This window comes from Mauremys reevesii, linkage group 1 (assembly GCF_016161935.1).
Source record: "Mauremys reevesii isolate NIE-2019 linkage group 1, ASM1616193v1, whole genome shotgun sequence".
Lineage (NCBI taxonomy): Eukaryota > Metazoa > Chordata > Testudines > Geoemydidae > Mauremys > Mauremys reevesii.
The window spans coordinates 4,765,484-4,837,572 of NC_052623.1; the positions used below are offsets into that span (position 1 = coordinate 4,765,484).

The following is a 72,089-nucleotide window of genomic DNA, read 5'->3' on the forward strand; positions in this document are numbered from 1 at the left end:
TGAATACGGAAATGTTATTTACTCCTTCACATACCCTGAGAACTAGGGGTCACCCAATGAAATTATTAAGAAGCAGATTTAAAACAAACAAAAGAAAGTATTTCTTCACAGTCAACCTGTGGATCTCTTTGCCAAGGGATGTTGTGAAAGCCAAAATAAGAGTTCCAATAAAAACTAGATAAATTCATGGAGCATAGGTCAATCAATGGGCAGGCATGGTGTCCCTCGTCTCTGTTTGCCAGAAGCTGGGAGTGAGTGATAGGGCACTAATAACTTGATCATTGCCTATTTGATTCATTCCCTCTGAAGCACCTGTAGTTGGTCACTGTCCTGTGATGTTACCCTCTGGTGTTATCTACACCTGTGACCTGCTAAGCCACTCCAATCCTTGACTCTGGGAACCAGCCTTACCTTGCTCTGCTGTGATAATCCCCACTCCTGGGCTGTTCCCGCACAGCCTCTGGCATTTAAGCTGCTCCCAGCTACTTGCAAGTGAATGACACTAGCCAATATCTCTGGTCCCAGACACAACCCTAGGAACCTCTGTCATGCAGTGTCCTGTTATGCCCACTGGATGCTGCAAGCTTATATTAGTTCATCAATTTAACAAATAAATCGATATTGTCTGGTCCCCCCGCCCCGCTGAACTCTGGGGTACAGATGTGGGGACCCCATGAAAGACCCCCAAGCTTATTTTTAGTAGCTTAGGTTAAAACTTCCCCAAGGAACAGATCCTTTCCTTGTCCTTGGATGGTATTGCTGCCACCACCAAGTGATTTAGACAAAAATTCAGGAAAAAGGGGTACTTGGAGTCCCAAAATATTCCCCCAAGCCCCTTCACCTCCTTTCCTGGGGAGGCTTGAGAATAATATACTAACCAATTGGTTACAATGTGAGCACAGACCAAATCCCTTGGTTTTTAGGACACTGAAAATCAATCAGGTTCTTAAAAGAAGAATTTTATTTTTTAAAAAAGTAAAAGAATCACACCTGCAAAAATCAGGATGGAAGGTAACTTTACAGGGTAAATAAAAAGATTTATAACACAGAGGATTCTCTTCTGACTCTGCTTTCCAGTTACAAAACAGGAATGAAATTACCTCTTAGCTTGTGAATTTTCCCTATGCTAAAACAAAGATCATCTAATACATTTCCTTGCCTTTCTTACACTTTTTGTAATCATAGATTCTAATTTCAGGTATGTTTCTAGGAGATGTTTTTCCTGCCTGGAACCTCTCTCTGTCCAGAGAGGGAACAAATAAAGAGAGTGCAACCTTCCCTCCTCCCAGATTTGAAAGTATCTTCTTTCCCTATTGGTCCTTCTGGGCAGGTACCAACTAGGTTAATTGAACTGATTAACCCCTTACAGATGAGGAAATTCAGTACAACAACCCTACGTATATTTATGACAGATATGTACCAGGCTTGTTATCCCAAGGGGGGCCTCTGCCACACTTCAAACCAAACACACTGCTTCAGGTAGAATAAACAAACAAATTTATTAACTATAAAGATAGATCTTAAGTGATTATAAGTCAAAGCATAATAAGTCAGAGTGGTTAAACAAGAAAATAAAATATAAGCGCGCAGTCTAAACTCTCAACCCTATTAGACTTGGCAGCAATTAGATGAAGCAGTTTTTCTCACCCCACTGGATATTGCAGTCCTTAATATACAAGTTTGTTCCTTAAACCTGGCCAATCTCCTGTGCTGGAGTTTTGTTTCTTCTCAATGTCCTGGTTGCTTGCAGCATAGGTGGGGGCTGGAGAAGAGCCCAGTACATGTCCACTCTGCCTGTTTTATACTCTTAGTCCATTTTCTCGTAGAGCACAATTCCAGGCACGTCTGTGGGGCATTGCTGAGTCTCTCCAAACAAGGTTGAGCAATTACCCTGGTGTGACCTCATGCAGGTGAGTCCTTGCATTGTAACTCCCTTGCTGGACAATAGCTTTTGATGGGCTTTTTGACACCCCGTCTGGATGCTGGTTACTTTCCTTACTGTTGCCTCTGGGGAGCTAATATCTGGCTGATTCCCCAACTTACAGCATGCTTCAGTGACCACCATACAACATAGTTATCATAATTTCATATGTGATACACATATATGGACAGAGAAATGACTCTCAGCAGATCATAACCTTTCCCCTGATACCTTACAAGGCATGCTTTTATGCATGAGATCACGATTATATGAAAATGAAGAATATGGGGGTTACAATACGCTACCCCAAGGTACAGAATGTCACATGTCCAAAAAATAGGATACTGGGCTAGATGGACCATTGATCTTACCAAGTATGGCCCTTCTGGTGTTTTTATATAGAACTGTAATGATGCTGGTTCTGGAGGGACCCAACTGAGAGTGCCAATTCAGGACAAATTGCTTAAAACAGGGCAGTTATGGCCCAAGGCTGGGGTTTTTCCACCTCTAAGGCAAACCAAACCAGACAGACAATGAGGACTGGCTAACCACAAGTCACACAAGCAATTCCCTTAGACACTCCAGTTTCCCAGTATCACCACCAGTGCCACTCGTATGGGGACAAATGGTTATGAAAACCAATACCCCAGTAAAAGAAGAAAGGTTCTCCTGATCCCAAAGGACCAAGCCCCAGACCCAGGTCAATATACAAATCAGATCCCACCCACAAATCACGCTTTAGAATTTAAAATATAAAGGTTTATTCATAAGAGGAAAAAGATAGAGATGAGAGCTAGAATTGGTTAAATGGAATCAATTACATACAGTGATGGCAAAGTTCTTAGTTCAGGCTTGTAGCAGTGATGGACTAAACTGCAGGTTCAAATCAAGTCTCTGGAGTACATCAACAGCTGGGATGGGTCATCAGTCCTTTGTTCAGAGCTTCAGAGCTTCAGTTTGTAGCAAAGTCCCTCCAGAGGTAAGAAGCAGGATTGAAGACCAGATGGAGATGAGGCATCAGCCTTTTATAATCTTTTCCAGGTGTAAGAACCTCTTTGTTCTTACTGTGGAAAATTACAGCAAAATGGAGTCGAGTCACATGGGCCAGTCCCTGCATACTGCTGAGTTACAAGGCCTATCTGCATTCTCTCAAGGGGTCAGTTGTGTAGCTGATGATCTTTAATGGGCCATCAAGCAGGCTAGGCAGAGCTAACACCAACTTGTCTGGGATGTCTCCCAGAAGCACAGCACAAGTTTGAAATACAGACAGTACAGAGCCAATACTCATAACTTCAACTACAAAACTGATACACACATACAGACAGCATAATCATCACCAGCAAACCATAATCTTGTCTTAGACACCTCATTTGACCCCCTTTATACAAGACTTGGTGCCACTACAGGACTTTGGTTGCAACCATGTTCTATATGGTCCCAGTTCAAATCAATAATGTGACAAGAACACACATTAATCTGCCCCCCCACAGTAACCCACTAGACCTCACCCCTCTCTCACAGCTGAGATAGAACCCAGGAGTCCTGATGGTATCTCTCTCTCTACGGAGTTAGGAACAAAGTCAATAATATATATTAAAACTTTAACCCTAACCAGCATCCCTTATGTGACTTGCTACAAGATGTAAGACAATATTTGTTTTAGAGATGAGTGGGTCTAATACTTATTTAATTTTCTTTCCTTCATACAGGAATAAGATACAGTGTTCTTATCAGCTATTCACTAATTTATCTGCCAATAAACTAGAGTTTTCAAAATCATAAGTTGACACTGGTATCACGGTTAAAGTCACTACCCTACAAAAATCTGAAATAGATACATTCCAGCAGAGAGTGGGGGAGGGAGGTGGAAATGATCCAGTGAGTGACAAGAGGAGGGGAAAAGACGATCAAACGACAAGGGTGGTGCCTAATGGGGAAGAGGCACAGCAGATGTGGAGTCTTCGCAGAAAAGGAAGGGTTTCAGGGGTCCATTAACCAGCAATTAGAAAGGTGGAAACCCAGTGAGTTGTACACAGACTGATTCCCCAGATTGTCAAACAGTCACAGCACAGGAAGGTCAGGAAAGGGTTTAATGTCTCTTTGGCTGCCCGGTCAGTGATTCAGTGAAGAGGGCCCAGAGCCAAGTCAGTCTGCGAGCCAGAGCACCAGGAGAATCATTTACATCCCTTTATGAGTGAAGAGCTGGAGCAGCCTGTCCCGGATCTGTTTGGTCCTCAACCCGTAGATGATGGGATGTAGCAAGGGGGGCACCAGAAGGTAAACATTGGCACTGAGAATGAAGAAATGCAGAGGCACATTGTGGCCAAAACGCTGTGTGAGGGAGGAGAAGAATTTTGGGATGTAAAAGATTAAGATGGCACAAAGATGGGAGACGCAGGTCCCAAAAGTCTTGAGCCGGGCGTCCTTTGTGGGGAGCCTGAAGATGGCCCTGAGGATCTGGGTATAGGACACAGACATAAAAATAACATCCAGACCAGTCACCAAGAATGCCACAGAGAGGCTGTAGTAACTGCTGATGCGGATGTCAGCGCAGGCCAGTTTCACCACGGCTATGTGCTCACAGTACGAGTGCGGGATAATATTGGTTCTGCAATATGGCCACTGTCTCACCAGAAGGAGAGAGGGCAGTGAGAGCATGCTCCCACGCAGCATCACGGCCAGGAAGATCTTTGCCACCACAGGGTTTGTCAGGATGGTGGAATGTCTCAGGGGATGGCAGATGGCCACATAGCGATCAAAAGCCATGGCCACGAATATCCCAGATTCCATTAATGAGAAGCAGTGAATAAAGTACATCTGGGTGAGGCAGGCACTGAAATCAATCTCCCTGGAATTAAACCAGAAGATGCTCAGCGTCTTGGGTAGGATGGATGTGGACAAGATCAGGTCAGTGATAGCCAGCATGAAGAGGAAATAGTACATGGGCCCATGGAGGCTCAGATCTATCTTCACAATGAACAGGATGGTGAAGTTCCCCAAGACAGCTAATACATATATGGTGCAGAAGGGGATGGAGATCCAGACATGGGCCATCTCCAGGCCAGGAATGCCCAGCAGGATGAAGGTGGAGGGGTTGGTGAAGTAGGTTATGTTAGAATCTGACATGCAGTAGGGGAGAAGGTGTCCAACTCTGAGGCAGAATGGTATCTCCTGAATATACCATATGTTTCCCAACTTCCTTTATATGCCCAGGGTCTAGGGTGATGGTCGCAGTACAAATGCCTAGATGGAGAGACAAAGTTAATATGAGACACTACATGCATTACTGGAGGCTGTTCTCATTGGTGAAGCAGATCTGTCACTCTTCACACACTGAAAAATGACTTTTTTACTATTCAGAGAAATGAATTATGAACAATGACCCTACTAAAGCCAATTCCATAGTTGATGGTCAATAATACGTACATGTCGTGGTGTGGGAAACCTTAATAGTCACCAGCAGTAAACAAGAGTGTAGATACTGGTTTTTCCTCATTGTTCCTTAATGCAATGAAAGCCAGGCTAGAGAGTCCATGCTGTAGGGAGTTCCCCATTCACCCAGCAACTGAAAATCTGAGAGTGGAAAAAAAATCTTTGCCAAGATATGTGCCGGGGGAAACATCCCAACTAGAACAGACTTCAGGAAAAAGACCTGTGTGTAATTGATAACAGCTCCACCGAAACACCTGCTCATTCACAGTAGTGGCCAAAACAAAAACAATGTTCCGATACCTCAGTAATAGGATGAAGAATAACCTGATCTGGACATGAATTCAGTTTTAGCCACCCAGTCTCTATTAAAGAATATAGCTTATAGAAAGGGGGTTTCTGAGAGAGACTGTGAGAATGGAGGAGGCTGCCATATGTGGATAGAATGAAAAGTCTGAGACTCTTTAGTTTTGAGAAGAGACAAAGAAAGAATGGAAGTGATTCATTGAATTCATTCATTCAGATACACCGAGAACAGTCCCAAGGAGTAATATCTATGAATACTTAATGCTTCAAAAGGTCTAATCCCCAAAGATGAGGGAAATTATCAGCAAATCTGACTGAGAGGAAAAATGTAGAGAGAAAAATGGGACTGAAACTTGGGATTTCTTTAAGGAGAGTTTACTAGATAGCTAAAAAGTCACAATTCCAGAGTCAAGAAAGTGGACAACTTTGGATAAAACCCCAGGTCAGTGGCAAATTAAAGGCAGCAATTGGGGGGGTGGGGGAGCAATATATAGCAAATGGGGAAAAGGAAAAATAGACAGCAAGCAATACAAATCAGAATTTATGAAATTCGATAAGCAACATTAATGACATCAGGGCAAAATCCATGCTTGGCAAAGCTAAGGATCACCAAAAGGAGACTATTAAGTGTTTTAAGAACAAAAGATAAAAGTCAGGGAACAGCCCTCAGCATCCCCCTCCTCCACCCACCTGGTAGCAGCCAGAGAGAGCCCTGAAATAGAAGAGGAGGATGTGACAGTGTCTGCGCATTAACATAGCTGGCTCCTTAGGTCTTAGTTTTAACGCCAAGAGAGTTTTGCCTCAGTGGGGCTGAGCAAAGTATGGACCACAGCCTCTGAATTTGGTTTTCTATTGTAAATCTACTAACACCTTTCCTCCTGAAGGATCCCCTGCACCACTGAAATGCAGCCACTTTGGAGCTGGAGGACATGAGTCGGGGCACTCATCCCAATGGCAAGGGACCTGGGATGTTTAATCACTCTGCAGAGCAGAAAGGACCCCAGACTTACTCTCTGTCCCACCACACCCATGTTGCACTGAGTTTGTCGGACAGGTGAGCTCCTCAGCAAGAGATGGGTACCTGTGAATCCTGAGATGGAAGCTTCGTCCCTGGGAATCCCCCTCGGTTAACCCTGTCCCACACGGCTCTTACCCCAGCATCCAGAGCGGCGTCCCACACTGAGAGCCAATACTGGGATGTGCACTGTTTATAATATAGCTCTGTGCAATCCCAGGGGGTTTCACTCTGTCTCTAGGGAAGAAGCGGCATCTGGACGTAAACAGGCTGGAGACAAGCCTGTCTGCACTTTTGTGGTCTTCATCCAGCTTTATGAGTAAACAGTAATTAAGGGATCTGCCCAAAGGGAGATGAGAACTCCTGGGCTCTGTGCTGAGTCACAGAGGAATTGGCTGTTCTGTGTGTTTGTGTATATTTAACAATTATAGCTAATTATGAAGAAAACTAGTAACAATGCCTAGATCTCTATAGGGTTTGTAAATGCCCAGTATGGCTGGGTAGAAAGCACACAGACAAATCTGGAGACAGATGACTGAGGGGAGACACGAACACTTTCTGCAGGCACAGGGGGCAGTCGCTAAGAGATCAGAGATCAATAATTCTCATCAGTAACTATCATCATCCTGTGTAGCACCTCTCATTGAAAGATCTTAAAAACACCTTGCAAAAGAAAACCACTATGGACATATCCCTATTATACAGTCAGGTAAAATGAGGCATGGGGAGACATGAATTGCCCATGGTCACACAGAGAATGAGTGTCAGGATGACAGACAGAACCCAAGAGTCCTGACTTCCCTGCCATGAGCACAGTCCCTCTGTCACACCTGCTCTGGCAGAGACTGTTCATTGAGTGGGATGCAGAGGAAAGGCTGGAAGAGGGAGCCTGAGCCTTCGCCATCCTGAGGTTCTCAGAACTATCTGGAGTTTGCGAGCTCCCGCTCCTGGCACTCCACTACTGGTTCCACTCAGAAACCTGCCAATGGATCACAGTCATTGAGATCACTTCAGGGGAAGAGACTCAGTAAAAGCAACACCAACAGGATGTGCCCGTGGGTAGATGGCAGCCAGAGGCCTTACCTGAAGGCAGAGGTCTCCTCTTCCCCCCAAAGCAGCCATGAAATAAGTGGGGAAGGGGGCTAAAGGCAGGATAGAGACTGGATTCGTGTTTGCACTGGATTTGTTCTCCTCCCCTTTGTCCATTTCCTCCCAGTCTCCCCCAGGAGGAATTGAAAACGGATGTTCCAGGCTGAGTCAGACTTTCCAGCACTGCCCCGGCTGGAGGGCGCTTGGATTCTCACAGCTGAACTCTCTGCCTGCTCCTCTGGCTCATCAGGGGTATTTCTCTGGTGTGGAGCACAGGGCTTTTCAAGCCCTGAAACTTCACTGAATGAATTCTCCTGACAAGGGCAACAGGGGCATCATGTCCACCTGTATTCAAGTTACTAACACGCTGTAGCTGGCCAGCCTGGTTTGACCTTTGTCTGTAGCTAAAGGCAAAGGGGTGGGGGCAGGCCCTGATTTGGCTGCATTATTGTGTTGATTATTTATGATCATTATTTGTATTGTGGAAGTCTCCAGAGGCCCCGCTCCAGTTCAGGGCCCCTTGTGCTGGGCTCTTCACACATACAGAAGGAGAAACAGTCCCTGATTCAAGGAGCTTGTAAATGTAATTAAGACAAGACACAGCTACTATATTTAAACAGCCAGAAAGGAGATGGGGGAGGAACAGCACCAAGAACGGGTGGTTCCATAGGCTACTGGTGGGTGTGAGACAGCAGAAATGCTCAGCCCGGCCTGACTGTTATAATATGTGTCCTGGGGCTTTGAGAGCAGATCACATGTTCGGGGAACTAGACTGGGGCGAGCGAGAACCGGCCATTGAGTGGCGGCTGCACCAGACACACAGCTGGGAGCGTGTGGCTCTCCGTTAGCTTTTGTAACTCTGCTTTAGTTCTAATCATGCCTCCCTTCTTACAGTGCAGACTGAGCCTCCTTCTGATGAGTTCCCAGGACAACCCCAGGTAGCAGCGAGGAGACCAGAGGAGAGGGCAGAGATAATAGGGCTGCGGTGAGGGAACAAAGGAGATGGAACAACTGAAAGCCCCCAAGGAATTGAAACTCTCGCATAATGCAGCAGAGTCTGGGAAGAGATTCAGGCAGAGTTTTGAGATATTTCTATGCAAACAGTTGGGTTTTGTAAGAAAGGCAACCAGCATTGAGGTCAGGCTTTGTCTACATTAGCCCTTCTGTTGGTAAAACTTTTTTCGATTAGGAGTGTGAAAAAATCACCCCACTGATTGACAAAAGGCCACTGTGGACAGCAGAAAGTCAGCAGGAGATGCCTGTGCGGGGTGGTTTAATTATGCCGGTGGCAGGGACGGCTCTAGGTATTTTGCCGCCCCAAGCAAAAGAAAAAAAAAAACTCCCAGAGCGCAAGTGCCGCCCCTAGAATTGTGCCGCCCCAAGCACGTGCTTGTTTTGCAGGTGCCTAGAGCCGGTCCTGGCTGGTGGGAGCATAGAGCGGCTATATGGGAGACCTTACAGTGGCATAACTGCAGCAGTACAGCTGTGACACTGTAAGGTCTGTAGTGTAGACATAGCCGCAGTCAGGAAGAGGGGAGCTAGTCTCCATTGCTCCTGGGTCAGCCCTCAGGTACACAGGTATCTTGCAAGTAAACAGAGCCATTCACAGGTCATTGATTCTGAAGCAACCTTAATGACTTCCACTCAATATGTTTACATCAGTGATACAAGTTTATATCTTATTCTCCTGACTCCAGACATAGAACAAATACATGCAAACGAATGGGATGAACACACTTAGTAGATTACAGGCTTTCTAATGACACCATACAAGATACCTTTTGTATAAAGCATATTCCAGTTACACCATGTTCACATTCGTAAGCATATTTCTATAAAACATATGGAGTGCAACGTCACATTTATAACTTCCCATACAATGATAACAATACATACAATCCAACAGGATGGTACCTCACAAGACATACTTTGTACAAAATGCAACATAATTATATCATAATCATAATATAAGCATATTTCGATGGGGAATGTGGGGTGCAGAGTGTCAAATTGGTAACTGTTAATACTGATGAAGAAAGGGCAAAAAATGTTCAATAATACTCTCTGTGCTATATTTGGAAAGAAGCAGGATGATGCACTGAGATAACATGAATGTCTTTCCATTCCACTGGTAGCTATGGAGGATGGTAAACAGCACCTACTGTGACCATGACCTTGAATGGTTCATCCGCAATGTGCTGGCTAGACTGCATGTTAACTACCTTGTGGGTGTTACCCAGGAGCAAACACATTTGAAATACTGGTACAGAGGCAATGTTCATAACTTTAGGTACAAAAATAATACATGCACACAAATAGGGTGACCATATTCAACAAATCATAACTATTCCATTGATACCTTACGTGATATACATAAAACATATCATCATATCACTGTGGTAAGTATGGGTGTTGCTTTGAGATGCTGAATGTCACTCCTCCCCCCTTACTTTACTGCAGAGTGTTAGTCACTGTCTGATGCAGACACAGTGTGCCCAATGCCCCCTTAAGTTTTGAACATACAACTCCCAAGAGTTGCAAGCATTGTAGTGTTACCCAGAGGTGTTGTTGCAAAGTTCTGTGTAGCTTTAAACACTTTGTAGATCAGCCTAGTGATCTCAAAAGTCCGTTAGTGCACCTTCTCTTTCACTAGAAAATATCTCTTTGTATTTCTGCAGCATTGGTAAACATTGTGTTTTTTCTAATAACGCAATAAAGGTATTCATCAGTGCCATGAGGTGGTCTGCCTCAGTTTCCCCTTCCACACAGCAGACCAGATTTATTAGATTGCCTGCTGTGACAAGCTTTGAGCCTATTTACAAGTGTTAGTGAGAAGAATTCAGTACCAAAATCTTTAGCATGAGATTTAACACCCCCACCAAATCTTTTAGCACAGGTAGGCATTTCCAAGTATTTTTATTACACCACACTTTTTGCTTGGACAGTTTCCTTTGTTCAAAACCCTTTGTGTCTTTCAAATCCTACCTGAATCTTAACATGTGTTTAATTACTGATTTTTGTTTCCCCTCCGTGTTCCCTTCAGTAGGGATCTCATTCTAAGGTCATTTTTCCACCCCCAGAACCAGGACTTAGAGAGTTGTGATCTGTGCTCTCTGGAATAAGAGGCGTGTCTTCTCCCAGCAGCTTTTTCATAGCTGCTTTCTGTGTCTTCCCAACCGTGGTCCGAAGCCTGATCAGTGTAAGTTTCTTACCCAGTGTGCCTCATCCTCAATGCGGTAAGGACAATGCACCAGCCCTGAGCAGATTTCCCTTTACACTTCAGACACCACACTTGTGACTCAGTGTGCCTGGAGCAGCCTTCAACGGACATGCCAAGGTCAGGACTGGCTGCAAAAGGGAGAGCAGATCCTCTCAGGACTGGTGGGTAACACTGAACTTAAGCTCCCCAGCCAGTCACAAACTGTGCTTCTGATCCCCCACGCTGCTTATCAAGGAGCAAGAAAAGAAATCACACAATCCGCTTATTGCATTCCAGTCTCTGTTTCCCAATCAGCACCTCGGTCCAGTACAGTGAGAAGCTTTTTAAAAAACTCTGCTCACATATTCAAAATGATCTTCTGACCCCAAAGGGTCAGCCATGTCACCAGGTCAGTATAGGGTTGGATCTTATCCAGATATCACGCTGCCAGCCAATCCTTAATATCTAAAACTAAAGGTTTCTTATAAAGAAAAAAGAAGGAACAAGAAGGCATCTGTTAAATGGTAAAACAGTCACATACACACAAAGACTTCAAAGTCCATATATCAGGTTCCTAGCAGTACTGGTGAGTTTGCTGGCTTGAAAGTCCCTCTGGAACAGATCCACAGCTTGGATGGGTCATTCCGTCATTTCAGAGCTTCAGTTTGTAGCAAGGTTCCTCCAGAAGTAAGAAGCAGGATTGAGGGAAAATGGAGAAATTGCAGATGCCTTTTCATAGTCCTTTGCCATGCGGCCTGTGCTTCCTTTGTTTCAAACACAAGCTGCCCAGAACATGGCTGGAAAGCTTTAGAGTTCTGTCCATAGGCAGGTCCCTGCCTGCCTTGCTGAGTCACAAGGTGTATCTGCCTTCTCTCAATAGGTCATTTCTATGGCAATGGCCCTCAATGAGCCATCAAGCAGGCTAGGCAGCGCTGATGCCAAACTGACTGGGGTGTCACCCAGAAGCACAGCACAAGTTTGAAATACAGACATACGTATCTATAGCTCATAATACAAAGGTGATACAAATGCATGAACAAGATTATCATATCTGGCAAATTATAACATTTTTGCAGCTACCTCACATGGTATATCTCCTAGAACTCATTGTGATACTTTACTATATTAATATTCATCATATCCTCAAGTATCCCCCAGATTCCACACACTGTCACAACACTGTTTTAGGTAAAAAATATAAAGAAGATTTATTAACTGCAGAAAGATAATTTAAAATCTGTTAGACTATCCACAGGAAAGTCCATCAGATGGAGATAAGCTTCTTCCATGGCCAATTGTGTTCACTAATGGGCCACAAGTTGAATAGTCCAGCAAACCATAATTTTTCCATTAGCACCTGACATGACAAATTTTGGACCCGATTTGTTTTAATTATATAATAATGGTGAATATGGAGATGCCAGGATTTTGTTTTGGGGCACAGAGTGTCACAGCAATATATCTGTGGAACTAGCGCTGTCTGAGATCCAATTTTGTATTTTTCTATAAGACATTCATCCATGTCCTGGAAAAGACTGCACCCTGGTCTATACCACAGGAGAAAAGCAAGCCAAGGTATCAAGCAAAGGAAAATGAAAGAGTGATTTCCTCACTACCTATCACACACACAGCACGACACCCTGACAATGATTAGGGGTATGGAATGGCTGCTATATGAGGAGAGATTCATAAGACTGGGACTTTTCAGCTTGGAAAAGAGAGGACTATAGAGAGAGGGGAAGACATGAGAGAGGTCTATACAAATAATGACTGGTGTGGAAAAATTGAATAAGGAAATCTTATTTACTCCTTTATATAACACAGGAACTGAGTGTCACCCATTCAAATTAATAGGCAGCAGATTTAAAACAAATAAAAGAAAGTATTGCTTCATAGTCAACCTGTGGAACTGTTTTCAAGAGGATATCATCAAAGCTAAAACTATAACATGGTTCCAAAATGAACAAGATCAGTTCCAGGAGGAGAGTGAAACAATAGATATTAGTCAGAATGGGCTGGGATAGTGTCCCTAGCCTCCATTTGCCAAAAGCTGGGAGTGGGAGACAGGGCATGAATCATTTGATGATTGCCATGTTCTGTTAATTTGCACCGAAGCACCTGGAATTGGCCACTGTCGGAATATAGGATAGTCTATCTGTCCCTCACTGAAGCAGCAAAGAATCCTGTGGCACCTTATAGACTAACAGACGTTTTGCAGCATGAGCTTTCGTGGGTGAATACCCACTTCTTCGGATGCAAGAACTTGCATCCGAAGAAGTGGGTATTCACCCACGAAAGCTCATGCTGCAAAACGTCTGTTAGTCTATAAGGTGCCACAGGATTCTTTGCTGCTTCTACAGAACCAGACTAACACGGCTACCCCTCTGATACTGTCCCTCACTGCAAGAACTTGCATCCGAAGAAGTGGGTATTCACCCACGAAAGCTCATGCTGCAAAACGTCTGTTAGTCTATAAGGTGCCACAGGATTCTTTGCTGCTTCTACAGAACCAGACTAACACGGCTACCCCTCTGATACTGTCCCTCACTGTAACCCATTAGATCCCACTCTGTTTCCAGAGCTGAGGTAGAATGCAGGAGTCCTGATGGGGTCTTACTCTATCTCTCCGTAGAGTTAGTAACAAAGTAAGAAGATACATTAAAATTTTAAACCTAACCAGTGTCCCTCAAGTGACCAGCCACAAGATGTCATGACATGTTAGTATTAGAGCTTAGCGGGTGGAATATTTATTTAATTTTATTTCCTTTAGATATAAATTAGATGACAAGAGCATTATAACTAATTGCTAAATTACATGCCAAAAATTCGATTTTTCAAGAGAGTAAATGCCCCCTGGAATCACGGTTAAAGTTGCCACCTATACCAAAATCTGAAATGGCTCCCCTGATGCTGGGAATGGGAGAAGGGAGGTGCAAATTGTGGAGAGTTATGTCTTGGCTTCAGATAAAGTGATGGCAGAGACAATCCATGATACACATCGAAAACCCGTAAGAACATAAGAATGGCCCTACTGGGTCAGACCAAAGGTCCATCGAGCCCAGTATCCTGTCTACCAACAGTGGCCAATGCCAGGTGTCCCAGAGGGAGTATACCTAACAGGCAATGATCAAGTGATCTTTCTCCTGCCATCCATCTCCACCTTCTGACAAACAGAGGCTAGGGACACCATTCCTTACCCATCCTGGCCAATAGCCATTAATGGACTTAACCTCCATGAATTTATCTAGTTTTCTTTTAAACCCTGTTATAGTCCTATCCTTCACAACTTCCTTAGGCAAGGAGTTCCACAGGTTAACTGTGTGCTGTGTGAAGAAGAGCTTCCTTTTATTTGTTTTATACCTGCTGCCCATTAATTTAATTTGCTGGCCCCTAGTTCTTATATTATGGGAATAAGTAAATAACTTTTCCTTATTCGTTTTCTCCACATCACTCATGATTTTATAGACCTCTATCATAACCCCCCTTAGTCTCCTCTTTTCCAAGCTGAAGAGTCCTATCCTCTTTAATCTTTCCTCATATGGGACCCTCTCCAAACCCCTAATCATTTTATTTGCCTTTCTCTGAACCTTTTCTAGTGCCAGTATATCTTTTTTGAGAAGAGGAGACCACATCTGAACACAGTATTCAAGATGTGGGCATACCATGGATTTATATAAGGGCAATAAGATATTCTCCATCTTATTCTCTATCCCTTTTTGAATGATTCCTAACATCCTGTTTGCTTTTCTTTCTGCCGCTGCACACTGTGTGGACATCTTCAGAGAACTATCCACGATGACTCCAAGATCTCTTTCTGGAGTGGTAACAACTAATTTAGCCCCTATTATATTGTATGTATAGTTGGGGTTATTTTTTTCCAATGTGCATTACTTTACATTTATCTACATCAAATTTCATGTGCCATTTTGTTGCCCAGTCACTTAGTTTTGTGGGATCTTTTTGAAGTTCTTCACAGTCTGCTTTGGTCTTAACTATCTTGAGCAGTTTAGTATCATCTGCAAACTTTGCCACCTCACTGTTTACCCTTTTCTCCAGATCATTTATGAATAAATTGAATAGGATTGGCCCTAGGACTGACCCTTGGGGAACACCACTAGTTACCCCTCTCCATTCTGAAAATTTACCATTTATTCCTACCCTTTGTTCCCAGTCTTTTAACCAGTTCTCAATCCATGAAAGCATCTTCCCTCTTATCACATGACAACTTAATTTACGTAAGAGCCTTTGGTGAAGGACCCTGTCAAGGCCTTTCTGGAAATCTAAGTACACTATGTCCACTGGATCCCCCTTGTCCACATGTTTGTTGACCCCTTCAAAGAACTCTAATAGATTAGTAAGGCATGATTTCCCTTTACAGAAACCATGTTGACTTTTGCCCAACAATTTACGTTCTTCTGTGTGTTGTCATAACCAGATAGTTAAGGGTTAATGCCTCTTTTACCTGTAAAGGGTTAAGAAGTTCACCTAGCCTAGCTGACACCTGACTAGAGGAACCAATGGGGGAACAAAATGTTTCCTTTGTTTAGAGTCAGTTTCAGTTTTGGCTGGAGTGGAAAAGATCAAGGAATCAGCCTCTTATCAGAGTAATGAGTTAGAAGGAAGGAAAAAAAATAGGTTTATGTTTATTTTCTTTTTGTAACTTGTCTTGGCATTAGGGGAATAATCAAACTGGGAATTCTTTTGTGTACTAGTTTTGCCCAGGGGAACATCCTCTGTGTTTTGAATCTGTTGTCTGTGAGATCAGCTTGTATGCTGTCTCCCAGTGGGTTGTTTTTTTCCCTTTACCTTTCTTTTCTTTAATTAAAAGCCTTCTTTTTTAAGAACCTGATTGATTTTTCCTTGTTTTTAGATCCAAGGGGATTGGATCTGGACTCACCAGGGATTGGTGGGGGGAAAATGAGGGGGGAAGGAGTAATTCTTCCTTGTGTTAAGATCCAAGGGGTTTGGATCGGTGTTCACCAGGGAATTGGTGGAGGAGTCTCTCAAGGCTACCCGGGGAGGGGAAGGTTTTGGGGGGGAAGACAGAGTTTTCCAGATGACTCAAACATTTGGATCATGGCAGCCCATTGATCTAAGATGGCAATTAAGCTTAGGAGGTCCTCATGCAGGTCCCCACATCTATACTCTAAGGTTCAGAGTGGGGGTGAAACCTATGACAGTGTCTGACAATTTTATTCTTTACTATTGTTTCAACTAATTTGTCCGGTACTGATGGTAGACTTACCGGTCCATAATTGCTGGGATCACCTCTAGAGCCCTTTTTAAATATTGGCGTTACATTAGCTATCTTCCAGTCACTGGGTACAGAAGCCGATTTAAAGGACAGGTTACAAACCATAGTTAATAATTCCACAATTACACATTTGAGTTCTTTCAGAAAGCACAAGTCAACCAGTGTTCACTGACAAAGAGCCAAGTGTTGAAAAACAGCCCCTTACAGTGCAACGAAGGTCGTGGCAGGGGTAAGCATAAACAGGGGCTGCAAAAATAGCAGGGAAATTAGAGGGCAATTATTGGGCCAAAATCAAGACCAGAACTGCCCACTTGGAGGGGGGAGGGCTGCTGATTACAATAAAGGGGAAATGCAAAAGGATCACAGTGGTCCCTGTCTCCCACTCCTCGGGATGTGGGAGAAGTGAATGAGAAGTTCTGCAGGGTGTAGCTGAGCAGCTGCTGCTACAATAACCTGGCCCTACCAAAGACTCCAGTCTCCGTGTTTTCCTGTGCATCCGTTGGTTGTGTCTGAAGACACAGGATATCCCAACAGAAATGATCCAGGGAGTGACAGGGGGAGGGGAAAAGAGAAATAGGTGACGGGGTGGGACTACAGAGAGACGAGGCTGGGCAGGGGCGGAGTCTTAGCAGAAGAGGTGGGGCAAGGGGCATGTTTCCAGGGGTCCAGTTGCCAGCAGTTGGAAAGATAGCAAGACAGTGAATTGTATATACATCAGGTCTCCCAGTTTCTCAGGCCAGGAAAGGATTTAATGTCTCTTTTGACTGTCCAGTCAGTGATTCAGGGAAGAGGGCCAGTACGATGTCACCAGCCAGCTCTGCATGGAGCTCAGTCTGAGAGCCAGAGCACCAGGAGAAAACTTTAGGTCCCTTTATGAGTAAAGAGCCGGAGCAGCCTGTCCCAGATCTGTTTGGTCCTCACTCCGTAGATGATGGGGTGTAGCATTGGGGGCACAAGAAGGTACATGCTGGCAATGAGAATGTGGAAATGCAGGGGCACATTCTGGCCAAACCGGTGTGTGAGGAAGGAGAAGAGAGCGGGGATGTAAAAGGCCAAAATGACACAGAGGTGGGAGCCGCAGGTCCCAAAAGTCTTTAGCCGGGCGTCCCTTCTGGGGAGACTGAAGATGGCTCTAAGTATCTGGATATAGGACACAGCAATAAAAAAAAAATCCAGACCGATCAAACAGAATGCCACAGAGAGGCTGTAGTAACTACTGATGCGAATATCGGCACAGGCCAGTTTCACCACGGCTATGTGCTCACAGTACGAGTGGGAGATGATGTTGGTTCTACAATATGGCCACTGCTTTGCCAGGAAGGGAAAAGGTAGTATGAGCATGCTGCCGCGCAGCACCAAGGCTAAGCCAATCTTCACCACCATGGAGTTTGTCAGGATGGTGGAATGTCTCAGGGGATCACAGATGGCCACATAGCGATCAAAAGCCATGGCCACAAAGATCCCAGACTCCATCACTGAGAAGCAGTGAATGAAGTACAGCTGGGTGAGGCAGGCACTGAATTTGATCTCCCTGGAATTGAACCAGAAAATGCTCAGCATTTTAGGTAGGATGGATGTGGACAGTACCAGGTCGGTGACAGCCAGCATGCAGAGAAAATAGTACATAGGCCCATGGAGGCTTGGCTCTATCTTCACAATGATCAGGATGGTGATGTTTCCCAAGATGGCTATGGCGTACATGGTGCAGAAGGGGATGGAGATCCAGACATGGGCCATCTCCAAGCCAGGAATGCCCAGCAGGATGAAGGTGGAGGGGTTGGTGAACTCAGTTGTGTTGGAATCTGACATGGAGAAGGGGAGAAAGTGTCCAAATGTGAGGCAGAACGGTGTCTCCTTCATGTACCGTTTGTTCCCACTGACTTCCTGTATGTTTCCATGGTGTACGGTGATGGTAGGAGTACAAAAGCCTAGATGGAAAAGCAATGTTAGTACGAGACACTACATGCACTAGTGGAGGCTGTTCTCATGGGTGAAGCAGATTGGTCGCTCTTCACACACTGAAAAATGACATTTTCATTATTCATAGAAATGAATTATGAATAACTGACCCTACTAATGCCAATTCCATATTTCATGCTGCACCACGTTTCTATAATTCCTACACATCACAGTGTGGGAAACCTTAAGAGGCACCAGCAGGAAACACAAGCATGTATACTGGTTATCCATCATTGTTCCTTAATGAAATGAAAGCCAGCTAGGAAGTCCATTCTGTGTGGAGTTCCCCTTCACCCTCTTGCTCAAAATCTGAGAATGCAAAAAAAAAAAAACAAAAAAAAACCTTTCCTAGACATGTGCCAGGGGAAAACATTCCAGCTAGAACAGACCTGAGGGGAAAGGCCTGGACATTGCTAATAGCCGCCCCCTGGGAACACCTGCCCATTCAGATGCCTAAGGAATGGGATGGAGAATAACCTACTCTGGATATGAGCTCAGTTTTGGTCACCCAGTCTCTCTAAAAGATACAGCATTTTAAAGGGGGTTTCTGAGACACGCTGTGAGGATGTAGGAGGTTGCCATATGCAGACAGACTGAAAAGTCTGTGACTGTTGAGTTTAAAGAAGAGACAAAGAAGGGGGCATATGATAAGGAGAGAAAAATAAAGAATGGAACTGATTACATTCACACTGACAATTCCAGAACGGTTCCCAACCAGTGATATCTATAGACATTTAGTGCTACAAAAGGGTTAATTCCCCAAAACTGAGGAAAATTATCTGGACATTTCAAAAAGGATCTTGAAAACTGGAGAGGTTGCAGAAAAGAGCCACAAAAATGATTGGGGGCTGGAGAAAATGTCAGAGAGTGAGAGATTTTGAGAGCTTCATTTATTTATCTCACCAAAAGGCGATCAGGCTGAGGAGACTGTCATGGAGTTATAAGAGGCTGTGTGATCTAGTTGAGAAAGGCAGAGCAAGACCTAATGGATGGAAGCTGAACCCAAACAAATTCCAGGTGGAAATAGGGACCCATTTTTTAGCACTGAGGGTGATTAACCATTGGAACAAATTGCGAAGGGGAGTGGTGGATTCTCCAACTCCCCATGGCTACAGACCCCGACTGGATGCTTTTATGGAAGATCTGCTTGTGGGCTTGTCTACACTCAAAATGCTACAGAGGGGCAGCCTTAGCACTTCAGCATACACACTACTTACACGGATGCTGGGGTTCTCCCTTCAGCATGAGTAATTCACCCCCCTGAGAGGTGGTATCTAGGTCAATGAAAGAATTCTCCTGTTGACATCATGCTTTCTACACCGTGGTTAGATTGATATGGCTACATTTCCCAGGGGTGTGGATTTTTTTGCTATTGCAAAAAAAAATGCAGTTTTGGGTTGCATTAACAGAAACATAGCATTCAAGTCACCCGAGGGGATAATATTCCACTACTGGGTGCTGGTTAGGCCTCAGCTGGAGTACTGTGTCCACTTTGGGCCACCCATCTAGAGGAAGGATGTAGAGAAACTGGAAAGGATCCAGATGCAAGAGACAAAAATTACCTAGGGAATCAATACAAGCCATAAGATCAAAGACTGAAGGAATGGGGTATGTTTAATTTGGAAAAAGGAGATGAAGAGGGGACATGAGAGCAGACTTCAGCTCCTTGAAAGGGTGCCATAGAAGAGATGGAGAAAAGTTGTTCTGCTTTACCACATAGATTCATATAACTACATCTCTCAGAGGTTGGATTTTTTCTGCTGCTTCAAAAAAAGGCAAATGCAATGCTAGGTAGTATTAGCAGAGGCATAACGTGCAAGTCACAGTAGGATATGTTACCGCTTTCTTCTGCGCTGCTTAGGCCTTAGTTAGAGCAGTGAGTCCAGTGTTGGTCACTGCTGTATAGAAAGGATGTAGATTACCTGGAGAGGATCCAGAGGCCAGTGACAAAGACGGTCACAGGGAGGAACCAGGCATGTTTAGATTGAAAAAGACAAATTTAAGGGGGGACATGATATCGGTCTTCAAATAGTTGGAAGGCTGCCATAAAAAAACTGGAGGAAAGTTGCCCTATCTTGCCACAGAGGGCAGGAGAAGAGGCAATGGGTTCAAACTAGAGCACAGCAAATTTAGATGAAATCTCAGAAAAAAAACTTCCTAACTGTTAGAACAGTAGGACACAGGAACAGTCACCTAGGCAGTTCATGGAAGTTCCTTTACTGGAGGTTTTCCAAAGAAGGCTGGATAGTCATTGTTTGGGATGTTTTAGATGCAACCAATCCTGCATTTTGACAGGGAGTTAGAATAGAGGATACTTTTGGTCCCTTCTCATCCTGTGGATCTATGATTCTGTGATGTAAAATCCTAGTGTAAAATCCTAATCCTAAAACTAGGTCTTAGTCACACACAAGTTATGGAGCCCAGTACAGGGTAACTGACTGACATTTAATGGCTTGTGTTATTCAGGAGGTCAGACTGGATGATCAAATGGTCCCTTCTGACACTAAACCCTATGAACCTATCGATAAAGTAACTAGATCAGATATTAATATTTACTGTGTCTCACAACACACAAAAAAGGGAACATTCAATTACATTGAAAGTCTGAACATATAACACTGATAAAAGAAAATTGTTAACATAATCCATATTAGGCCTATGGGTCATCAGCTGCAGATGGGGATGCACAGAAAAGTGTTACATTTTGGTCCATGATACTAGAGCAAACTCATCACCAGTAGAATAAGTCCTGGGATGCTTCATGGCTATGCAGAGTGGAAAGGACCACAAACCTATTCTCTAGCCCATCACTCCCATGTTGCACTGAGTTTGTCGAGCAGGTGAGCTGCACAGCAAGAGATGGGTACCTGTGATTTCTGAGATGGAAGTGTCTTCCCTGGGAATCCCCTTCAGGTATCCATGATCCACACCTCTCTCACCCCAATATCTGAAGCAACAACCCACTCTGAGAGCTGACCAGGGATATGCACCTTTCATAATATAGCTTTGTGAAATCCCAGTGGGGTTCACCCAGCCTCTAGTGGAGAAGTGGCATCTTAATGTAAACAGGCTAGAGAAAAGCCTGTCTGCAATTCTGTGCTATTTATCCAGCTTTAGAAGTAAATAGTAATTAAGGGACCTTCCCAAAGGGAGATGAGAACTCTTGGGCTCTGTGGCTGAGTCAGAGAGGAATTGGCTGCTCTGTGTATTTGTACATATTTAAAAATTATAGTTGATTAGTAAAAAAAACTAGGGATAATGCCTAGGTGGCCTCATGGCCTGATACCCTGTAAATGCCCAAGTTGGATGGGTAGACAGTAGACAGACAGATCTAGAAAAAGATCGCTGAGGGGAGATAGAAACATTTTTCTGCAGACAGACAGCTAAATCTGGCCTTAAGGCCTCTTGGCTGGGAGCATCTTCATGTGCTGGGACCCCTGCTCAGGGTCCCCCCTTGCTTTCTCCAACTGGCATTACCAGCAGATCGAGGGACGTGATCATTCCCCTCTATTCAACATTGGTGAGGCCTCATCTGGAGTACTGTGCCCTGGCTGGGATGATTTAGCTGGGAATTGGTCCTGATTTGAGCAGGGGGTCAGACTACATGCCTCCTGAGGTCCCTTCCAACCCTGATATTCTATGATTCTCACTTCACCTTACACCAGACTGCTCCAGTCCCAGCTCCAGTCCCAGCTCCAGCCCCAGCACTGCTGCTGCTCTTCCTCCAGCTCCCTGGGCTGCTTCTCTGTCCCCTCTGGTTAGGGCTGGTGCAGCTCTGCTGTGGCTCTGCTCCCATCACTGACCTGCTCCCTGGGATGTTTCTCTGACCCCTCTGGCTCTGGCTGCAGATCTGCTCCCAGATCATCCTGGGCCCCTGCTCCCCCCCTTAGCTCGGCCACTCTCTGGCCCAGCTAGCCCCAGCTGATATGGAGTATAGATCCCCTTGGCCTCCTGACTTCCTATTTGGCCTGCCTGCCCTGTCAATCCAGCTGACCCAGAGCTTTGGCCTCTCCCCATTATCCCAGGGGCCTCTCAGTCTCAGAGGCCTGTTTTCCCATGGACCCTTCCCCTTCCTTTTGTTATTAAAAGTCGGCCAATCAAAAATCCTCTCTTACTTTTAGTGAGGGGCCAACAGTCCCTTTCCATCCCCCCGGCTAAAATTCTCCCATAGCCACAATGTTCACACCAGCTCCCATATTAACACCATTTACCTGCATTATATTATATAAAAGAACCTATAAACAACTAATAAAAGAAGATTTAACATATTTAACATCCCATGTCCACTTCTATACACTATACATGACAATACTCATTAAAACATTACATAGAACCAATAACACAGTCATCTATAGGTTTAACAGCCAGTAACATCTTAGTAGTTCTCAGGGGCCTTCTTAAGACTGGTGCTTTGTTACCCATACTTCATATTCACAGAAGTGGACAAGGTGAGTCATGCCTGACCAAAATGATTGCCTTCTCTGATGAGATAACTAGCACTGTGGATATGGGGAAAGTGATGTATGTGATATATCTTGACTTTAACAAAGCTTTTGATACTGTCTCCCAAAGTATTCTTGCCAGCAAGTTAAAAAGTATGGATTGGATAAATGGAGTATAAAGTGGATATACAACTGGCTACATCATTGGGCTATACAGCTCAATGCTTAATCGGAATCAAGCAGAGTGCCCCAAGGGTCTGTCCTGGTGCCGTTCTTTTTTCAACATCCTCATTAATGATCTGCATGATGGGATGCATTGTCCATGAGGTTCAACATGGACAAGTGCAGAGTCCTGCACTTAGGACAGAAGAATCCCATGCACTGCTACAGACTAGGGAGAGACTGGCTAAGCGGCAGTTCTGCAGAAAAGGACCTGGGGATCACAGTGCACAAGAAGCTAGATATGAGTCAGCAGTGTGCCCTTATACCTAACAAGGCTAACGGCATAATGGGCTGCATTTCCACGATCATTGGCAGCAGATTGAGGGAAGTGATTATTCCCCTCTATTCGGCATTGGTGACGACATATCTGGAGTATTGTGTCCAGTTTTGGGCCCCCCACTACAGAAGGGATGTGGACAATTTGGAGAGAGTCCAGCGTAGGGAAATGAAAATGACTAGGGGGCTGAGGCACATGACTTACCAGTCGAGGCTGAGGGAACTGGGCCTATTTAGTCTGCAGAAGAGAAGAATGAGGGGGGGATTTGATAGCAGCCTTCAACTACCTTATGGGGGGTTCCAAAGAGGATGGAGCTCGGCTCATGGCTTTTACGAGTTTTGGCAGATGACAGAACAAGGAGGAATTGTCTCAAGTTGCAGTGGGGGAGGACTAGACTGGATATTAGGAGACGCTATTTCACTAGGAGGGTGGTGAAGCACTGGAATGGGTTCCCTAGGGAGGTGGTGGAATCTCCTTCCTTAGAGGTTTTTAAGGTCAGGCTTGACAAAGCCCTGGCTGGGATGTTTCTATTGGTGTTTGGACCTGCTTTGAGCAGGGGGTTGGACTAGATACCTCCTCAGGTCTCTTCCAACCCTGATATTCTGTGAGTCTGTGATTCTATGAGCCTCAAGGAGTTCAAACTCTCATGCAATGCAAGAGGATCTGGGAGGAAATTCTGACTGAGTTTTGAGGTGTGCTACTGCCAATATACTATTCAGGGTTGTATTTTCTCCTGCAATAGTATTTTGACTTTTGCTTGCCTGTTTGACTTTTTGATATACATATATTGTTATTAATATGTGTAAACAAAGGACAAAGATACTGAGTATTTTGCTTCTGACTAGCCAGAGTGGGAACTCGTAAGTGCAGTTAAATTGTTAGTTGAGTGCACACTTTAAAGATTGCTTTAACCCCTGTCTCAAGGCAAGTTCAAGCAACCAGTTGGGAGGGGCGACAGGGTATTGGGGGAAAGGTATAAAACATAAAAGGCCGAAGTAATGCCTACCCCTGTTCATAGCACAACCTCACTCCTTTCTCCTCCCATGGGGTACAAAAGTGGTGGGATGAAGACCCCAGACCCATGACCCCCCCAAACCAGAACATGACCATCACGTGTAAGGTGTGCCATAAGCAGACAGTTAAGGGTTAATGCCTCTTTTACCTGTAAAGGGTTAAGAAGTTCACCTAGCCTAGCTGACACCTGACCAGAGGAGCCAATGGGGGGACAAGATGTTTTCAAAGAGGGAGGAGAGAAATCAGTCTTTTGTCGTTCAAAAAAGTTTGAGCCGGAGTGAAGGATCCAGGAATCAGCCATCAAACATTTCTTAAAAGTAGTAAGTGTTTAGAGAATGAATGTATTAGATTATGTTTTTTTTCTTTTGTGACTTCATTTTTGCATAAGAGGGAGAATCAAATTGGGTTTCTTTTGTGTAACTTTAAGTTTTTGCCCAGAGGGACATCTTCTGTGTTTTGAATCTGTTGTCTGTGAGAGTAGCTTGCATGCTAATCTCACAGAGGTATTCATTTCACTCTTTTTCTTTAATTAAAAGTTCTCTGTTAAGAACCTGATTGATTTTTCCTTGTTTTAAGATCCAAGGGTTTCTTGGATCTGGGCTCACCAGGAATTGGTTGGAGGTGAATCAGTCTCAATCCTACCAGGAAAAGGGGGATAAAGATGGGAAATATTTGGGGGGAAAACAGAGTTTCCAAATGACTCTCCCATAAATGTTTGTTTAAACTATTTGGTGGTGGCAGCTACTAGATCTAAGCTGGTAAATAAGCTTAGGGGTTATTCACGCAGGCCACCACCTCTGTACCCCAAAGTTCAGAGTGGGGATGACACCTTGACAGCATGCATTTCTGAGGAGTGGGGAATCAGAACACTAGGAAACAAGGCTCTGCATCATCAGAGTTATGGTACACATGCTTGTGGGAAACTAACCCCATTAAATATCATATTGCCTGCACTTTGGACCTCTGGTCTTCTGCTTTCTGTCTGCGTGACAAGAACCAGAGGAGAGGGTGAAGGGAAAGCCCTGTAACACCTTGGTGCCGTGATTCGGATACATCATGTTGGATGGGTGAGTAGCAGCCAGGTAAGTCCTCCTCTGCAACAGCCCATGAGGGCTCTCGTGATGGTCATTGTGTGTTCTGTGAAGCCACCGAAATGGAATTTTTAAATAAATGGATAAAGAAAATCAGGGCCCTTATCAGGTGTGGGGTCGACCTGGGATGAGATTGGGAAGGAGATGGGGGAGCTTTTTGGAGATCCCTAGGGAAAGGAATATCAGAAAAGGGAAATGTTACTACCAGGTTTGTGTGTGGGGATGTCATACTCGGTAAAACAGGAAGCTGATCTACTGCAACATATAAAGGATTTGGAGAAAATAGTGGATCAACAATGGAAAAATAGATACTAGCAGTGGAGGTAGCGTATTTTAAGACATGCGTCCTAAAACTGCATTAGCTTTTTTAACAGCTATATCACATTGGTGGCTCATAGTCATCCTATGATCAACCAATACTCCGAGGTCCTTCTCCTCCTCTGGTACTTCCAACTGATATGTCTCCAAATTATAACTAAAATTCTTGTTGTTAATCCCTAAATGCATGACCTTGCACTTTTCACTGTTAAATTTCATCCTATTACTATTACTCCAGTTTACAAGGTCATCCAGATCTTCCTGTATGATATCCCGGTCCTGCTCTGTGTTAGCAATACCTCCCAGCTTTGTGTCATCCGCAAACTTTATTAGCACATTCCCGCTTTTTGTGCCAAGGTTAGTAATAAAAAGGATAAATAAGATTGGTCCCAAAACTGATCCCTGAGGAACTCCACTAGTAACCTCCCTCCAGCCTGACAGTTCACCTTTCAGTATGACCTGTTGTAGTCTCCCCTTTAACCAGTTCCTTATCCACCTTTCAATTTTCATATTGATCCCCATCTTTTCCAATTTAGCTAATAATTCCCCATCTGGAACCGTGTCAAATGCCTTACTGAAATCGAGGTAAATTAGATCCACAGAATTACATCGACCATTGTGTTGCCCAGTCCTCACCTTTGTAGCTCTTCAGAATCATTCTCACCATTTATTCCTACCCTTTGAGTCCTTTCTTTAAACGGGAGTACCTGGCAATGCTTTCAGGATCATCTAACAAGCCTTAATTTAATTTAATGACACGCCTTTTGTTATCTTAATCACCCAGCCTCTGTTTATTAACAAATTCTCTGTCCCAAGGGTGGAAGCTGGAAGCAGCATGGAACTCATGACATATCACACTCAAGCAGTGTTGCAAGTGACAGCTCCATCTCGGGCTTCGGTGTGCACCGTGAGCAGATTGCAGGTATGAAATCAAAGTGGGCTAAAGGCCTCTGACCTCCCTAAATGTTGCCTCTGCCTAGTTGTGCTCCCTCTGCTCCAGGGCTGGGATGGAAGCTATTCACTCATGTTTGTTTGTATGAACCATCTTATGTCTTTGGGCTTTTACTGTGCTCTTCGCTCACACTCCTTTTGCCCAAGGGAAGGAGGCTGGGGTGGAGGCATCTGTCTATAAATAAGTTGGTCATTAAAGACTATCAGCCATTAACAAGATCTCGCTGGGACAGAAGAAGGGAGTAACTGCATTCTAGATAGAAACCCCTTTTCTCCAGCATCTCTGCAGAGGGTTGGGCATGGAATGAATGGAATTTCCCCAGAAGAGGGAACAGAATGAGGAGGTCGTCATCAGATGCTACCAGTGTGGTGCTCTGCTCTGTTCAATGTTGATATCAGTCAGCTGCATGCGTGTTCCCTCTGTGTGCCGCCCCGGCTCTGGGCAGATAGCTGACACAGCAAACCCCGAGAGAACCCCTAATGACCACAGACTCTAGTAAGGTACGAAGGCACCCGGCCAGGTTATTGTTGAAGAGAAACACAGTCTCCAGCTCCCCTGCATAGAAGTCCAAGGTGCTGCTAAGTGCTGAGTGGGTCTAATATTTATTTAATTTTCTTTCTTTATACAGGAATTAAATACAGTTATCCTGTCACCAACTGCTAAGTTATCTGCCAAAAAAGTAGAATTTTCTAAGTAGCCCCTGGAATCATGATTAAAGTTGCCATTCCTACCAGATTCTGAAATGGGGCTTGCTTGCCACTGGGGATGGAGGGAGGGAGGTGGAAATGATGCAGCAAGTGTCAGGGGGAGGGGAATAGAGGAGCAAGTGACAACTGTGCGGCCTTGGGGCAAAGAAGCAGAGCAGGGGCAGAGCCTTGGGAGAAGAGGTGGGGCAAGGGGTGGGTTTTCAGGGGTCCAGTTACCAGCAATTAGGAAGGAGGCAACCCAGTGAATGGTACATGGACTGATTCCCCAGTTTGTCATGCTGACATAGCACAGTAATATCAGGAAAGGGTTTAAGTCTCTCTGACTATCCAGCAAGTGATTCAGGAAAAAGGCCCAGCACCATGTCCCCAGTGATCTCAGCTCAGAGCGCGGTCTGAGAGCCAAAGCAACAGGAGAAAACTTTAGGTTCTTTTATGAGTAAAGAGTCGGAGCAGCCTCTCCCTGATCTGTTTGGTGCTCACCCCATAGATGACAGGATTTAGCATGGGGGGCCCCAAAAGGTACATGTTGGCAATAAGAATATGTAAATGTTGGGGCACATTGTGGCCATATCGGTGCGTGAGGAAGGAGAACAGAGGTGGGATGTAAGACACTAAAATGACACAGAGGTGGGAGACACAGGTCTGAAAAGTCTTGAGCCGGGCGTCCTTTGTGGGGAGGCTGAAGATGGCCCTGAGGATCTGGGTGTAGGACACTGTGATAAAAAACACATCCAGACCAGTCACCAAGATTGCCACAGAGAGGCTGTAGTAACTACTGACACGGATGTCAGTGCAGGCCAGCTTCACCACAGCCATGTGCTCACAGTATGTGTGGGGGATGATGTTGGTTCTGCAATATGGCCACTGCCTCGCCAGGAATAGTAGGGGCAGTATGAGCATGCCACCACGCAGCACCACGGCCAGGCCAATCTTGGCCACCACCGGGTTTGCCAGGATGGTGGAATGTCTCAGGGGATCACAGATGGCCACATAGCGATCGAAAGCCATGGCCACGAGGATCCCAGACCCCGTCACTGAGAAGCAGTGAATGAAGTACATCTGGGTGAGGCAGGCACTGAAATCGATCTCACTGGAATTGAACCAGAAGATGCTCAGCATTTTGGGCAGGATGGACGTGCACAGGACCAGGTCGCTGACAGCCAGCATGCAGAGGAAATAGTACATGGGCCCATGCAGGCTCAGCTCTGTTATCACGATGAACAGGATGGTGAAGTTCCCCAAGACGGCTATGGCGTACATGGCGGAGAAGGGGATGGAGATCCAGACATGGGCAGCCTCCAGGCCGGGAATGCCCAGCAGGATGAAGGTGGAGGGGTTGGTGAAGTCGGTTGTGTTGGAATCTGACATGGAGTCGGGGAGAAGGTGTCCAACTCTGAGGTAGAACGGTGTTTCCTGCACATACCGTACGTTCCCCTGACTTCCTTTATGTGTCCAGAGTCTAGGGTGATGTTCGCAGTACAAATGCCTGGACAGAGAGAGACAATGTTACTATGGGGCACTACATGCACAACTGGAGGCTGTTCTCATGGGTAAAGCAGATTGGTCGCCCTTCACACACTGAAAAATGACATTTTCATTATTCAGATAAATGAATTATGAACAATTGAACCTACTAATGCCAATTCCATATTTTATGGTTCTCCACGCATCAACAATTCCTACACTTCTGGGACTGTTTAATTTAGAGAAGAGAAAAAATAAGGGGGCAAGTGATAGAGGAAGACAAAATAAAAGAATGGAACTGATTAAGACCCAGCTTGACAAAGCCCTGGCTGGGATGATTTAGTTGGTGGGACTAGATGACCCCTGAGGTCCCTTCCAACCCTGATATTCTATGATTCTGTGATTCTCTATTAAAATGGAGAAACAGAAAACAGTTCCCAACCTGTATTATCTATAGACACTTAGTACTTCAAAGGGGCTAATTCTCCAAAGCTGAGGCAAATTATCAGCAAAACTGACTGGGAGGAAAAAATTAGACAAAAAAATGGGAATGAAATTTGGGAGTTCTTCATGGAGAGTATATTAGATAGCTAAAAAGCCTTGATTCTACAGTCAAGAAAGTGGACAACTTTACCTAAAAACTCCATTCAAAGGGAAAGGGAAAATAACTGTTAGAGGGGGAAAAATCAGTATGTAAAATGGGGAAAATGGAATAAAGATAGCAAGCAATGCAAATTGGAAGTTATGAAAATTGATAAGGGCATTGATAAGACATCAGGGAATATCCATGCCTGGCAGGGCTCAGGGTGACAAAAATGAGATTATTGATGTACATTAAGAACAGAAGAAATCCTAGAAAAGGTTTAGACCAATTCCTAGAGAGTGAAAGGAAACTTTTTAATGTAGCTGAAAAGTTAGATGTGTTCATGAAATAGATTTGTTCTGCATTTGGAGATAAGCGGTATGTGGTACTCATATCACACAAGGTGATGAAATACTTTCCAGTCCATCAGCTGTCGGGGAGGCTGTTTAACAGCATTTACAGTAGAACCTTAGAGTGATGAACACCAGAGTTATGCACTGACCGAACAACCACACATCTCACTCAGAACCGGAGGTACGCGATCAGCAGCAGCAGAGCCACAAAAAGGAAAAAACCCACAAAAACAAATTCAGGCCTAATGCTATTCAATGTTTTCATGAACAATCTGGAAGAAAATATAAAATCACTGCAGATAAAATTTGTGGACGTCTCAAAGATTGGCAGAGTGTGTGCAATGAGGAGGCCAGAGCAGGCAGACAGATTTATCAGGAGCATTTGGCAATATTGGCCCATGCAAACTAAATGTTTTAATACAGTCGCATGCAAAGTGATCCTCTTGGAGCAGGGAATGCAGGCCCGACCCATAGACTACAGCAGTGTATCATGGAATGCAGGGAGCCTCAAAAGAATTTAGGGGTCATTGCGAACACCCATCCAGCTCATCGTGAGCTCCCAGTGGGATGCTGTGGCCAAAAGGACTGATGTGATCCTTGGATGCATAAACAGGGGACTGTTCAGTTGGAGCAGAGGAAGGATTTTACCTCTGCATGTGGCATTGGTGAAACCACCTGCGTCCACTTGTGGGGTCCACATTTCAAAAAGGATGTTGAAAAATTGGAGAAAAGAGCCCCCCAAATAAGTGGAGGCTGGAGAAAATGCCGGATAGTAAGAGACCTAAAGAGTCTATTTACCTTATTAAAAAACAACAACAACAACAACAAACAATCAAGAGATACATTCCTGGTTAGAAAAAAAAGCGGTTAATAATTAGCTCTTTAACCTGGCAGAGAAAGGGCAGCGCAAGACACAGGTGGAAATGACAGCCAGATTTTTAGCATTGAGGAACAAACTGCAAAGTGAAGTGGTGAATTCTCCAACTCCTCATGTTTGGAGATGCAGACTGGATGCTTCGTGGGAGATCTGTTTGAGGGCTTGTTTGCACCTGTCTGATGTAGCACTTCAGTGTAGACACCACTTACACAGAGGGCAGGGGTTCTTCCGTCAGCGTAGGTAATCCACCTCCCCGAGAGGGCGTAACTAGGTTGATGAAAGAATTATTTTGTTGACTTCATTCTGTCTAAGCTGGGGTTAGTCTGAAATAGCTTCACCTCTCAGAGGTGTGGATTATTTTGCTGTTGCAAAAAAAGAAAATGCAATATTGGGTTGCAGTAACAGAGACATAGAATGCAAGTCATGGGAGGTGATAGTATTCTTCTACTTGGCATTTATTAGGCCTTCATGCTTTCCAGCAGATAAAAGTCAGGTAACAGCCCCCACTTTAACAGCAATAGCCCTGAAATGCAAGAGGAGGAAGTGGCAGTGTCTGTGCACTAACTCAGACCCTACTCCAAAGGAAGATTTACCTCAGTGGGGCCTGAGAAAAGTATGGGCTAGGGATTCAGAATTTGGTCCTGTGCCAGTCAAATGCCACCTCGGGCTGGAGGCCATCATCTGCAGAGGAACAAAAGAGAGGGAGCTATTTGCACATGATACTGGAGCAAACTCTTCACCTGGGGCAAGGGAACTGGGATGTTTAATGGCTGTGCAGAGTGGAAAGGACCACAGACCTATTCTCCATCCCATCACGCCCATGTTGCACTGAGTTTGTTGAGCTTGTAAGCTCCTCAGCAAAAGATGTGTACCTGTGAATCCTGTGCTGGAACTGTCTTTCCTGGGAATCCATCTCAGGTAGCTGTGCCCCACACCTCTCTGACCAGAGCATCTGCAGCAGCATCCCATGCTGAGAGCTGACACAGGAGTGTGCACCATTTCTAATATAGCTCTGTGCAATCTCACAGGAATTCATTCAGCCTCTAGGGGAGCATCTGAATGTAAACAGGCTGGAGACAAACCTGTCTGTGCTGCTGCATTCTTAATCCATCTTTAGGAGTAAACAGTAATTAAGGGATCTTTCCAAAGGGAGATGAGAACTCTTGGGCTCTGTGCTGAGTCAGAGAGGAATTGGCTGCTCTGTGTATTAGTGTATATTTAAAAACTATAATTGATTAGTAAGAAAATTAGGGATAATGCCTAGATCTCCATAGGGTCTGAAGCCTGAAAATATCCAGGAAGACTGGGATGATAGTAGACAGGCAGATCTGGAGACAGATGACTGAGGGGAGATACTTTCTGCAGGCACACGGGGCTGTCTCTCAGGGATCAATCATTCTCATCAGTAACTATCATCATACTGTGCAACACCTTTCATTGAAGGATCTTCAAAACCCTTATCAAACAAAAGTCCCTATGAACATATCCCCATTATACAGATAGGTAAACTGAGGTTCAGGGAAACATGAATGGGCCAAGGTCACATAGAGAATGAATGGCAGGATGACAGGGAGAACCCAGGAGTCCTGACTTCCCTGCCATAACCACGGTCTCTCCATCACACCAAAAGGGAAATGGACTCTCGCTCTGGCAGGGGCTGTTCATTGGGTGGGATTCAGAGGAAAGGCTGGAAGAGGGAGCCTGAGCCTGAGCCATCCTCTCAAGGTGAATCTGAGGTTTTCAGAACTAGCTGGAGTTTGAGAGCTCCCCGCTCCTGTGAAGTGTGGATTTCGGGACTTCCTTCTTCGAATGCAGACTGTGCCTCCGTCTTATGAATTCCGAAGACAACCTGTGGGAGCAGAGGAGAGACCAGAGGAGAGGGCAGAGAAAAGAGGGCTGTGATGAAGGAAAGAAGGAGCCATCCTGGAGATCGAACAACGGAAACACCCAAAGGAGTTGAAACTCTTGGGTAATTTCTGGGAAGAAATTCAGGCAGTTTTGACAGATGCTAGCAGCCAGGTTTAGTGAGAAAGACCATCAGAAAATAGCAATCTTCTTAAACAGTGCAGGACTTGAGGCAGTGGACCCCTTCACTATCATGTAACTAAGAATTTTTCTGCACTGGCACTTTTGTCTGTAAAATTTTTGTTGGTCAGCAGTGTGAAAAAACATCCCTCTGACTGACAAAAGGGACGGTGTGGACATCGCTATGTAAGCAGGAGAGTCCTCATAACCCCAACAAGGCTGCACCCAGGATTCCTGGGGGGGATCAAACCCCAATCTTGTTGTGGTCACTTAGGACAGGGGCTAGAGTGTCCCCACTCCGGGATGCTCTTTCTGTTCTGAGCAGTTCCAGGACCCACTGTTCATTGCATATTGTTCAGGGAAATAAAATTTATTAAACAATCAATTAAAAAAAACCCGAAAAAACAGAAAAGAGTAAAGTAAAACACGTCACCCCGCTCTGTGGCAGGGGCACACTACATACAGGCATTTCTGGAGTGTAAGGGCAGTGCACGGTCTGTCGCTCGAATGTCCCAGGCCCTGGCTGTGCTGAAGGGTACGTTGGGTCGGACAGTTGCTCTGGTGGTAGACACACATCGTCAGGCTCTCGTTGACAGGAAAGGTAACTCGTCCTCCCTTCTCCCTCCTTGCCATCTGTAGCTCAACTCCATTCTCTCCAAATGTTACCTTCACCTGAGGCACCGTTCCCTCAGGCCGGTGCACCTCTGTAGGTCTGTTCCGAGGATGGAACCCCACAGCCTTCGAGTTTACAAGGCTCCCTGGTGCTCTTCTTTCGATAGCATTAGCTGGTACATTGGCTGACTGAAGCCCATTAAGTAGGCTTGCCCCAGATATCGTCTCTACAAGCACTCAATATCCGTTGGTATTCCCTGGTACCAGCAGCGTTCATGAAGGGAGGAATTGACGTCTTCATCTTCTGCCTACTTTAACATTTCCAGTCTCTCCTGTGCAACCCAGGGGACGACTCTGTCTCTCCGCTTGAGCCAGTACTCTACTCAGCACAGAGTTTTTCTTAGAGTGCTTGTGACTGTTCATTCTCCTGGTTTTTTTTCCTGGCAACAGTAGCTCCTTCAGCTCCCTAATGATGTTCATTCCTAGAATCCCTGTGACTCCTTCTCTCATATGGCTCCCTTAACAAGGTTTGTCAGTCAGGATGAAGATGCATTTTTGTGGCAGTGTCTGGCCCATGTACTCTATGTCTGCTTCAAGGTGTCTCACCGATGGGATTGCCAGTCCATTAACTGCTATTAGGAGTACAAACCATGTGCTATGCATGGTCAGCTCCTTGGCCTTCAAATATTTTGGAAAATGTGACTCAGTAATGGTAGTGACTTCTGAGCCAGTATCTAACAAACATGCCTGCCACTGGAAGCGGCTGTACTTGTGGATGCTCCAGTAAACAAAGCTTTTCCCGGCCTGCCAGGGGCTTACCCTGAACAAGCCGCGAACCAGGTTTGGGAGCCACTGCATTAGGGCAAATACCTAACCACAAAAGAGCTATGGTAATGAACTGACATATATGATAATGAGTTAAAATCATGAATACACTAACCTATAGGAAAAGGATGTAAGATGAGGAAATACAAATAAGGAAAACGGAAAAAAATCCCCTACTGAATATGCATCAAACAGAACAGTGTCAGTGTAACATATTATAGAAGTGGCATCCCAGGCTAGGGCTGGTAGGAGAAAGATGTCATCCTTGGGAGGTGCTAGAATGATGGCCACCGGTGAAGATGAAGAAGGTGATGGTGATGAGGAAGACAATGCTTAACATTTCAGGTTGTTCTACAGGAGAAGGTGTGAATATATGGATGTGTAGATGTACATTCTGTAGTAGTAGAGCCCAGCACTGGATGCAGTCAATTTCACCAATGCCATCTGCAGAGGTAAAATCCTTCCCTTGCTCCAGCTCACCACTTCCCTGTTTATGCATCCAAGGATAACGTCAGTCCTTTTGCCACAGCATCACTCAGGAAGCTCACGATGAGTTGGTTCTCCACACTGATCCCTAAACACTTCGCAGTTCACTGCGTTCCATAATACAGTTCCCTAGTCGGGGGGTTGGGCCTGTATTCCCTGTTCTAAGAGGATCACTTTGTATTCGTCTGTATTAAAACATTTTATTTGCATGCGCCCAGCTCACCAAATTTCCAGATCAATCAGTGTGCCTGCCCTGGCCTCCTCACTGTAACCAATCTGCCAATTTTTGGGTCGTGCACAAATTTTATCTGCAGTTATTTTATATTTGTTTCCAGATCATTGGTGAATATATTGAATAACATTGGGCCAAGAACTGATCCCGCAGAACTCAACTAGAAAAAACCACTTTCTCTGTCAATGACCCATTGACAACTTCTTTCTGAGATCTGTGACTTGGCCTGATTTTAGTCCATATAACATGTACTTTACTGATATTGTAGAACATTTTTTTTCCAGAATGTTTTCCCCTACTAAATCAAATGCCTCAGAGAAATCAAAGATTTCTATATCTGCATGGCTCCCTTGGTCATCCAAACGTTTACTCTCATTACAGGATGAAATCAGGCTCATTTGACAAGAAGAGTTTTCCATAAACCATCTTGTTGAGTAGCATTAATTATATTCCTAGTCTTTTTCTGGAACTAATCCCATACCCACTTTTTCATTGTTTGATAAGTGTTTAAATTTTTTAAAACTTTCCCTGTATCTTTTTGATAGTTTACATTTATTTATTGTCCTTTATTTAACACAGTACTGTCCTTTTCGAAAAGGACCTGGGGATTACAGTGGATGAGAAACTGGATATGAGTCAGCATCGTGCCCTTGTTGCTAAGAAGGCTAACGTCATATTGGGCTGCATTAGTAGGATCATTGCCAGCAGATCGAGGGAAGTGATTATTCCCCTCTATTCAGCGCTGGAGTATTGCATCCAATTTGGGGTACCCCAATGCAGAGAGGATGTGGGCAAACTGGAGAATATGCAACAAAGGGCAATGAAAATTATTAGGGGGCTGAAGCACATGACTTATGAAGAGAGGCTGAGGGAATTGGGCTTATTTAGTCTGCAGAAGAGAAGAGTGAGGGGGGATTTGATAGCAGCCTTCAACTACTTGAAGGGGGGCTCCAAAGAGGATGGAGGTCGGCTGTTCTCAGTGGTGGCAGATGACAGAACAATAAACAATGGACTCAAGTTGCAGTGGGGGAGGTTTAGGTTGGACATAAGGAAACACTATTTCACTAGGACGGTGGTGAAGCACTGGAATGGGTTACCTAGGGAGGTGGTGGAATCTCCATCCTTAGAGGTCTTTAAGGCCTGACTTGACGAAGCCCTGGCTGGGATGATTTAGTTGGGGATTGGTCCTGCTTTGAGCAGGGGGTTGGACTAGATACCTCCTGAGGTCTCTTCCAACCCTGAGATTCTATGATTCTATGATTTCCCATTTTTTTTTGGCTCTGTTGCTGCCTGACTGCATAATTCTGGTACTGAATGAGGTGTGTGGTTGATTGGTCACTTTGTAACCTGGTGGTCATAACTGTAACATTAGATGCTGTATAACATCCTCATTGATTGCTAATGGACTGGAAATGCCAAACAAAAAATACAACTCATTTTTCTGCAACATTATCAAATTTCCTTTGTCTCTTGACAATTTGGTCTAAAACATTTCCATTATTTCCTCCTTAATAGCCTCCTTTTTTGTGATCCATAGCCTGGCCAAGTATGGATTTTTCCCTGATGTCTTTAATGTCCCTTTTCATTTTCATAAAGTGCAATTTGAATTGCTTGCTATCTGTATTCCTTCCCCCCCATTCGTTATACATTGTTGCCTCCTCCCTGCAGTTGCTGCCTTCACTTTGCCGCTGGATGGGATTTTTAGCAAAGGTTGTCCACACTCTTGATTTATCATTGCTTTTTAGCTATGTAATAAAGTCTTCTTAAGGAACTCCCAAGTTTCATTCCCATTTTTCTGTCTGAATTTTTCCTCCCCATCAGTTTTGCTGACAATTTGCCTCAGCTCTGAGAAATTAGCCTTTTGAAGCACCATCTTGCTGTGTGGTGAGTGGGTTCAGCCAGTTTCGATGAATACTGCTTTCACAATCAGCACTTCTTCGTGGTAAAAACAACAAGGAGTCCTATGGTACCTTAAAGACTAACAAATTTTGGGGGGCATAAGCTTTCGTGGGCTGGAGCCCACCTTCATCTGACAAAGTGGGTTCCAGGCCATGAAAGCTTACGCCCAAATAATTGTGTTAGTCTTTAAGGTGCCACAGGGACTCCTTGGGGGTTTTGCTGAAACAGATTAACACAGCTACTCTTCTGAAAGGACCTAAATCCCAAGGACAGAGACCTGCCCCCCATGTTCCTCAGGCCAATGGAACTTTCTACCCTGAGTGTAAAGCTCATTTATGCATCAGTTAAAGTAGACCTTTCCCAGGAGACAGGCCCATGAGAATTAAATCCCATGGGAATTAAGGATGACTCCCAACCCGCCCCACCTTCTGCTCCAACTGCCAGGTGCACTTCTTTAATCAGCCTTCTCTAGCATAAGCACAGGGCTGTGTGGACATCGGAAACCCACAAATCCTTTCAAAACAAACACTCCATGCGCCTTTCTTCCCCTGAAGAGCTCTGTGTAAGCTTGGAACCTTGTCACTTTTATCAACAGATATTGGTCCAATAAAAGGACTCCCCTTATCCACCTTGTCTCTCCAGTTGTTAGTCACATCTCCGGAAGGCACTTGGCTACTACAGTGGTGAAGGTGGGACAAGACAACGAAGAGACTAGAACAGAATTCCAGATATGTGATTCTCAGCGCCCACCCTCAGACCCTAAGCCTGCCCCTCTCTGAGCCCTCCCGGCCAAGAAACAACCTGCCCATCAGGGAGCCCTTCACATGCCCCAGCTCTGTGCTTCCTCCACTATTGCCCAGAGCAGCAGGAAGGGTCTGGAGGGTCTCTGTGCCATGTCACAGGAGTGCTGGTCAGGGAGGTTGATAGCCACCATTTTGGTTCTGACCCCATAGATGAAGGGACCAACAGATATTTGTGGCTACAATATTGTGCACAAAGCGATGGGTGAGAATGGAGAAAAACGCATGTGCAAGGCACTAGGATGATGTGATGATTGTGTCTGCACAAGCCAGTTTCACCAATGGCATGAACTCACAATACGTGTGTTGGCCCAGTGACATGGCCCCCCTCATCTCAATATCCAGCCCTATCTTGGCTATGCCCCAATTGGTCAGGACAGCCGAGTGTGGCAGCGGGTTACAGATTGCGACATAGTGATCAAAAGCCATGGCCAGGATAAACCCAGACTCTGTGGTAGTAAGTGAGTGAATCAAAAAAATCTGGGCCAGGCAAGCGTTGGTGTGAATGGCCCGGTCCCTGAACCAGAAAATGCAGAGGGTTTTGGGCAGGGTGGTGGTGGAGACGACCAGGTCGGTGAGCGCCAGCATGGAAAGGAAAAGGTACATGGGCTCATGGAGGCTCGTCTCGGTCTTGATAACAGACAGGAGGAGGCTGTTCCCCAGGAGGGACAGAATGTAAATGGAGCAGAAGAAAATGGAGATCCAGACGTGCGCCACCTCCAGCCCTGGGTTGCCGAGGAGGATGAAGGTGGAGGGGTGGGGCATGGTCCAGTTGGAAGCTGCTATAGTGGGGCTGGTTGGGTCTGTTCTGTTCCTCAACACGGCTGCTTCCTGCCCCTGTAACTAACCATTAAAACAATCATTAACCATCTAATGGGAACATGACAAGGTGGCATTTTCTCAGCATTAGTTCTTCATCTATCCTGTGCTAATGCCACATGAAGAGTGAGTCACAAACAGCTTACTCTTGGCTCCTGAACTGTAGCAATTCAAAGCTCTGTTTCGTTGTCTGTGCACTATTCTCATTAGATGCACTATGAACTGTCCATGAAAAATCTGCCTGAAAATATCAAGCCCGGTCCTGAGCTGGGATAAACGGGCAGACAGCCGTTCGATTTTACCCATTTAAAGCAGCTGGAGCTCTGTCCCATGGCAGCCAGCTGAAAGAGAGACCTGATTCGAACCGTTCTAATTCACTGTGCATTGCCTCCGCTTGGGAGGGGTGAATACCTGCGGCGGGGAGGGAAGGGAAAGGGATGTGAGGATAACCCTTCAGGCGGGTATTGGGTTTGGGTGGCTCAGCCTGCATTATTGTGGCACAATAGTGGCAGGAATCTCAGCAGAGAGGACGGGGTGGAGCAGGCCCGGGAGGCTCAGCTGCACTCTGGGCCCTGAGAGGCAGCAAGGGTGATGGATTCTTCCTAAAAGTAGGGGGGCTACTTGGCCCTGCCCCCCACCACTGCCCCTCCTCTTCTCCCTGAAGCCCTGCCCCCCTACCAAGCTTGAAGTCGGATCTCAGCCAGGGAATCAGGTCCCTCCACCTGGCCAGGGTGGGGGGACCCAAGAGCAGCCCCCAGCCTATGTCCCCACCCCCTGGGCCCCACACGCAGGGCAGGAGGAGGGTCTGTGACTCTGCACAGCTGCCTCTGGGGCTCTTACCCCTGCCTGGCTCCAGCTTCCAGCCTGGCTGGGAGGCAGGGCCTCAGGGACTGAAGAGCTGCAGCCGGGCCATGGTATGAGCCATGTGGGCAGCTGTAGGGATCCGTGGGCCATCTGCCTGCCCGGGCTGGGGAGCCCAGGGGGTAGGGACATGGGCTGGCTCTGCTCTAGGGTCCCCTGACCATGGGCAGATGGAGGGTACCGGGTTCCCTGGCCCACCTTCAGCTCCTGGCTTGGTGTGGGGGACATCAGGGGGAGGATGAGGGGCAGAGAACCAGGCCCATGGTGAAAAGTGGATGGGCTACGCACTTTTCCAATTACACAACTTGCATGTGCAACAACTTGGTAATCTGGTTGTCCATTAGTTGCAGTGAGTGTCTCTGGTAGTTTGGAATCTTTGAGTCTTTTCCTTCTAGGTTTCCATCTGCCATCTGTAGAGTTGTTCTGTTGATTTCTCCTTCTGAAGAACAAACTGTAGATGTCGCTGGTTTGCGTTGAACTCTACACGGTCAGTCTTGATCAGAGATGGTCTGGGCTAGGAAGTATTTTTATTTACAATAGCTGGAGTTATCCATGCTTTTTCTCCTGGTGACAAACACAGTCACCAGGTTCTAGACTCGGCAGTTCTTTGAGTGACGTCTGTTGCAAAGGTGTTTCTAAGCTCTTGTATCTGAGTTGGCTACTCTCTTCATATCTGACCACTTTGGAGATAGATTCTTTTCCAGTGTCCGAACAGTGGTTCTGAGTTATCTTCCCATCAAGAGTTGTGCAGAAGCATCTCCAGTAGATGCTGTTGGTGCTGCTCTGTAGTTTAAAAACACTGAGGAGTTTGCTGGAACATTAATGCTGATTTTCTTGGAACGCTGGGGTAGTTCCGGAAGCCTGTAAAAAACCTGCTGTTTGGCCAATATTCTAAAACAGTCAATGGGATGAGCTGGGTAATGACAGGCCTGCCAGTCTGCCGTCAGTTCTGGGCAAGATAATGGAGCTGCTACTATGGGACTCGATCAATAAATAATTAAAAGAGGGTGATGGAATTAATGCCGATCAATATGGGTTTATGGAAAATAGATCCTGTTAAAATAATCTCGGGTTTATGGAAAATAGATCCTGTTAAAATAATCTCATCTTTTTTAGACTGAGATACCAAGTTTGATGGATAAAAAGCAATAGTTTTGATGTAATATTCTTAAACGTCTGTAAGGTGTTTGAGTTGTTACTGTATGATATTTGGCTTAAATACAGAACAATGTAAACTTAACATGGCCCACATTAAATGGATAAAAAACTGGCTAAAAAATAGGTCTCAAAACGTAACTGTAAAGTGGGGAATGATCATGAAGGTATGTGCTTCCAGTGGAGTCCCAGAGGAATCAGCCCTTGGCTCTATGCTATTTAACATTTTTATCAGTAACCTGGAAGAAAACACGAAATCATTATTAGTAATGTATTCAAATAACACAACATTTGGGGGAGCAGCAAGTAATGAAGAGGACAGGTCACTGATACAGACTGATCTCATCGCTTGGTAAACTAGGCACAAGCAAACATTCTGTGTTTTAATATAACCAAATGTAAATTGGGTGTTATGGGGAATAATCAGCTGAAGAGTGAGCTCCCAGTACAACACTGTGACCAAAAGGACAAACACAGTCCTTGAATACATACACAGGGAAATCCCGAGCTGGCATACAGAGGTTATTTTACCTCTGTATTTGGCACTGCTGTGACCACTGCTGGAATCCCGTGTCCATTTCTGGAGTCCACAATTCAGAAAGGAGGTTGATAAGTTGGAGAGGGTTCCGAAAAAAGCCACAAGAATGATTAAATGATTAGTAAACATGTCTTTTATGATAGACTCAATCAGCTCAATCTATTTAGCTTAACAAAGAGAAGGTTAAGGGGGGACTAGATTACAGTTTATAAGCACCTACCTGGGGAACAAATATTTAACAATGGGCTCTTGAGTCTAGCAGAAAAAGATAATGGCTGGAAGTTTAAGCTAGACAAATTCTGTTTGGAAATAAAGTGTACATATTTAACAGTGAGGACATTTAACCACTGGAATACTTTGCTAAGGATTGTGGTGGATTCTCCATCACTGACCATTTTGAATTCAAGATTGGATGTTTTCCTAAAATATCTGATCCAAAAATATTTTGGAGAAATTCTCTGGCCTGTGTTAAGGAACTCAGACTAGATGATTACAATGGTCTTTTCTGGCCTTGGGATCTATGAATTCAGGAAACACATTTTCACAAGGGATCACTGAGTCCAGGAGATTAGTAGGTGATTCCTATGTTCCTGTGATACTGACCTTTATAAGAAAAAAAAACCCACCACTCTCCCTGTCAATGAAGTATCAGAGGGGTAGCCATGTTAGTCTGGATCTGTAAAAGCAGCAAAGAATCCTTTGGCACCTTATAGACTAACAGACGTTTTGCAGCATGAGCTTTCATGGGTGAATACCCACTTCGTCGGATGCAAATACTACTTACATCCGAAGAACTGGGTATTCACCCACGAAAGCTCATGCTGCAAAACGTCTATTAGTCTATAAGGTGCCACAGGATTCTTTCCTGTCAATGAATAAGACCTATATTAAAAAATCCTATTATTTATGTAGGACCTTTGTATTATATTTGACTGCAGTTAGCAGAGTACAGTAACATGCACCTTTTGGCATCACTACGAGGAATACCGTAAAGACAAATAGACAGGTTCGACAGAACCCATCCAAGAAATGCTGCTCCCCAGAGCTATGATCCCATTGTCATAGATGCTAGTGCAAATGGAGCTCTGAATCCATCCAACAAAAAGGGAGAAAACTAAAATTAACTTCAGTGTCCTTTTATTTCTTCTCTCGTATTTTAAAGGAGTCGGTGTTAGTGTCTCATTCGCAGACAGGGGAAGGTTACTGTTTCCTGACACCATTCACCTCTGTGTGTATATTTAGGCTCCCTATTTAGCTGTGTCAATGGCCCAGAGAGGCAGACCCCCAGCTGGTGAGGAACCTCCATGGGGACACCCACCAGCTGTATATAAAGCTATTCCCACTCTCCAACCCCTGCAGCTGGGAGTCTCCTGCTATTGGAGCTGGGTTCATCCTTCCCAGAGCGGATGAGCTGAATTCACATTGTCTTACTGCTGGGGGGATTGCTGGTGAGTCAGGGGTCTTGGGGAAACTGACTTCTTCATGGCGGAGTCTCTTCAGCCATTACACCAGGGGAGAAGGGTGGCTTACAGGAGCATGTACGGGAAAGATCACCCTGTGCAGTGGGGAGAGGGGTTCACTCACGTGGCAGCTCACAGCTCTGAGCATACAAAGCCCTGATGCTCAGTGGTCTCTGGAAGCGTGTGAGTTAAGGGCTGTGTTAGCTAATACGTAGATGTTAGGCTTAGTATACAACACTTTACTGGGTATTATGTCCACAGCATTAGTGTTGGGAACATGTTAACTCAGAGCTCTTCCCACAATTCTGTCCACCCATGTCGAGTGCCCCACTACACTTTGCAGAGCGGTGACAGTTTTGGCATTAGAAAACAGGAGGCTGTCAAGGGTTCGATGTCTAGGGTTGGCAGAATTCAGATTTTATTTTTATATCATTTTGAAGGTTAATCTCTTTGTTTTTAAGCATTTTTAATTATTTTATCAATTTATATTTCCATAAGTATTTTGCATTTTTTAAAAATGTTTATTGATTTAAATTTTCACAGTTGCCAGAAACTGTGAGGGGGGTGTGTGTGTGTGTCAGACAATCAATAAGTAACGCCAGCAGACATTGGGATTCAAGAACTTAAAGTTGTATAACTTAAAATGTATAGCCAGGCTACTCGAGACCATATGAACGTTTGATTTAAGACTCTTCACTTTGTATATTTTGACATTTGATGTTAACAATTTGTGGTTTGATTATCATCAATGGAACTATTTTTCATCAATTTGTGCCTGTGAGTGATGGTTCTCAGGACATCCAGGACTGTGAGTCACCTTATTAGCCCTTGCCTCAGTGAGAGGGAATCTCTCTTGTGGGGGCTGATAATCAGCTCCCTGACACTCAAGCACTCTCCTCTGGGCCAGCCCTGACTCTGCATTGCAGGTTAATAGGAGCACCCCAGTCCCCAAGTCCCTTTGAATCAGTCCCCTGTGATAAACATCTCTGATACTGGCTAGTCACAGACATCCCCTGAAGAGCAGTCTCCCCTGTTTATCAGTCTTATCTTAAACCACCGCTCCTGTGTTACACACGGCACTTGAGATCTTTAGTAATAAAAACAAAAATTGGTTTATTTAAGAAAGAATAAAGATTTAACCAGAAACAGGAAAGAGTGATGGAAACAAATGGTCACATTGCAAAAGAAAATAATAAAATACAACCTAGGTCTACATTTATCCTTTCCTATCCTACACAACCTTTTCTATCTAACAAAGTGGATTCTTCCCCCCACCCTCCCACCCACTCGCCACCTCCCAAGTTCAGTCTGTTGCAGAGTTGGCTGGTTTCACAAGATCCAGGATCCAAATGTTCATGAAAAGACTCCCACTCTGCAAAGCATTTCCTCGGTGGATGGATACAGCGTGCTTCTCCGTCTTTGACTGAAAAGAGCCTTTTGTTTCTAGTCACAGGCAGGGTGAACCCCTGTCTGGCTCTCAATTATTATTTTTTCCTTTAAGTGGTTTTGATTATTTGTGATTGCCTCTGATGGTTTTACATTGAAAGTCCTAGTGTTTGTACAAGGCTAAAGAATTGAACCTTGCATTGCATCACCAGTCAAACAGGGTGAGGTGACAGCTCTCCCTTGCCTGAACGAACCATCATTGAGACACATTACTGTATCTCCTTAGTCCTGAACTGTCTGCCAATCTTGATACCTTTCCTATAAATTTAGCTGAAACATGTACTGCATTCTCATTGTCATTGCTGATGATGATCTTGACCCGTTCGTAAAGTGCTCGGAGATCTGCTGGTGAAAAGTGCCATCTAGGAGCTAGGTATTTGTTGTTGTTGTTGTTCTTCTTCTTCTTCTTATTATTATTATTTCCTATAGTTACTGATGCGCCTCAAAGGGCTCTACTCTCAGAAGAATTTTCTGAAAATTAGATCCAACCAAGGAGTCTAAAGTTGGTCACCATGAAATGAATCACTTTCAGAATTCTGGGTTACACATGTTAAGACCTGAAGGGACCAGTATGATAATCTATTCCAGTATAACACAGTTCCTAGAATTCCATCCTGTGATTCCTGCCTCCCACCCGGTACCTGGTGAGTGGATGACTCTTTCTAAAAGATACGCTCTAGTTCAACCTTGATTTAAGGGTTTGAATACAATGCATCCCTCAGTAAGTTGTTTCAATGGTCAATTACCCTCATTAAAAATATGCACCTTATTTCCCGATTGTCTTGGTTCAGATTCCAGTCACTGGATCTTGTATGTCTTTGTCTGCTAGATGAAAGACCCTCTCACATAAGGGATCTTCTCCACAGGGAAGGAATTCCATTTTGTGACCAAGTCAATTGAATCGAAACAGATTAAGAGTGAGATGGCTCTGACAGTAAAGCCTGCTTTTCAGTCCTAGAATCATTCTTGTAGCTCTTCCATGGTCTTTTGCTGAAGGCCCTGGACCATGGGCATATCACTTTATCTCTCTGTACCTCAGTTCTCCATCTGTAAAATGGGGAAAATCACATTTCTCTCTCTCTCAGGAATGCTTTGTTGAGATATTAATTAACAACCAGGAGATGCAAAGACATTACAGCGATAGGGGTTATATAAATAACTTCATAGATCACATATCTATTGTTGTTCCACTAGGTCAAAAATAACATGGACAAAAGAACAAAAGACTAGCTAGGCTGGCTCAGACCAAGGGTCCGTCTAGCCCAGTATCCTGTCTACCTATAGTGGCCAATGCCAGGTGCTTCAGAGGGAATGAACAGAACAGGGATGTGGAAGCAGGGAAATAATTAACAAGGATTTGAAGGGGATTTTAATGCATGTCAGTCAGTTAGCAAGAGTCAGGCCATACTGTAACCCTAATGACGTGAGACTTGTAGAAGCAAGGATAGTGCGAGGCGAGAGGACAAGAACTGTGTACAAAGTTATTATGACCTTGTAACTGATAACCAAATATGCAGGCTTGCTTTTCTTAGGAGTGAGACAAATAAGATGGCAGAAAGGCTTATGTATAAACAAATGCAATTGTTTCTTTTTACCGTCTCTATTATTGCTAGAAATTGTCTTTAACAAAGGTATAAAGGCTTGCTCTAATTGTTTACCAGTTGAGAGACCTGTCCAGGACTGGGGCGACCCTGTGTCCTATGGCACTCTCTCCCTCCATTGTAATTACTGGAGAAATAATAAAGTGTTTGATTTTGCTGCACCCAAACAAAAAGCGAGAACTGAGTTTTTCTCCAACAATTTGGGGGCTCGTCCGGGATGGCAACGCCCACGGACCCACAGACGGCTACTACGGATCGTTCCCCTTCGAACCCCATGGCGCCACATGAAAGGTATGAGACCTTTTTGTTGTATCCTTGGGGCAGCCGGTTTAGGAAGCAATCACTTGAGGCCAGAGAGCAGACAGCTAACCAAAACCTCCATTTTATTTACAGAGACAGAGAGCTCATTCAGCAGGTTGAAACCGGCTGAGCTATCCCTTAATAGTCTAACTCAGTTGCCATAGTAACAAAACCCATGACAACCAAATACACAACATATTCCTCCCCCCCAATAAGAACATCCCCTAAATAAAACACACACTAAACTAGAGAAGGAGGGTAGACTGCCTCCATTCCCAGCTAAACCCTGGGGATTATTTTGCCCCATAACCGTGGGTTCGCCCTAACTAAAGATCCAGCCGATGAGGAGGCCTTCTGTCTCTAGGTGGATTACGGCGAACTTCTGGTGTTGTTGCACCCGAAAGTACTAGGGGCTCAGGGTCCGCAGCACGAATAGGTGAGGAGGTGGTATCAGCTCGTGCTGGGCAAAGGGGTATCTCAGCTGCCGGCAGTAATGGAGGAGAACAGTCAGGAACAGGTGACTCATGATTCGGTGTCTCACCAGGAGGGGTGAAGTCAGACCCCTCAACTGCAGATGGGTCCTGAAGACTGGCATGACCTGGCAACAGCTGATCTGCATGTCGCCACCAGGTAAGATTCTCTGCAGTCCGGACTGTATAGGAAACAGGTCCTGTTTGAGTGATGACTGTGGCCGGGACCCATTTAGCTCTGGAAGTATCATTCCGAGCCAAAACTGGCTGCCCTGGGCTAAAGGTTCGGTCTTTTGCTCTGGGTGCCCGTCTGATGACTTGATATTGCTGCTGATGTTGCACAGTTTGTCTGGGTTCAGAAGGTTTCAGCAGATCAAAGCAAGTGCGCAGCTGTCGTCCCATCATTAGAAAGGCTGGGGAAGCCTGGGTCGTAGCATGAGGTGTGTTTCTATAGGAAAGTAAGAAGGTATCCAGACGCTTTTGAATGGAGTGTTGTCCCTTTGCTGATTTCAAAGCGTTTTTCATTGTCTGCACAAATCTTTCAGTTAATCCGTTGGTGGACGGATGATATGGTGCTGACGTGATGTGGTGTATCCCATTTGCCTTCATAAAATTTTGAAACTCCTGAGAGACGAACTGCGGTCCGTTGTTGCTCACAAGTTGTTCTGGCAGACCAAAACGACTAAAGAGTCCTCGTAGTTTTTGGATAGTACTCTCTGCAGTAGTGGACTGCATTATAGAGACTTCTGGCCATTTAGAATGGGCATCTACTGCCACCAAGAACATGCTTCCTTCAAGGGGGCCAGCGAAGTCAATGTGAATACGTTGCCACGGGTTTTCAGGCCAGTCCCATGGGTGTAGGGGTGCCCACTGGGGTGCATTTCTTACACCCTGACATGACATACAAGCTTTTGCCTTCTCTTCAATAGCACTGTCCAATCTAGGCCACCAAAAATAGCTTCGTGCAATTTCCTTCATGCGCACTATTCCACAGTGACCGGAATGTAGCTGTTCTAACATCTGTGATCTCAGGGGTGTTGGAATAATGACACGCCTCCCCCACAACAAACAACCAGATTGGACCGATAACTCCGTCCACCTGGACATGTAGGGAACAAGGTTGGGTGAGACTGGAGAGGTTTGTCGAGATTTTCCATGCATCACCAGGTCCATAACTTGGGATAATACTGGGTCAACGCGGGTTGCCTTCTTTATCTGAGCAGCAGTGATGGGTGTATTCTCTACCTGTTCAAAGTAGAAGATTTCCTTTTGGGCACTATCTTGATGTTTGACCGGTAAAGGCAACCTTGAGAGGCCATCTGCATTGCCGTGCAGAGTGGATTTCCGATATTTGATTTCATACGTGTGTGCTGAAAGTAACAATGCCCAACGTTGCATACGACTAGCAGCTAATGGGGGAATGCCTGTGTAGGGTCCAAAAATTGATGTCAGAGGTCGATGGTCTGTAAGAAGAGTAAACTTTCGCCCAAACAGGTACTGATGAAACTTCCTAATTCCAAAAACAATTCCTAATGCCTCACGTTCGATTTGGGCGTAGTTAGTTTCTGCTTTGCTTAGAGTGCGTGAAGCAAAAGCAATAGGTCTTTCTTCTCCCGAAGGCATAATGTGTGACACGACCGCTCCCACTCCATAAGGGGAAGCATTGCAGGCCAATTGCAGGGGTAAAGATGGATCAAAGTGTGTTAGAACTTCAGAATTTAACAATGCATCCTTAGCTTTGTTAAATGCAACATCACAGGCTTCAGTCCACTTCCAGGCCTTGTTCTGCCCAAGGAGCTCATGAAGTGGTTTTAGCAGTGTGGCTAACTGTGAGATGAACTTTCCATAACAGTTCAGTAGTCCTAGAAATGAGCGTAGCTGGCTTACATTTCGAGGTGGGGAAGCCTCCACAATAGCTTTAACTTTTGCAGGGGCCTTATGAAGACCTGCAGAATCGATGATGTGTCCCAAATATTCAACAGAGGGCTTGAAGAATTCACACTTGTCTTTGCAAACTCGTAGGCCATACTCTTCCAGTCTTTGTAGGGTAGCCTCTAAATTCTTTAAGTGATCCTCTTCATTTCTTCCAGTGACCAGGATATCATCCAGGTAGCACTGAACTCCTGACAAGCCACACAAGATCTGGTCCATAGCCCTCTGGAACAGGGCGGGAGCCGATGTGATTCCGAAGGGTAGGCGACAGTATCGATAAAGCCCCTTATGAGTCACAATAGTCAACAGCTCTTGGGACTTTTCATCGACGTGCATCTGTAAATATGCTTGACTCAGATCAATCTTACTGAACTTTTGTTCCCCAGCCAGTCCTGCAAAGAGGTCATCGATGCGGGGAAGCGGGTATTGCTCTGCACACAACACTGGGTTGACAGTGACTTTAAAATCACTGCAAATCGGGAGAGAGCCATCTTTCTTCACTATTGGAACGATAGGAATGGCCCATGAGCTATGGGTAACTGGTATTAGGACTCCATTGGTGACCAGGCGCTCCAGGTCTGCTTCAACTTTTGGCCTGATGGCATATGGCACAGTTCGGGCTTTCAGATATTTTGGTGGACTGCCAGGTTTAATGTTCAATGTCACAGTGATTCCCTTCATACTTCCCAAATCATCTCCAAAAACAGCAGCATGTTTCCTTAGTATAGGGGTTCGACTGGTTTCTTCTTTAGTCATCCGGTGCACTTCTGCCCAGTTCAGCTGAATCTTCCCAAGCCAAGACCTACCCATTAAGGCTGGGTAGTCACCTCTCACCACAAACAGTGGCAATTTAGCCGCCTGTCCATTGAGCTCCACCTTAACATCAATAGTGCCCAACATGGGCACAGCTTCACCTGTATATGTCTTCAGAACAGTTTTTGTTGCCTTAAGCGGAAGATGCTGTAGCTTTTCCTTATACACAGTCTCCGGAACCAGCGAGACAGCTGCACCGGTGTCTAGTTCCATGCGTATAGGTTTGCCCTCCAATAAGGGGGTTACCCAGTATTCATGTGAGCCCGCTGCCAAAGACAAAACATGCAGTGGCACTTCCTCTTGTGAGGAGGTGTCACTTTGATCATCCTGGGTATGCTCTAGGGTATGCAAGGTTCCTCTTTTTGTCGGCCAGACCACAGGCCTCTTTTTCTTTTGTTTACAGGCACACTCAATGTGTCCCTTTTTGCCACAGTGTTGACACACCAGGTCCTTACACCAGCATTCTGATGCCTGGTGACCCAGCTTACCACAGCGGTAACATTCTTGACTCTGCACCGTTTTGTGGGTCAGTTCTTGTGACACTTTTTGCACCCTAGGGGATGCACCGATATATTGTGCCTCCCTTGTAGCCAGTTCCATGGAGACAGCAGTATCAACAGCCTTCTGTAAGGTAAGCTGAGCCTCTGTCAGTAGGCGCTTCCGTATAGCTTCACTGTACAGGCCACACACTAACCTGTCACGCAGGGCATCATTTAACATCTCTTTAAATTCACAGTGTTCTGCAAGCTTTTTTAAAATGGCTACAAATTGTACAACTGTTTCATCTTCCTTTTGGTCTCTTTTGTGGAACCTATATCTTTCAGCAATTACCAGTGGTTTTGGGGAGAAATGAGACCCCAGGATTTCCACAATGTCACTGTAAGATTTAGTCTCAGGCTTAACAGGGTGTAGTAAGCTGCGTAGCAGAGAGTAGGTTTTAGCCCCTACAACAGTTAAGAATATTGGCACCTTCTTCGCTTCTGTAATGTCATTTGCAATACCAAAAAGCTCAAAACGCTCAGTATACACATGCCACTGCTCTGTATTCTCATCAAAAGGATCCAGGGGCCTGGTCAGAGTAGCCATGATTTTTAGTTTCACTTTCACAGTCAGTGCAACAAGCAGCTTTTTTTCTTTGTTTGGTCTTTACCTTGACTTCTACTTCCTTCTGTTACTGGAGCAGCACCAGGATCCCATCCTCGTCGCCAGTGTTGTATCCTTGGGGCAGCCGGTTTAGGAAGCAATCACTTGAGGCCAGAGAGCAGACAGCTAACCAAAACCTCCATTTTATTTACAGAGACAGAGAGCTCACTCAGCCGGTTGAAACCGGCTGAGCTATCCCTTAATAGTCTAACTCAGTTGCCATAGTAACAAAACCCATGACAACCAAATACACAACAATTTTAAAATCTCTATTGGGATATCGGAGGAGGACTGTCCGTGAGGACGTCTGTCTCTGTTCGGCTCACGCCATCTGAACTTATTGACTGTGCAGCAAGATCAGATGCAGAGTGGTATTGGGGAAAGGCCCCAACAAGGTTAGTTTATAGCAGTATTGGGAACTGCTGAGTTGGCCAACAAGGTAATGCATAGGTAAATGCATAAGGTAATGCATAGGTAAATGCATTAGAATGCACCGGTGCTGAGGGTTTTTTACCGCCTCAAGAGGGGTCGTCATACCGCCTCATGGTATTGGTCTGGACCAGGTAAAGATGCATCGTGGTTAAAAAAAAAATAAAAAAAAATAAAAAAAAATTAAAAAGAGATAAAAAGGTTAAAAAGGGGGGAAAAAAGAGGCCTTGGTGTGTGTGTGTGTGTACACCAGTGTGAGTGGCTGTTACCGGAAGACGCCCAGAATACCCTGTGAAGCGAATGCTCATGATCAGGACTGCTCTAACGCAAGCCCGGTAACTAGTGGATCTTTAGGAGATCCGACCCATGGTGGGCTGACTCGGCCTGGCATAGTCCTGCGAGGAAACTGCCTGGGTCTGGGTGTGTGTGAACCCATCTTCCCTGCCCTTCCTTTCCGTGTGGGCTACTGACAGTCTGATCATCTCACTGGATGCAATCAGAGTAAGCGGCGCTGTCTCCCAGAGACTAGCCGACGCTCTTTGCTGAAGGGAGGTGTAGGAGAGTCGTGGTCATTTTTGTGAGTCTCTCCTGTGTGAGTGCCCTGTAGGGAGAGATCCTTAGATTCTGATCCGCTAGTGCAGACAGGGCACCCCCCTCAGTTTGTGTGATTGGAAAATGGGTAAGGGACAGTCTAAACATTCCACCTTACCCCCTAAGGGTACCCCAGCATATTACATGTATGTACATTATGGTCCTAAAACCTGCAGGTATTTAAATGATTGGAATCTGTACACGCGTGAAAATTCATCTAAACAATGCCCATTAGAAGGTACCTTCAATCTAGATAAGATCATATATCTCAGAGGAGCCTTTAATCACCAAAGAAAAGCCTCTGACACAGTGTGAGCAATTTGTCTAGGAATGGGTTAATTTGAAATTCAGCTTAGCCCAGAGATAAAGGAGAAGTTGTTTTGTGTTCAAGGTCAAGAATCAGCGCGGACTATGCTAAGTGCAAAGAAAAACTGTTTTCAGCCCCAGCTGCTTGTGGAAAATAGAGACAGAGGCGGGCAGGCAACAAACTGGTTGTGGAACAAGCTAGTGTCCATGGACGGGACAATTCAGCGAGAAAAACAGGATTGGGCCCAGGCGGGCAGGCAACAGACAGAGAGATTGGAGAACAGGTTGGAAACTTTTGAGGGTGTAGTGGAAGGAAGGAGTAAGTGAATATAAGCATGAGGATTTCAAATACCCAGGAGGATATTTGGTATGGTGATTTGAGTTGATAACAGTGACTGTTGGGAGACAAGCAAGTGATTTTTAAGGAACATGAAAAGTTGACTCTGTAGTTGCTGGAGGGAACAGCAGTTGAACTTTGTAAAAATGCTCAAGAGAAGAGTTCTTGGTGTCTTTAAAATGTTTGCAAATAAATTCAGGCAAAGAAATTATTAGATTGCAATCATTTGGCTATGAACAATTTTGTTAAATCAGTTGAAGAATGTATACAGTGCTATGTAATGAAAATTTTATTAGGAAGCAGGAGTTAAAAGTAAAAAAAGCAAGCCAGAAAGCATCTGTGTTAATGCAAATTAATTAACTGATAAGGTAGAGGCCGCTGAAACCAGGGCTGCCTATGAAACCCATACGAGAAAATATGGGGTAATTCCTCTGTTTTGCCTGAAATCAACAAGAGTATTTGTATATTTTAAGCAATGATTGACTGCCCAGAAGGGGTGGACCTCTGTTTTTGTCTTTCAGATAATCAAAGAAAACTAATGCCAGCTGCACAGCATTCAACGTAATATGATTTACTGGCACAGTCAAAATTATGTTGTGTGTTCTATGTTCTGTCTTGTGGTGTTTGTCTCGTGGCCAGAATTGTTGTGTTTAATATTTTCATGAGATGGTCTGATTTGAAATCAAGCGGAAGTGTTGGATTGAAATGCAGATACTTGTTTTGTTCAACTTAGAATGCAAAGTGTTTGGTTACATCAGAAAAATGTGATAAAGTCTAATACATTTTCTTAAGTAAGAGAAAGAAACTACATTGGCCAAATCTTTTAATTAAGAATTGTTGTTAAAATTTGCATACCAACAGTCTTTGGAAGCAAGGACATGAAAAGTTAACCCACTCCCCATATTGTACAGGGGATCCTTCTGGCTACCTCAGACTTTTAGCCAGAGGGCTGAGGATGGTGGAAAGCTATTGGACTAGAGGTTATATTAAGTGAACTTCTCAAAGTGGGTGTGCTTGTCCTGGCTTGTTGTTCCAAAGTTCTGTTATAAGGTTATTTTAATGAAAGGGTATATGTGACATACATTGAATAATAAGACTAATGTACTGTATAACAGTAATGTTTATGTGTTCATGGTATAAAAGAAGGTGTATAAGTAAAGAGTAATGTTAGAGGTTAGAGGAATAAAAAGCCATGAAGGGAGAAAAAGGGAATAGCTAACATGCGCTGGCCCCAGTCAAGGACACCGCTCACGGCTAAGACTTGGCTGACTACCAAGGAAAGGGGGGGATGGTTGCTGCAGTTAAACGAGATTGGTGTGCAGCGGGCAGCCCACCCTCCTCCTTGGGGACCTTTTGTAAATATTCAGATTGATTTTATTTAAATGTCTACATGTTGTGGTTATGGATATGTATTAGTTTTAGTTAATGTATTTACCAATTGGGTTGAAGCTTTTCCCTGCAGGAAAGCAAATGTCAGGACTGTTGTGAAATTTTGCTTAAAGATTTTGTACCATGTTTTGGCATCCCTGTGAGTATCAACAGTGATCGTGGAACTCATTTTACTGGACAGATTGTAAAGGAGTTATGTGCAGCTCACTGCCCTCACCACCACAGTCTGCTGGGACAGTGGAACGCCAGAACGGGATTTAAAAAAAAAATAAACTGGCCAAGATTTGTGCTGAAACAAACTTAAAGTGGCCAGATGCCCTTCCTTTGGCCCTGATGAGTATGAGAGCCATTCCCAATCGAAAGACTGGACTCAGCCCTCATGAAATTTTGACAGGACGCCCAATGCAACTACCAGCTGCACCCCCACTAACCTGAGCTCAGATGGACATTCATTTGATGGATGACATAATGCTTAAGTATTGTCAGGCACTAATGAAATGTGTTAAGTCTTTTTATACACAGGTGAAGGAAGCACTACCGAAGGATCCTGTGCAACCTTGCCACTCGTTGGAACCAGGAGACTGGGTCTCCATAAAGATCCATCAACGGAAGACTGCCTTGGCTCCACGCTGGAAAGGCCCTTTCCAAGTCCTGTTGACTACCAACACCACTGTGAAGTGCCACAGACTGACTGCTTGGACCCAGGATTCTCACTGCAAAAAGACCCCTCCACATCAGGAGATTTTTCCTACTGTTGATTAGCCTATTCTTTCTTCTAGTTCCACTGTGCTTCTGGACAGCAGGAAAAAGGACAAGGTGACCTGCTGGCAACCTCTCCCTTGTCCGCTGACAGACCAACTGTGCCTTTGGACTTTTCTAGAAAAAGCAAACCCATTACAGGGTGATGTCCTGGTAATCTCCCCTGTAGGATGCTGGACCACGACTGCTTCGGGAAGAAGAAGAAGAAACACCCACTCCACTGACATTGCCGAAGTCCAGGAATTCCTGACTAAAAGGGACATTGAGAACTGACCCTGGTGACGAAGCAAAGGATTACACACTGGCAAAAAATAATAATAATAATAAAAAAAAATTGTGGGACCCATGCTTGGGAATATGGTATTGATTGGATTTTGGGGGTTATTCTACAGGCTGCGCCCTGTGTTTTGGATAAATCCTTCAGTATGTATTGCCCTCCCTAATTGGATTTTAAAAGACATTGCCTTTATCCAGTTTTTAGATCACTTTTACATACCCAGATTGCTCACAAGGGGCTGCCATTAGATTAGCACAACAGAGAACCTGGAAAAAGAGGAAATTGGGCAGATCCCTGTGGGCTGGGGCTAATAGTGTAGTAGCCATTTGGAATATTTTTAAAGGCCAAGAACATGATAAGAAAATGGGCCAACTAGAAAAGGCCACTAGCCTTATTTTTGAAGCTCAGCTATCTTAAGTACAGGCTGGAGTTGGTGAGTTACATGTCATTTCCACCCTTAGTTCTATGACCCAGAAGTTACTGACAGAGATGGTATTGAATATCACTGAGGCTGGGAAGGCATTGCAGTGGGATCTAGACCAGACTTGGCCCACTGCCCTTACAGACGCATCAGGAGTACCATCTGATCTGTGGTCATGAAGACATAATTGGACACTTTCTGGATGGAAGTGTGGACATTCACAGTGCTCCTTCCAAGCATATGGACCGGTTAGGGTGGGTGTGGGCTCCCACATACCCTATCCTGCTGGGTCCATGGGGAGGATGCATGTGGGACTGTAATTATTTACCGAGACATCTGGGAAATTAGACCACCTGGTATACCTACCTGATTTATAGACAGTACCCCTAAAATAACACCTGACATTTTGGATAAGAATAGAGAGTCAATGGACATTTTGGCCGTTAGAACCACCACACCTCAGTGTATCTATAAACTGAAGCCAGGGGAAGTTGTCACTGTTTATGACAATATTTGCTGAGAGAGTGGAGGTCAAGGAACTACCCTGACGGGACACCCACTTTTTCAAGCTAATGATAGCTGTGTGTACGTTAAAGCCATCACATTGCAAGATATACATATTGATCTTACCACTGCTTCAGGCAGGGGCGGCTCTAGGCACCAGCAAAACAAGCTGGTGCCTAGGGCGGCAAAATCTAGGGGGCGGCAAAAGGCTGGGGCCCCAGCTCATCCTGCCGCTGCGAGCCGAGGAGCAGCCTGCAGCGGGGGGGGGGGGCGGCAGGCTGGGCCGGCGGACCTGCCGCAGTCATGCCTGCGGGAGGTCCACCGGAGCCCCAGGACGACTGGACCTACCGCAGGCATGACTGCGGAGGGGGCGCTCATCCCGCGGCTCGGCTGGATCTCCCGCAGGCATGACTGCGGCAGCTCAAGCGGAGCGGCCGGACCCGCGAACCGTCCGCAGCCGCAGGAGGTCCAGCCGAGCCACGCGGGACGAGCGGTCCCTCTGCAGTCATGCCCGCGGGAGGTCCGCTGCTCCCGCGGCTCCAGGGCGCCTCCCGCGCATGACTGCTTGGGGCGGCCAAAAATGTAGAGCTGCCCCTGGCTGCAGGCAATTATATCATTTATTGGTCTGCAGATAGAATGTTGCAAGTAGCTCTTAGATTTCAGGTATATTTTAATTGGACCAGAGTAGTGCCTGATCGATTTCAAAATTTGCTTTCATTGTTACCAGAGGTTTAAAGAATCTCTGAATTGCAAGGGCAAATTCACATGCTTCAGAATATATATCAAGCTGAAAAGAATGCCTTTCATACAGCTTATAGAGCGTCTACTTTATGTACTAAGTATGATGTATTGTGCTTTGTAACCAAAATTGTACAACGGCCCCATTATATTATTCCTATGGGAATGTTATTGTTTGTAGAGTTGTTAGTTAGCTTAGGATTATATTATTGTTGTTGTGGTTGTAAAAAAACGTAATAATAGCAATACCTTTCATGTTCATGCTAATCATGCTTTGTCATTACATCCAATCAAAACCCCTAAGGTTGAAACATCTGATATAGAATCTGAAATCCACGAATTAATGCAAATAGAGATTTGAAATTATTTGTTGTACTAGAAGTACAAAAGGGGGCCGTGTGGAAGCAGGGAAATAATTAACAAGGATTTGAAGGGGATTTTAATGCATGTCAGTCAGTTAGCAAGAGTCAGGCCATACTGTAACCCTAATGACGTGAGACTTGTAGAAGCAAGGATAGTGCGAGGCGAGAGGACAAGAACTGTGTACAAAGTTATTATGACCTTGAAACTGATAACCAAATATGCAGGCTTGCTTTTCTTAGGAGTGAGACAAATAAGATAGCAGAAAGGCTTATGTATAAACAAATGCAATTGTTTCTTTTTACCGTCTGTATTATTGCTAGAAATTGACTGTAACAAAGGTATAAAGGCTTGCTGTAATTGTTTACCAGTTGAGAGACCTGTCCAGGACTGGGGCGACCCTGTGTCCTATGGCACTCTCTCCCTCCATTGTAATTACTGGAGAAATAATAAAGTATTTGATATTGCTGCACCCAAACAAAAAGCGAGAACTGAGTTTTTCTCCGACAGGGAATAATAAAGTGATCTAGTCATCCAGTTTCAGCTTCTGTCAGTCAGATATTTGGGGATACCCAGTGCATGGGTTCAAGTTCCTGACCATCTTAGCTAATAGCCATTGATGGACCTATCCTCCGGGTACTTATCTAGGTTTTTTTTAACCCTGTTATGTGTAACCCCCAAGGAGATGTCCTAGATTCCTGGGGCTCTGTCTGCTGGCAGCTCAGGGAGAGGCACTGTCTCTGGTAGGGAGGGGAGCCAAGGCAGGCTCAGTCTAAACTTCCTAGTGTCCAGTTTATATCCATTTGTCCTTGTGTCCACATTGGTACTAAGCTTAAATAATTCCTCTCCCACCCTAATATTTATCCCTCTGATATATTTATAAAGAGCAATCATATCCCCCCTCAGCCTTCTTTTGGTTAGGCTAAACAAGCCAAGCTCATTCAGTCTCCTTTCATAAGACAGGTTTTCCATTCCTCGGATCATCCTAGTAGCCCTTCTCTGTACCTGTTCCAGTTTGAATCCATCCTTCTTAAACATAGAAGACCAGAACTGCACACAGTATTCCAGATGAGGTCTCACCAGTGCCTTGTGTAATGGTACTAACACCTCCTTATCTTTGCTGGAAATACCTCGCCTGATGCATCCTAAAACTGCATTAGCTTTTTTAACAGCTATATCACATAGGCGGCTCATAGTCATCCTGTGATCAACCAATACTCCAAGGTCCTTCTCCTCCTCTGTTACTTCCAACTGATGTGTCTCCAAATTATAACTAAAATTCTTGTTGTTAATCCCTAAATGCATGACCTTGCACTTTTCACTATTAAATTTCATCCTATTACTATTACTCCAGTTTACAAGGTCATCCAGATCTTCCTGTAGGATATTCCGGTCCTTCTCTGTGTTAGCAATACCTCCCAGCTTTGTGTCATCCACAAACTTTATTAGCACATTCCCACTTTTTGTGCCAAGGTCAGTAATAAAAAGGATAAATAAGATTGGTCCCAAAACTGATCCCTGAGGAACTCCACTAGTAACCTCCTTCCAGCCTGAGAGTTCACCTTTCAGTCATTAAAGACTATCAGCCATTAACAAGATCTCGCTGGGACAGAAGAAGGGAGTAACTGTATTCTAGATAGAAACCACTTTTCTCCAACATCTCTGCAGAGGGTTGGGCATGGAATGAATGGAATTTCCCCAGAAGAGGGAACAGAATGAGGAGGTTGTCATCAGATGCTACCAGTGTGGTGCTCTGCTCTGTTCAATGTTGATATCAGTCGGCTGCATGCGTGTTCCCTCTGTGTGCCGCCCCGGCTCTGGGCAGATAGCTGACACATCAAACCCTGAGAGAACCCCTAATGACCACAGACTTTAGTAAGGTATGAAGGCACCCACCCAGGTTATTGTTGAAGAGAAACACAGTCTCCAGCTCCCCTGCATAGAAGTCCAAGGTGCTGCTAAGTGCTGAGTGGTTCTAATATTTATTTAATTTTCTTTCTTTATACAGGAATTAAATACAGTTCTCCTGTCACCAACTGCTAAGTTATCTGCCGAAAAAGTAGAATTTTCTAAGTAGCCCCTGGAATCATGATTAACGTTGCCATTCCTACCAGATTCTGAAATGGGGCTTGCTTGCCACTGGGGGTGTAGGGAGGGTTGTGGAAATGATCCAGCAAGTGTCAGGGGGAGGGGAATAGAGGAGCAAGTGACAACAGTGCGGCCTTGGGGCGAAGAAGCAGAGCAGGTGCAGAGCCTTGGGAGAAGAGGTGGGGCAAGGGGTGGGTTTTCAGGGGTCCAGTTACCAGCAATTAGGAAGGAGGCAACCCAGTGAATGGTACATGGACTGATTCCCTAGTTTGTCATGCTGACATAGCACAGTAATGTCAGGAAAAGGTTTAAGTCTCTCTGACTATCCAGCAAGTGATTCAGGAAAAAGGCCCAGCACCATGTCCCCAGTGATCTCTGCTCAGAGCGCGGTCTGAGAGCCAAAGCACCAGGAGAAAACTTTAGGTTCTTTTATGAGTAAAGAGCCAGAGCAACCTCTCCCGGATCTGTTTGGTGCTCACCCCATAGATGACGGGATTTAGCATGGGGGGCCCCAAAAGGTACATGTTGCCAATAAGAATATGTAAATGTTGGGGCACATTGTGGCCATATTGGTGCGTGAGGAACGAGAACAGAGGTGGGATGTAAGACACTAAAATGACACAGAGGTGGGAGACACAGGTCTGAAAAGTCTTGAGCCGGGCATCCTTTGTGGGGAGGCTGAAGATGGCCCTGAGGATCTGGGTGTAGGACATGGTGATAAAAAACACATCCAGACCAGTCACCAAGAATGCCACAAAGTGGCTGTAGTAACTACTGACACGGATGTCGGCACAGGACAGTTTCACCACAGCCATGTGCTCACAGTACGAGTGGGGGATGATGTTGGTTCTACAATATGGCCACTGCCTCGCCAGGAATAGTAGGGGCAGTACGAGCATGCCACCACGCAGCACCACGGCCAGGCTGATATTGGCCACCACCAGCTTTGTCAGGATGGTGGAATGTCTCAGGGGATCACAGATGGCCACATAGCGATCCAAAGCCATGGCCACGAGGATCCCAGACTCCATCACTGTGAAGCAGTGAATGAAGTACATCTGGGTGAGGCAGGCACTGAAATCGATCTCCCTGGAATTGAACCAGAAGATGCTCAGCATTTTGGGCAGGATGGACGTAGACAGGACCAGGTCGGTGATGGCCAGCATGCAGAGGAAATAGTACATGGGCTCATGGAGGCTCGGCTCTATCTTTACAATGAACAGGATGGTGAAGTTCCCCAAGATGGCTATGATGTACATGGCACAGAAGGGGATGGAGATCCAGACATAGGCCGCCTCCAGGCCAGGAATGCCCAGCAGGATGAAAGTGGAGGGGTTGATGAAGTCAGTTGTGTTGGAATCTGACATGGAGTAGGGGAGATAGTGTCCAACTCTGAGGTAGAACGGTGTCTCCTGCACATACCGTACGTTCCCCTGACTTCCTTTATGTGCCCAGAGTCTAGGGTGATGGTCGCAGTACAAATGCCTGGACAGAGAGAGGAAATGTTACTATGGGGCACTACATGCACAACTGGAGGCTGTTCTCATGGGTGAAGCAGATTGGTCGCCCTTCACACACTGAAAAATGACATTTTCATTATTCAGGTAAATGAATTATGAACAATTGAACCTACTAATGCCAATTCCATATTTTATGGTTCTCCACGCATCAACAATTCCTACACATCTGGGACTGTTTAGTTTAGAGAAGAGAAAAAATAAGGGGGCAAATGATAGAGGAATACAAAATAAAAGAATGGAACTGATTAAGGCCCAGCTTGACAAAGCCCTGGCTGGGATGATTTAGTTGGTGTTGGTCCTGCTTTGAGCAGGGGGTGGGACTAGATGACCTCCTGAGGTCCCTTCCTACCCTGAGATTCTATGATTCTGTGATTCTCTATTAAAATGGAGAAACAGAAAACAGTTCCCAACCTATAGACACTTAGTACTTCAAAGGGGTTAATTCCCCAAAGCTGAGGCAAATTATCAGCAAAACTGACTGGGAGGAAAAAATTAGACAAAAAAATGGGAATGAAATTAGGGAGTTCTTCATGGAGAGTATATTAGATAGCTAAAAAGCCTTGATTCTATAGTCAAGAAAGTGGACAACTTTACCTAAAAACTCCATTCAGTGGCAAAGGGAAAATAACTGTTAGAGAGGGAAAAATCAGTATGTAAAAATGGGGAAAATGGAATAAAGATAGCAAGCAATGCAAATTGGAAGTTATGAAAATTGATAAGGGCATTGATAAGACATCAGGGAATATCCATGCCTGGCAGGGCTCAGGGTGACAAAAATGAGATTATTGATGTACATTAAGAACAGAAGAAATCCTAGAAAAGGTTTAGACCAATTCCTAGAGAGTGAAAGGAAACTTTTTAATGTAGCTGAAAAGTTAGATGTGTTCATGAAATAGATTTGTTTTGCATTTGGAGATAAGCGGTATGTGGTACTCATATCACATGAGGTGATGAAATACTTTCCAGTCCATCAGCTGTCGGGGAGGCTGTTTAACAGCATTTACAGTAGAACCTTAGAGTGATGAACACCAGAGTTATGCACTGACCGAACAACCACACATCTCACTCAGAACCGGAGGTACGCGATCAGCAGCAGAAGAGCCACAAAAAGGAAAAAACCCACAAAAACAAAATCAGGCCTAATGCTATTCAATGTTTTCATGAACAATCTGGAAGAAAATATAAAATCACTGCAGATAAAATTTGTGGACCTCTCAAAGATTGGCAGAGTGTGTGCAATGAGGAGGCCAGAGCAGGGACAGATTTATCAGGAGCATTTGGCACGCATGGCCCATGCAAACTAAATGTTTTAATACAGTCGCATGCAAAGTGATCCTCTTGGAACAGGGAATGCAGGCCCAACCAGTGATGAGCTGTCAAATTTTTAACAACCGGTTCCCTCCTCCCTCCAAAATTTTAACAACGGGTTCCCTCCTTTCCCCCCCCTCCGGGGGTGGGTGGGTCGTGCCCCATCCAACCCCTCATGTTCCTTGACACACACACTCCGAGACCCCTGACCCATCCCCTCCTTCCCTGTCCCCTGACTGCCCCTTGCCGCCACCCAACCCCTCCTCTCATTCTCAGTGGCCCCCCAGAACCCCTACCCCATACAACTACCCCTTCTCTCTGTCCCTGAGTGCCCCCCCACCTCATCCAACCCTGCTCTTTCCTGACTGCTCCCCGGGACCCTTGCCCCCATTCAATCCCCCTGTTCCCTGCCCTCTGACTGCCCTGACCCCTATCCACCCCCCCCACAACCCACCCCTCCTGCCCCCTTACCACAATGCCTGGGGACCGGGTCCACTCTGCCAGGACGACCGGCGCCGCGGCCCAACTCCCCGATCCCGGCCGGACCACAGCAGGCACCGCTCGGCGGCAGCCGCGGGGCCCGACTTCCCGGGCCGGCACCGGGGACCAGCCGCTCAGCGGCAGCTGCGGGGCCCGACTCCCCGGGCCGGCGCTGGGCTGGAGGGAGCCGCGGTCTGGGACCGGGAGCTGCTGAGCCAGCCGCAACTCCCCTCCCCCTCCGCGCCCCAGCTTACCTGCCTCCATGCTGCTTGTTCAGGATTCCTGCGATATCTGATTAGCGGGAAGCAGGGGAGGGGGAGGAGAAGGGGGCAGAGCAGGAGAGGAGCGGGAAGTGAGTTTGGGCCGGAACTTTTGTTAAATTTAGCAGCCCATAACAACCGGTTCTAAAATGGCTGCTAAATTTAACAACGGGTTCGCGCGAACCCGTGCTAACCAGCTGCAGCTCACCCCTGGGCCCAACCCATAGACTACAGCAGTGTATTATGGAATGCAGGGACCCTCAAAAGAATTTAGGGGTCATTGTGGACACCCACCCAGCTCACCATGAGCTCCCAGTGGGATGCTGTGGCCAAAAGGACTGATGTGATCCCTGGATGCATAAACAGGGGACTGTTCAGTTGGAGCAGAGGAAGGATTTTACCTCTGCATGTGGCATTCGTGAAACCAACTGCGTCCACTTGTGGGGTCCACATTTCAAAAAGGATGTTGAAAAATTGGGAAAAGAGCCCCCAAAATAAGTGGAGGCTGGAGAAAATGCCGGATAGTAAGAGACCAAAAGAGTCTATTTACCTTATTAAAAAACAACAACAACAACAACAAACAATCAAGAGAGACATTCCTGTTCAGAAAAAAAAGCGGTTAATAATTAGCTCTTTAACCTGGCAGAGAAAGGGCAGCGCAAGACACAGGTGGAAATGACAACCAGATTTTTAGCATTGAGGAACAAACTGCAAAGTGAAGTGGTGAATTCTCCAACTCCTCATGTCTGGAGATGCAGACTGGATGCTTTGTGGAAGATCTGCTTGAGGGCTTGTTTGCACCTGTCTGATGTAGCACTTCAGTGTAGACACCACTTACACAGAGGGCAGGGGTTCTTCCGTCAGCGTAGGTAATCCACCTCCCCGAGAGGGCGTAACTAGGTTGATGAAAGAATTATTTTGTTGACTTCATTCTGTCTAAACTGGGGTTAGTCTGAAATAGCTTCACCTCTCAGAGGTGTGGATTATTTTGCTGTTGCAAAAAAAGAAAATGCAATATTGGGTTGCAGTAACAGAGACATAGAATGCAAGTCATGGGAGGTGATAGTATTCTTCTACTTGGAGTTTATTAGGCCTCCATGCTTTCCAGCAGATAAAAGTCAGGTAACAGCCCCCACTTTAACAGCAATCGCCCTGAAATGCAAGAGGAGGAAGTGGCAGTGTCTGTGCACTAATTCAGATCCTACTCCAAAGGAAGATTTACCTCAGTGGGGCCTGAGAAAAGTATGGGCTAGGGACTCAGAATTTGGTCCTGTGCCAGTCAAATGCCACCTCGGGCTGGAGGCCATCATCTGCAGAGGAAGAAAAGAGAGGGAGCTATTTGCACATGATACAGGAGCAAACTCTTCACCTGGGGCAAGGGAACTGGGATGTTTAATGGCTGTGCAGAGTGGAAAGGACCACAGACCTATTCTCTATCCCATCACACCCACGTTGCACTGAGTTTGTTGAGCTTGTAAGCTCCTCAGCAAAAGATGTGTACCTGTGAATCCTGTGCTGGAACTGTCTTTCCTGGGAGTCCATCTCAGGTAGCTGTGCCCCACACCTCTCTGACCAGAGCATCTGCAGCAGCATCCCATGCTGAGAGCTGACACAGGGGTGTGCACCATTTATAATATAGCTCTGTGCAATCTCACAGGAATTCATTCAGCCTCTAGGGGAGCATCTGAATGTAAACAGGCTGGAGACAAACCTGTCTGTGCTGCTGCATTCTTAATCCATCTTTAGGAGTAAACAGTAATTAAGGGATCTTTCCAAAGGGAGATGAGAACTCTTGGGCTCTGTGCTGAGTCAGAGAGGAATTGGCTGCTCTGTGTATTAGTGTATATTTAAAAACTATAATTGATTAGTAAGAAAATTAGGGATAATGCCTAGATCTCCATAGGGTCTGAATCCTGAAAAAATCCAGGAAGACTGGGATGATAGTAGACAGGCAGATCTGGAGACAGATGACCGAGGGGAGATACAAAAACTTTCTGCAAGCACACGGGGCTGTCTCTCAGGGATCAATAATTCTCATCAGTAACTATCATCATACTGTGCAACACCTTTCATTGAAGGATCTTCAAAACCCTTATCAAACAAAAGTCCCTATGAACATATCCCCATTATACAGATAGGTAAACTGAGGTTCAGGGAAACATGAATGGGCCAAGGTCACATAGAGAATGAATGGCAGGATGACAGGGAGAACCCAGGAGTCCTGACTTCCCTGCCATAACCACGGTCTCTCCATCACACCAAAAGGGAAATGGACTCTCGCTCTGGCAGGGGCTGTTCATTGGGTGGGATTCAGAGGAAAGGCTGGAAGAGGGAGCCTGAGCCTGAGCCATCCTCTCAAGGTGAACTTGAGGTTTTCAGAACTAGCTGGAGTTTGAGAGCTCCCCTCTCCTTGAGGTGTGAATTTCGGAACTTCCTTCTTCGAATGCAGACTGTGCCTCCATCTTATGAATTCCGAAGACATAACCTGTGGGAGCAGAGGAGAGACCAGAGGAGAGGGCAGAGAAAAGATGGCTCTGATGAAGGAAAGAAGGAGCCGTCCTGGAGATCGAACAACGGAAACACCCAAAGGAGTTGAAACTCTTGGGTAATGCAGCAGACTCTGGGAAGAAATTCAGGCAGTTTTGACATATGCTAGCATTCAGGTTTAGCGAGAAAGACCATCAGAAAATAGCAATCTTCTTAAACAGTGCAGGACTTGAGGCAGTGCACCCCTTCACTATCATGCAACTAAGAATTTTTCTGCACTGGCACTTTTGTCTGTAAAATTTTTATTGGTCAGCAGTGTGAAAAAACATCCCTCTGACTGAGAAAAGGGACGGTGTGGACATGGCTCTGTAAGCAGGAGAGTCCTCATAACCCCAACAAGGCTGCACCCAGGATTCCTGGGGGGATCAAACCCCAATCTTGTTGTGGTCACTTAGGACAGGGGCTAGAGTGTCCCCACTCCGGGATGCTCTTTCTGTTCTGAGCAGTTCCAGGACCCACTGTTCATTGCATATAGTTCAGGCAAATAAAATTTATTAAATAATCAATTACAAAAATAACAAAAAAACAGGAAAGAGTAAAGTAAAACACGTCACCCCGCTCTGTGGCACGGGCACACTACATACAGGCATCTCTGGAGTGCAAGGGCATTGCACGGTCTGTCGCTCGAATGTCCCAGGCCCTGGCTGTGCTGAAGGGTACGTTGGGTCAGACAGTTGCTCTGGTGGTAGACACACATCGTCAGGCTCTCGTTGACAGGAAAGGTAACTCGTCCTCCCTTCTCCCTCCTTGCCATCTGTAGCTCAACTCCATTCTCTCCAAATGTTACCTTCACCTGAGGCACCGTTCCCTGAGGCCGGGGCACCTCTGCAGGTCTGTTCCGAGGATGGAACCCCACAGCCTTCGAGTTTACAAGGCTCCCTGGTGCTCTTCTTTCGATAGCATTAGCTGGTACATTGGCTGACTGGAGCCCATTAAGTAGGCTTGCCCCAGATATCGTCTCTACAAGCACTCAATATCCATTGGTATTCCCTGGTACCAGCAGCGTTCATGAAGGGAGGAATTGCTGTCTTCATCTTCTGCCTACTTTAACATTTCCAGTCTCTCCTGTGCAACCCAGGGGACGACTCTGTCTCTCTGCTTGAGCCAGTACTCTACTCAGCACAGAGTTTTTCTTAGAGGGCTTGTGACTGTTCATTCTTCTGGTTTCTTTTCCTGGCAACAGTAGCTCCTTCAGCTCCCTAATGATGTTCATTCCTAGAATCCCTGTGACTCCTTCTCTCATGTGGTTCCCTTAACAAGGTTTGTCAGTCAGGATGAAGATGCATTTTTGTGGCAGTGTCTGGCCCATGTACTCTATGTCTGCTTCAAGGTGTCTCACCGATGGGATTGCCAGTCCATTAACTGCTATTAGAAGTACAAACCATGTGCTATGCATGGTCAGCTCCTTGGCCTTCAAATATTTTGGAAAATGTGACTCAGTAATGGTAGTGACTTCTGAGCCAGTATCTAACAAACATGCCTGCCACTGGGAGCGGCTGTACTTGTGGATGCTCCAGTAAACAAAGCTTTTCCCGGCCTGCCAGGGGCTTACCCTGAACAAGCCACGAACCAGCTTTGGGAGCCACTGCATTAGGGCAAATACCTAACCACAACAGAGCTATGGTAATGAACTGACATATGATAATGAGTTAAAATCATGAATACACTAACCTATAGGAAAAGGATGTAAGATGAGGAAATACAAATAAGGAAAACGGAAAAAAAATCCCTTACTGAATATGCATCAAACAGAACAGTGTCAGTGTAACATATTATAGAAGTGGCATCCCAGGCTAGGGCTGGTAGGAGAAAGATGTCGTCCTTGAGAGGTGCCAGAATGATGGCCACCGGTGAAGATGAAGAAGATGATGGTGATGAGGAAGACAATGGCTAACATTTCAGGTTGTTCTGCAGGAGAAGGTGTGAATATATGGATGTGTAGATGTACATTCTGTAGTAGTAGAGCCCAGCACTGGATGCAGTCAATTTCACCAATGCCATCTGCAGAGGTAAAATCCTTCCCCTGCTCCAGCTCCCCACTTCCCTGTTTATGCATCCAAGGATAACGTCAGTCCTTTTGCCACAGCATCACTCAGGAAGCTCACGATGAGTTGGTTCTCCACACTGATCCCTAAACACTTCTCAGTTCACTGCATTCCATAATACAGTTCCCTAGTCGGGGGGTTGGGCCTGCATTCCCTGTTCTAAGAGGATCACTTTGTATTCGTCTGTATTAAAACATTTTATTTGCATGCGCCCAGCTCACCAAATTTCCAGATCAATCAGTGTGCCTGCCCTGGCCTCCTCACTGTAACCAATCTGCCAATTTTTGGGTCGTGCACAAATTTTATCTGCAGTTATTTTATATTTGTTTCCAGATCATTGGTGAATATATTGAATAACATTGGGCCAAGAACTGATCCCGCAGAACTCAACTAGAAACAACCACTTTCTCTGTCAATGACCCATTGACAACTGCTTTCTGAGATCTGTGAGTTGGCCTGATTTTAGTCCATATAACACATACTTTACTGATATTGTAGAACATTTTTTTTCAGAATGTTTTCCCCTACTAAATCAAATGCCTCAGAGAAATCAAAGTTTTCTATATCTGCATGGCTCCCTTGGTCATCCAAACGTTTACTCTCATTACAGGATGAAATCAAGCTCATTTGACAAGAAGAGTTTTCCATAAACCATCTTGTTGAGTAGCATTAATTATATTCCTAGTCTTTTTCTGGAACTAATCCCATACCCACTTTTTCATTGTTTGATAAGTGTTTAAATTTTTTAAAACTTTCCCTGTATCTTTTTGATAGTTTACATTTATTTATTGTCCTTTATTTAACACAGTACTGTCCTTTTCGAAAAGGACCTGGGGATTACAGTGGATGAGAAACTGGATATGAGTCAGCATCGTGCCCTTGTTGCTAAGAAGGCTAACGTCATATTGGGCTGCATTAGTAGGATCATTTCCAGCAGATCGAGGGAAGTGATTATTCCCCTCTATTCAGCGCTGGAGTATTGCATCCAATTTGGGGTACCCCAATGCAGAGAGGATGTGGGCAAACTGGAGAATATGCAACAAAGGGCAATGAAAATTATTAGGGGGCTGAAGCACATGACTTATGAAGAGAGGCTGAGGGAATTGGGCTTATTTAGTCTGCAGAAGAGAAGAGTGAGGGGGGATTTGATAGCAGCCTTCAACTACTTGAAGGGGGGCTCCAAAGAGGATGGAGGTCGGCTGTTCTCAGTGGTGGCAGATGACAGAACAATAAACAATGGACTCAAGTTGCAGTGGGGGAGGTTTAGGTTGGATATAAGGAAACACTATTTCACTAGGACGGTGGTGAAGCACTGGAATGGGTTACCTAGGGAGGTGGTGGAATCTCCATCCTTAGAGGTCTTTAAGGCCTGACTTGACGAAGCCCTGACTGGGATGATTTAGTTGGGGATTGGTCCTGCTTTGAGCAGGGGGTTGGACTAGATACCTCCTGAGGTCTCTTCCAACCCTGAGATTCTATGAGTCTATGATTTCCCATTTTTTTTTGGCTCTGTTGCTGCCTGACTGCATAATTCTGGTACTGAATGAGGTGTGTGGTTGATTGGTCACTTTGTAACCTGGTGGTCATAACTGTAACATTAGATGCTGTATAACATCCTCATTGATTGCTAATGGACTGGAAATGCCAAACAAAAAATACAACTCATTTTTCTGCAACATTATCAAATTTCCTTTGTCTCTTGACAATTTGGTCTAAAACATTTCCATTATTTCCTCCTTAATAGCCTCCTTTTTTGTGATCCATAGCCTGGCCAAGCATGGATTTTTCCCTGATGTCTTTAATGTCCCTTTTCATTTTCATAAAGTGCAATTTGAATTGCTTGCTATCTGTATTCCTTCCCCCCCATTCGTTATACATTGTTGCCTCCTCCCTGCAGTTGCTGCCTTCACTTTGTCCACACTCTTGATTTATCATTGCTTTTTAGCTATATAATAAAGTCTTCTTAAGGAACCCCCAAGTTTCATTCCCATTTTTCTGTCTGAATTTTTCCTCCCCATCAGTTTTGCTGACAATTTGCCTCAGCTCTGAGAAATTAGACTTTTGAAGCACCATCTGTACATATTACTGGTTGGGAGTAGTTATCTATTTGTCCATTTCAATGCAATCAGTTTCACTGTTTATTTTCCTCTCCTCTATCATATGCCCCCTTCTTTCTCTCTTCTTAAACTAGAGTCACAGACTTTTCAGTCTCTCTGCATGTGGCAGCCTTCCCTATTCTCATACCCTGTCTTAAGCCTTGTCTACACTGGGAGGGGGATTGCTCTAAGTTACGCCACTTCAGCTACGTGATGCTCTTCCGTCGACTCCGCCTGTGCCTCTCGCCCTGGTGCAGTACCAGACTTGACAGGAGAGTGCTCAGTGGTCAATTTATTGCTTCTAGGAGCAATAAGTCGACCCCTGCTTGATCAATCACTGCCCATCGATCCAGCTCATAATGTAGAGAAGCCCTCAGAAAACCCCTTTCTCTCTCCTATATCCTTTATAGACACTGGGCAACCAAACTGAGCACATATTCAGAGCAGGTTATTTTCCATCCCATTCCTTAGGCATTGTCTTTGTTTTGGCCACTGCTTCGAAAGAGCAGGTGTTTCCATTGAGCTGCCAGGTCTTTTCCCAGAGGTGTGTTCTAGTTGGGATATTTCACCTGGCACATGTCTTGGCAAAGGTTTGATTTTTTTTCCACTCTCAGATTTTGAGCTACCAGGTGAATGGGGAACTCCCTACAGCATGAAATTTCTAGCCTGGCTTTCATTGCATTAAGGAACAATGAGCAATAAGCAGTATCCACCCTCATGCTTCCTGCTTGTGTCTATTAAGGCTTCCCACACTGAGACAAATAGGAATTATTGACCTATGGAACATCACCAAATATGGAATTGGCATTAGTAGGGTCAGGGGTTCTCATGGCCAACATGAACATCCTGGTGCCCCCCATGCTACATCCCATCATCTATGGTTTCAAGACCAAAAAGATCCGGGACAGGCTGCTCTGGCTCTTTACACATAAAGGACAAAGTTTTCTCCTGATGCTCTGGCTCTAAGGCCAACCACCGTGCAGAGCTGGCTGGGGACATGGTGCTGAGCCCTCTTTCCTGAATCACCTGCTGGACAGTCAGATAGACATTAAATCCTTTCCCAGCCCTACTGTGTTGTGTCAGCCTGACAGCCTGGGGAATCGGTCTGTGTACAGCTCACTAACGCATAGGTTGCCACATTTCTAATTGCTGATAACCGGATTCCAAAGCCCTGCCCCTTGCTGTACCTCTTCTATCAAGTCTCACCCCTTGCTCTGCTTCTTCAAGTTAAGGCCCCACCCCTGTTGATCGGTCCTCTCCTCCCCTCCCCCTGTCACTCGCTGGATCATCTCCACCTCCCCGCCCCCCAGGATCTGCAAGGGAGCCATTTCAGATTTTGGTTGGGGTGGCAACATTAACCGTTATTCCAGGGGCTACCTAAGCTCTTGAAAGCTCTAGTTTTTTTGGCAGGCAACTTAGCGATTAGCAGACAGAAGCACTGTGTCTAATTCCCATATAAAAGAAAGAAAATTAAACAAATATTAAATCCAGTCAGCTCTAAACCTCACATGTTCTGGCATCTTGTGGCAAGTCACTTAAAGGATGCTGGTGAGGTTTATAATTTTAATGTGTATTCTTATAGAACCAGACTAACACGGCTACCCCTCTGATACTATTCTTATTTTGTTACTAACTCTGCGGAGAGACCCTGCCACTTCCTGGGTTCTAGCTCAGTTCTGGGAGGTGAGTGGGGTGCGGGGTAGTGACTTAAAGTGTGTGTGTGTGGTGGGGTGCGGGGTAGATAGATCTGGAGTCTATATAAGAATACCAGAATGGTCATAGTAGGTATCCTGTGTATCCCAGTACCCAGGTGTTTGCAAAGAGGCTACATTACTTTCAGATTTGCTATGAAGGTGCTGATGATGACTTATGGGATGAACCGTTTCCCAGATACTGTGGCAAAAGTCTGTTGACCCAGTAATGTGTGTGAGGCTGAGGTCTGACAAACAGAAATTGCAGGTGACATTAGCTGAACAAGAAAAGTGAAAGGGATATTTTCACGGGATCATATGTTGCGCATGTGATGGGTATTGTGGAAAACATGCTTTCATTTTCCTTTGATCTGTACCTCGACTTGCTTTTCTCCTGTGGCACAGATGAAAATGCAGTCTTTTTCAGGACATGGATGTATGCCTTATGTAAAAAGACAAAATTAGATCTCCGTGAGATCTAGTTCTACCAATATATTGCTGTGACACTCTATACATCAAAGCAAAACCCTGACAGACCCATATTCATTACTGTTCTATAATTACAACAATTCTTGTACAAAATATGTCATGTAAGGTGTCTATTGAAAAGTTATAGTTTGCTGAATATGATTATCCAATTTGTATACATGCCTCATTTTTGTATGTGACATTATAAATATTGAATTTGTACCTAAATTTCAAATGATTTTCTCCTGTGGTTACTCTCACAAGGTAGTTTCCATGCAGTTTAGTCAGCACATTGTGAATTGACTATTGAAGTTGATGGCTCCTCAGTGAACACAATGGACTGTGGAAGAAGCTTATATTCACCAGATGGACATTCCTGTGGACATTCTAGCCAGAATATGGGTGTGAATGAAGTTGGGCTTTCCCCCTTTGGAAGTTATACGTGAGTCTTACTGAACTGTAGGAACACTGTGTGTACCTCAGCTTCCCTGTGTGCTGCAGCAATGCCTTGATGGTGGGAATTGGGTGTGTGGCTTTTGCTGAGGCCCTCAGGGGCAGGAGAGGCTACACAGATGCCTGCATGTCCTCAGTGGATGGAGCCCTTTGTAATCTGAGACCCAGGAGTGGGGTGCAACCAGCTGACACTTTGCTCAGAAAGCAGGACAAAGACTGGAGGAGGAGCAATGGGCATGTCAGAGGCCAGGCCCTCTGATGTATTTATAGAGAGCAATCATCTCTCCCCCCAGCCTTCATTTGATGAGGCTGAACAAGCCAAGCATCAGAATACGTCTGTTCACTCTGCAGCCTCTTGATGACAGGAGAGAAACTGTGTGGTGAGTGGGTTCAGCCAGTTTCAGCTATCATAATTAGCACTTCTTCATGGTAAAAACAACAAGGAGTCCTATGGTACCTTAAAGACTAACAAATTTGGGGGGGCATAAGCTTTCGTGGGCTGGAGCCCACCTTCATCTGACAAAGTGGGTTCCAGACCATGAAAGCTTATGCCCAAATAATTGTGTTAGTCTTTAAGATGCCACAGGGACTCCTTGGGGGTTTTGCTGAAACAGATTAACACAGCTACTCCTCTGAATGGACCTAAATCCCAAGGACGGAGACCTGCCCCCAATGTCCCTCAGGCCAATGGTACTTTCTACCCTGAGTGTAAAGCTCATTTATGCATCAGTTAAAGTAGACCTTTCCCAGGAGACAGGCTGTGACGTTATTGATATAAATTGGGACCATATAGAACATGGGTTGCAACCAAGGTCCTGCAGTGGCACCAAATCTTAGATAAAGGGGGTCATCTAAGGTGTCTAAGACCAGATTATGGGTTGCTGATTATAATTATGCTGTCTATATGTCTGTATCATTTTTAGTTGAAGTTATGAATGTTGGCTCTATGCTGTCAGTATTTCAAGTTTGTGCTGTGCTTCTGGGGGAAGCCTCCCAGACAAGCTGGTGTTAGCTCTGCCTAGCCTGTTTGATGGCCCATTAAGGACCATCAGCTACACAATGGACCCATGGAGAGAAGGCAGACACGCCTTGTGACTCAGCAAGGTATGCAGAGACTTGTCCATGTGACTGCA

At 45.2% G+C, this 72,089-nt stretch overlaps 4 protein-coding genes across 4 annotated transcripts; all 4 read right to left on the reverse strand.

The window, feature by feature from the left end:
• Window positions 1–4,099: 4,099 nt before the first annotated feature.
• LOC120401051 (olfactory receptor 52B2-like) lies at window positions 4,100–5,047 on the reverse strand. Its single transcript, XM_039530593.1, has one exon. The coding sequence runs from the start codon at window positions 5,045–5,047 to the stop codon at window positions 4,100–4,102; it is 948 nt and encodes a 315-aa protein (XP_039386527.1).
• A 12,027-nt stretch (window positions 5,048–17,074) lies between these two features.
• Window positions 17,075–18,022, reverse strand: LOC120378439 (olfactory receptor 52R1-like). Its single transcript, XM_039497118.1, has one exon. The coding sequence runs from the start codon at window positions 18,020–18,022 to the stop codon at window positions 17,075–17,077; it is 948 nt and encodes a 315-aa protein (XP_039353052.1).
• Window positions 18,023–27,615: 9,593 nt separating this feature from the next.
• LOC120388801 (olfactory receptor 52N2-like) lies at window positions 27,616–28,563 on the reverse strand. The gene has a single exon (XM_039510888.1). The coding sequence runs from the start codon at window positions 28,561–28,563 to the stop codon at window positions 27,616–27,618; it is 948 nt and encodes a 315-aa protein (XP_039366822.1).
• Window positions 28,564–58,507: 29,944 nt separating this feature from the next.
• Window positions 58,508–59,455, reverse strand: LOC120386820 (olfactory receptor 52R1-like). The gene has a single exon (XM_039506712.1). It carries the CDS (start codon window positions 59,453–59,455, stop codon window positions 58,508–58,510), a length of 948 nt encoding a protein of 315 aa, XP_039362646.1.
• Between the last annotated feature and the right edge of the window lie 12,634 nt (window positions 59,456–72,089).

Coding starts and splice junctions, on each gene's coding strand:
- LOC120386820 (XM_039506712.1), bottom strand. CDS start 59,455: ATGTCAGATTCCAACACAACTGACTTCATCAACCCCTCCACTTTCATC.
- LOC120401051 (XM_039530593.1), bottom strand. CDS start 5,047: ATGTCAGATTCTAACATAACCTACTTCACCAACCCCTCCACCTTCATC.
- LOC120378439 (XM_039497118.1), bottom strand. CDS start 18,022: ATGTCAGATTCCAACACAACTGAGTTCACCAACCCCTCCACCTTCATC.
- LOC120388801 (XM_039510888.1), bottom strand. CDS start 28,563: ATGTCAGATTCCAACACAACCGACTTCACCAACCCCTCCACCTTCATC.